Source organism: Prinia subflava, chromosome 21 (assembly GCF_021018805.1).
Source record: "Prinia subflava isolate CZ2003 ecotype Zambia chromosome 21, Cam_Psub_1.2, whole genome shotgun sequence".
Taxonomy (NCBI): domain Eukaryota; kingdom Metazoa; phylum Chordata; class Aves; order Passeriformes; family Cisticolidae; genus Prinia; species Prinia subflava.
The window spans coordinates 2,444,851-2,515,312 of NC_086267.1; the positions used below are offsets into that span (position 1 = coordinate 2,444,851).

General features: G+C 52.1%; 1 protein-coding gene and 1 long non-coding RNA gene across 2 annotated transcripts; one reads left to right on the forward strand and one right to left on the reverse strand.

Annotated features, from left to right (window-relative positions):
- Nucleotides 1-31,875: 31,875 nt before the first annotated feature.
- Nucleotides 31,876-38,003, reverse strand: LOC134560869 (uncharacterized). Its single transcript, XR_010082815.1, has 3 exons — nucleotides 37,889-38,003; nucleotides 36,101-36,274; nucleotides 31,876-33,028 (listed from the first exon to the last, which is right to left on the reverse strand). It is a non-coding gene; the product is annotated as an uncharacterized LOC134560869 (long non-coding RNA).
- A 126-nt stretch (nucleotides 38,004-38,129) lies between these two features.
- Nucleotides 38,130-55,054, forward strand: WNT4 (Wnt family member 4). Its single transcript, XM_063417294.1, has 5 exons — nucleotides 38,130-38,405; nucleotides 49,239-49,474; nucleotides 51,441-51,572; nucleotides 51,934-52,076; nucleotides 52,257-55,054. The coding sequence occupies exons 1-5, from the start codon at nucleotides 38,329-38,331 to the stop codon at nucleotides 52,722-52,724; spliced, it is 1,056 nt and encodes a 351-aa protein (XP_063273364.1). The 5' UTR covers nucleotides 38,130-38,328; the 3' UTR covers nucleotides 52,725-55,054.
- The last annotated feature ends 15,408 nt before the right edge of the window (nucleotides 55,055-70,462 follow it).

Genomic DNA, 70,462 nt, shown 5'->3' on the forward strand with positions numbered 1-70,462 from the left:
ATCAGAATAAAAGGTGGAGTTATGGGGCACAAAGAAAAGCTGAGGTCGCTCATCCCACGTCCTCCTCACAACCAGTGGGACACGACGTGGGTCAGTACAAATCACAGGAACTGAAATGCATGTCCCAGCTGTGTTTTGGATGCCTCCCAGCTCACAGACTGTGGATACTGGATTAATTTGTCCCCCATGGCTTTATCTGCTTGCTTTTCAGAGCCTTTAATGCACCTTGCTTTCACCAACCCTGCATGGCTGTGAGTGCTACTGTGTGGTTACACACAGCAGAAAGATCCTTCCTTTAGCTGCATTTACTCCTGCTGACATCTCCCCTTGGCAAATCAGATTCTTCACCTGTTCTAACTTACAAAATTTGATTCTTGCTCAGGATGTGACAAAATAAGACCTTTTAGAGACAGAGCCTTTGGAAAACCAAGGACACTTTTCTAAGTGACTCTCCCTGGTTTTTATCTGTTTCTTCCTTCAGCCTGCTGCCCTGGAGATGCACCACCTCTGCAGCAAGTAGTCATCACAACCTTCTTCCAGGTGAATATGCACATATCTATTAATACAAGTTTGTGTTATAATATTGGTCATTTGCTCAGTGACCTTTAGTTTCCTTTATTTCAAAAACCTGGTATCATATTTACATTCCTTCTGGGACAGAAATTCAGACAGCAGGTCCCACTGGACACCTAACTTGGCTCTAGCCATGGTGAGTCCCATATGCACTGGTGGTTTTCTGTACAGTTTATCAGCTTGTTTTGAAACTTTCCCACTCAGTTCCTTGGCACCAGGCGATTTCTTGCCTCTGTTTTCCTGGGAGGCAGTGCTGCAAACTGCAGAGACAGGCAGGGGTTTCCCACACAGTTGTGATCAGCTTTTCCAGGGATAGGAGTAGGATCAGCTTTTCCAAGGATGGGAGTAGGAATCTCCCTGTCCAGGCAGTATCACTGCTGGGATATCTAAAACCCCTCCCTTGAGAAACAAGCCACATCATCTCCCTGGATTGGCTGTGGGACCATCCCACCTAGTCTGGGGGAGCAGGATACACCTCAACCAATAGAAGGACAATTTCCAGGTGCAGATTTCAGCATTTCCCCTGCTCCAGAGGCCAGTCTGTTCATATATCCTGTTTACCCCACGCAGCCCGAGGCATTTCAGGGTGGTAAAGCAAGAGCACACCTGTGCACATGGCTGGCCCTGCAGACAAGTCTGGGGGTGCAAGGTGTGCCTGTGACACATCACCTACAGATTTCATAGCCCTCAGTGATCCAGGCAGGGAATTATCCAGGTGCAGCTCCTCTCCATGGCTATTACCAAAGCAAAGTGAGTTTTTCCCATGCCAGGACCAACATCAGCCTGCAGAAAAGCCTTCCTCTCCTTCCCCACGGACAGGGGTTTAGCACTGCCCCACCAGCTCCCTAGGAGTAGGGCAGGTGAAGCCAAATACTTTCACTAATCCCAGCTCCGAAGAGCTGCTCTCAGGTTACAGACGATGTGAATAGGATCTATGTTCCAGGGTGATCAGACTTCCTGGAATTTCTGCAGGACCCGTTATCTGTTTCTGTAACCATCTGCAGCTGAATGTGCTGCTATGGCCCAAGTCCAAAATGCCCCCATCCTCCCCGGCGCCCAAGCTGAGGTCTCTGAGTGAGGCACGGCTGGCAGCAGAAAAACTACCCTGCAGCTTCCCACATGGGTCTCCCAAGTGAACAGCCCAGAGCACCTCAGAAACCTGATCCCTGCAGCCTTCCAGGGCCCAGACGAGGACAGACAAAGAGCTCTGGGCCACCGGACGTGCCGTGTGACTCCCTGACATATCCAGCCACAACCTGACACTGACCCCCGGATGCATTTGGGGTTTGCTCAGCTCTGCAGCATCACTGAGAGCCTGCAGCACTCCTGAAATGGGCCTGAGCTGTCCTGTCCCTGGAGGAGTGTCTTGGATCAGGAGGAATCCTCACGTTGCAGACTGTTCTTTCCTAGTAGGTCTGATGATGCCTTGGGGTTTCACGAGGGCTGTGTTGATAGGGGAAGCTTGTTCTTTGATGAAGGCAAAAGGAACTGCAGTCAGCAAACAGCTCAAGCCACGTGAATCCAGACACGTGGCTGAATATCCAGAATATCTCTCCAAACCCCTTGCAGAAGATGCTGCACTCTCCACTGAAGTGCAGATTATTGTTTTCTCCCCATCACTACTAATGCTGGCTTCCTGAAAAAAGCCCCAGGGCTTGCAGGCATCACTGCAGGACTTGGGGAGGATTCAGGCTGGCATAAGCACCCTGTCCACAGGCTCCCCAGCTGCCCAAAAGGAGCTTTCAAGCCTCTGGGTACCCCCCTCTGTCACAGCCCCCTGTGTTACAGCAGCAGAGGTGAGCAGAGGTGCTGTCACCCAGCTGTGCCTGCCAGGGACCAGCAGATGCAGTTCTGCCAGCTGAAGGACACCACTGCATGTGCATGGAAAATGCTTCATGCAGCACCTGTGAGCAGGCTTGGGCCTGGCTGGGATAGCAGCTCACAGGCAGGAGGATGGAGCTGAGGGGTTCACAGCTCATCCCTGCTCCCCACTGCAGTCACCAACACCAGTGGCATTGCACTGCTAATCCCAGCCTGGGGACAGGCTGTGTGTCCCTTCTGCCATCAGCCACCTCCATGAAGGTGCTGCTCCATTCCCTGCCTGTCAGAGTGCAGGGCATCCCTCTGGCTGCCCTGGAGGGTCTGGGACCCTGGTAGAGGGGTCTGGGACCCTGGCACAGAGCCCAAGGTGACACTGTCCTTGATCTCAGCCCATGGGAAAAATTACCAGCATTGCATGAAGAACTGCAGACCCCAAGAGTTTGATGTGAATAGGAGTTAGTTTATCACAGAGTGCAGATGGGGAAGGCAAGAGGGAGGAATCAGGGTGTGGCCTTGTCCTTCTTCTTTCTTGTCCTTGTCCTCCATCTTCTGCTGTGGTGGGTCACAGGGGATTGGTTTAGGACAGAAGTGACATGTCTGACAGAGGCAGCAGGTATTGGTAATTAATTGTAAATAAAAAATACATCATTGTGGACAATGGTGGGGTCAGAGAAAGGTACAAAAGGTCTGAGCCCTCCTGACCTGGGGGAGTCACCTCATGCCCCTGCTGCAGCAAGGACCTTTGCTGGGCACAGAAAGAACTGAGAGATAAGAGACAATAAACAGCCTTGAGAAACCTGAGCTGGTAAACTCCGACTCTTCCTTCTGCTTCTGGCACAGGCATTCAAGGAAAAAAGACTCTAAACCAAAATATCTCAGGAAAACTAACCCGAGACCTGCCCAGCTCATACCTGGCCATTCACCAGTCTTGTAGTTGCTTCCTTACGAAAGACTCTGCTTGCCCATGAACTCCCCTCTCTGCTTTTCAGCCTGAGACACTGCAGGCAGAAAGAACTGCCAGGGAACCATGGAGAAAACATCATTTTTATCTCAGTTTTCTCCATACTGCAGCCCTGACTCCACATTTCTCCAGCCATTCCAGCCATCACATACATGGTGACATACATCCCTAGTATCCTTGGATCAGCCTAAGTAGTTCTCTGACAGCACAGCCAGCCTGTCCTCACATGGAAAATGCTGCTCAGGGCTTCACACATCAATAGACAGCAATTAACCACATGAAAAAATGACAGAAAATTCTGTGGACACACAGTCACTTTGATCTGTGCTTCTTGCTCCTCAGCAAATCATGTTCTTTGCCAGGCTTTGCAGGGGAGAAAACACTTTTGTGTGTGAGAAGCTGTGACTGGCAATAGCAGCGTCAGCAGCATGAGACATAAATCTGATGGCAGCGCATCCTTAGCCAGATGAAACCACCCTGCAAGGGCTCTGTCTGCTGCTCCTCGGACAAAATCCCACAAAAAGAGCTGGAAACTCTTCATCAGAGCTTTCTAGGAAGAAAATGGGGTCCAGCCCCGCTGCCAGCCAGCCTTGGTGCTTGCTGCAGACCCTGGTCACCTCAGTGTCTGAGCAGGGTTTCTAGGAGAGCACCATCCTCACCACTGCAATCTGGCTCCCAGGGAGCGCTCTGTGTCCTGAGGAATGTGGCTCTTGAACTGAACTCCAAAGGCTTTTGCAAGCCTTTCAATCCCAAACACAGGGAGTGGGAAGGGGGCGAGTGCCCCCTGAGGAGGGGAGAGCAGTGGGGTGGGATTAGGGCTGGCACTAACGCCCTGCCCTCCGCAGCGGCGTCTGAGCAGCACAGGGAGAGGTCAGGATTAGGGGAAATCCTTTGAGACCAAAGGGGAGTTAAGCAGCTCTCCCCTTGCACACACACACAGGGGGTACCCCCAAACCTCCTCCCTGGAAAAGGCCGTGCTGGGAGCAGAAGGCAAGGGGCAGCCTTTGTCCCTTTGATTCAAAGCAGAGAGCAATTAGGTGATGGACTTAGAGCCCAGGGAGCATCACTGCCTGCCTTCACTTCTCTCTGTTTCTCTGCTTTCTTTCATTCTCCAGCCAGCTCCTAAATCCATCTCTGCTAGGCCTTTAATTGAATTAGCCCAGCACCTTTCAGTGGAAACAACTTAAGATGGTTTCAATATAGTGATTGCTTTTTGCAGCCCCGGGGACAGGTTTGACAGCAACCACAGGGAGTGGTTTAACACAGAGAAATTTATCCTGCTTGCCTGTTACACCTAAAGTACAGTAGGTGCTCTTAAAAACCCTGGAGCCCTGCAGCAACCTGGAATCATTGGTTTTATAAAATACACACCCATATTTTGTGAGAAGACAGAGCTTGAAGACAAGAATCCCAAATTAACAACTCAGAGCCTGCAGTCTCTGCAGCTCTGAGGACTTGATGGCTTATGTTTGCAACACTGAACATCATTTACAGGCTGCTTGGACACAGCTTTGGACACCCTGGCACCCCTCGAGCTCGAGAGACTCAGGTCAGCCAGGCAAGCACAGTGGGTAATGCAGGAAGGTGCTGCTGTCCCCACATCCTCCTCCATCCTTCTCCACCCCTGTAGAGAGGAAGGCACCAGCTGCTGCCAGGCCTTTGGGAAGGTGCTGTCAAACCAGCCTTACACTGCCTGCTCCTCCTTGTTTCCTATATTCCTTGCCTGGCAGTGTTTAATAAAAATGTTTAATCAGTGAAAGCAGCACTGCCTGTGATGGACCCAGGGTGCTCACCCTGTGCCAGTCAGCAGCCCCGCTGTGCTCACATCCCAATCTCTGCTCAGTTTTGGTCGAGGATGGGAGTCCTCCCACTGTCTGGGAATGGCCACAGAACCACTCCATGTCCATCTCCATTTTCAGGTCAGCTCTGAGAGGCCAGGAGCTCTGCAGGGGCAAAGGAAAATGCTCCCAACAGCTCACAAGAAGCAGTCTCATCTTCACTGAGAGATTTCACCCCTAGTGCTGTTTGCACTCGTCACATGAGCTGGTTACATGGAAGCACCAAGGAAATTTTTAACAAGAGGAGAGCAAGGAACAGGTAGACAGAACTGTGCAATTGATCATCCCTTTAACAGGCTGAAAACAGCACTTTCTTTATCCCAGTCTAGAGCTGTTTGTTGTAAACCTCTTCTCTGCTCAGGCTCCCCACACCCTGGACCCCTGTCCCCATGTCCCAGAGGGGACAGTGCTGAAAGGTGAGGGGGTCCAATGGGATTTGGAAGCATTTGCAAGTGTGATCATACAGATGTTGTGACAAGGAGTGACACATGGGTCATTTGCACCTAAGGACTGAGAAGACCCCCCCCAACCCAGTCCTTCCTTTTGTCCAGGTATGTGAGAGCCAAGAGCAGGCAGACAAAGGAAATGGAGAAGACATGGCAGATTTCAAGGGATTTCACCCTCATCCTGCCAAAACATTGTCCCCACATTTCCTCCAAGGCTGAGATGTGCAGTCCAACATCCATCCTGCCACTTAGGTGACAGCAGTGGTATCTCACCCTGCTCCTCCCATCACCTTGGGCAGGTTTGATGCTGGGTTTGGCTGGAGATTGAAGGCAAAGAATAGCAATGATGGAGGGCAGGATCATCAGCCAGATGTTCCCATTTGACAAAGCAACATCTGCAGGGGTGGAATACAAATATAATATGATTTTGCGTCGTTGATACACCTGAAAAGCCAAATATGATTTGAGCAGTCTGTCATGGTATAAATGCAGCTGACAGGCCAGATGCATTATTGCTGTTTTTGTCACAGGTAGGTTATGGAATATTTAAGAGCTCCATTTCATATAAAGGCACAGCAGAGTTCCACTGTGCCCTGGTGAATGTTCACAGCTGCAGGGAAATCTCACCCATGTAAGCAGAGAAGTGCACAGGCTCAACTTTCTTTCAGTATTGGACAGACTAGAAAGATTTTTGCCTCCTGATGCTCCCACAATACATTTTCCAATCCCTACTGTGAAAAAAAAAAAAAAAAAAGGAAAGAAAAGAAAAACATCCAGATTTCTTATTGTTAAGTTGTGGAAATGCACTTAAAGTAAGTGTAAAGTAGAAACTATTATTACCTAGAAACTTCTCCAGAACCCCCAAGGGCACAAACTCAGGAGCTGAATTAAGCTATAGGACACACCCCTATCTGATACCTTAGCTGCAGCCAACTTTCCTGCTGTCTCTCAGTTAATGCACACCTGAGGAATTACAGATCTCTGGGCAAGCTGCAGGTTATGCCTCGAGGTGCAGTTTGTGATTTGCAAGGCAGCGTGTGTACAGGTAAAGGTACCCAGGAAGAAGCAATTTTCAAATTGTTTTACATGGTTAATTATAGAAATGAATATTAAAATGTAGGTTAGATTGGCGCTCTGGAGGTCTCTCATCCAAGCCTCTTCTCAACACATGGATAAACTTGTATTTAGATCTGATTGCTCAGACCTAGGCTTTGTCTGCAGTGCTGAAATTCTCCAGGGATGGAGAGAGTTTTTGGTCACAGCCTCTCAGGGTCTCTTTCCAGTGCTTGACACTTCTAGGAAGAAGAAATTTTCCCTTACATCCCATCAGAGTTTCTCTCAGTGCAACATGTTCCCATATTTCTCTGTGCACCTGAGCTGGCTTTTTTTTGTTTTGTTTTTCTTCTGCATAGGTGTTTTAGTAGTGTCACAGGCACTTAAATTGCCATGGAGCTCCTCTTCTCCACATGCAGCAAGACTGGCACAGTTCTGCCTTCTCCAATACTGGCAACACAGAGAGGTGAGCAGGGTGAGCAGGGTGCAGGCAGAGGGTGAGCAGGGTGCTGGGTGAGCAGGGTGCAGGGTGCAGGAGGAGCAGGGTGCAGGCAGAGGGTGAGCAGGGTGCAGGGTGCAGGAGGAGCAGGGTGCAGGCAGAGGGTGAGCAGGGTGCAGGGTGCAGGAGGAGCAGGGTGCAGGCAGAGGGTGAGCAGGGTGCAGGGTGCAGGGGGAGCAGGGTGCAGGCAGGGAGGTGAGCAGGGTGCAGGCAATGGGTGAGCAGGGTGAGCAGGGTGCAGGGTGAGCAGGGTGCAAGCTGTGGGTGAGCAGGGTGAGCAGGGTGCAGGCAGTGGGTGAGCAGGGTGCAGGCAGAGAGGTGAGCAGGGTGAGCAGGGTGCAGGGTGAGCAGAGTGCAGGGTGAGCAGGGTGCAGGGTGAGCAGAGTGCAGGAAGAGCAGGGTGCAGGCAGCAGTGAGGCAGTGGCAGGGCCCCACTGCCGGGCAGCCCACAGCTGAGAGCTGTCAGGCAGCTGCCTGCCGGGGTGGGCTGGCCAGCCCCTCTGGCAGGGACATCAAGGGTGGAGGGTGGGAGGAGGACAACAGTCCTGTTTGGATTGAGCAGGAAGGATCTTTTGGAGGCGAGTGGCTGCGCAGAGAACAACAGAGCCTGCTGGAGGAAGAGGGAGGTTTGCCAGGAGAAAGAACCTGTGTAGTGCAGCAGGAGATGTGTTACAACGTGGGCAGAGCCCAGGCTTTTCCCCACCAGCCTGGTAACCACAGGACACTTCCCATACATGTTCAAGGCAGGACAACATGAGGCACTGAAACTTTTTCCTGCCATACCAGGCTTTGTTGTGCAGGGTGGGGTAACCCCAAAGAGCCTGGGGCTGGCCAGGACTAAGGCTCCACAAATAACCTCAGAAACCAAGGAGGCAGCCAAAACGTGTAGTGCAATCACAGATAAACACATAATCTACTCAGGTTACACGGGGGGGAAACCACAAACCACAAGCAGACAGGAGAAAAGAGGAACAACAAGCAAAAGGGAGAAAGGAAAATCCACCAGGAGAGATGAAAGCAAGTCAGTAAAACACGAGGGCTGCTGCTCTTCTCCTGACCCTCTCCTTGGCTTCCCTGCTTGGGAAACTTCATCCTTGCAAATATTGCTAGGAGGAACTCAAAAACTGGAGATCTTCAGGCAGGATCTCCACCAAGAATCTGCTTCTGACAGACATCTCTGCTGAGGTGGATGGAGAAGAGCATGGAGATTTACTGCTGCGCACCCAGGGCAACAGAGATGGTGGCCAAGCTCTGCACTCCAGCAATAGGCTCTGCAGCTCACTCCAGTTCCAAAAAAACAAGTGTCTTGGAAATACAGTGGAAATAGGCATCCTGGTGGAGAGGATCAGCTCCCCCTGCAAATCAGAGTTTCCACAGTAAGGAGCCAAAAGGATGCCATGAGCTGGACTGAGTGGAGACCACCACTCTCACCCAGGGAAAAGTTTTCAGAGCACGTTGGACTGAAGATGTGCAGATGGTCTGGGGTAAAAAAAACCCTGCAGGCATTTCCTCCTTTCCTGCCAGCACCTCCTGCCCAGCCCTGCACTGGTCTGCAGGAGCCGATTCACAGATGAGTGCAGGCACAGGAATGCAGTGGGAGTAGAGGCTTCTTTGAAGATTCCAGCCACGGCACAGCCAGTGGGAATGCATAGCTGGGGAGGCTGAGCTGGGAGATAGCCACTGCTGTGAGATCTGCCATGAAATCAGTTCCTGGGAACGTTCTGCCAACCAGCCACAGCTTTCCTGGCAGGGGTAAACATCCACCAAAACAAAAGAAGATTTTGCTTTTCTTTTGGAGATGTGGAAGTAAAAGCAATGCAAGAAACATCTTCACACACTGTGCTCCTGCCCCAGCCCTCCATGGTGAGCTTCAGCAGGTCCTTGTAGGGTGGGTGTTGGGAGTTGCTTCCTGGAGATGTCCTTCCCAAAAAAAAGGAGCCTCTGGCACTAAACATCCCAATTCTCTTGGGGTTCCCTCAGCTCTTTCCATGGTGCAGAATTGTATTATCCCAACAGCAATGCCTCAGTGAGACCTGTTCCAGTTCTGCTTTTTCCAGTATCTGGCAATGCTACCAAAACATGCATGCACTGGAGAGTTAGGCTGAGCCTTTTAGGGACCCACCTGAGGAAAAAGGTGGCAAGTAAAAACATGAAGTTGCTGACTCTTTGGGCATTTGAGGCCAAGTATCTGTCCAGGTGTAAGCCACTCAGCTGCAGCCCAGACACCAGAGCAGGGGGCTCAATACTCACAGTAAAGCATCCTCTCACCCTGGAAAGCCAGGCAGGGTCTGGTCCTACCACTGGCTGCAGAGTCCTGTCCCTCTGCATGCCACTATGGGATCCTTGACTCATAGAATGATAAAATATCCTGATTTGGAAGGGGAACTGAAGAATCATTGAGTCCAACTCCTGGTCCTGCTCAGGACAACCCCAAGAATTCCACCATGTGCCTGGTAGCAATGTCCAAATGCTCCTTGTGCTCTGGCAGGCTGGGCTCTGACTGCCCGTCCATCCAAATGCTCTGCCCCAGGTGCTCCAGAGGAAGCCAGAACATTCTCCACCTCAGGAAAATGGGTGGCCTGCATGGGAGTGAGTCATGTTCTTCTGGGGCCCAGCTCCAGGTCTGCAGCAAGGCTGCTCAGACCCGCTTCCTCTGCTGCTAACAGGTACACAAAAAAACCCCCAGAAAATACAAAATATTCCTGAGCCACCAGGCAAACATCCCTCCTGCTAAACGCATGACCTCTCTGCATTGCCAGCTTTCTGCAGAGACCACACATAATGCCCGTGGATAAATCTCCCCTCTCCGGTTTCCATCTCCGTGACACCAAACTGCTGGCTCACACCTTCCCCTGCTCCTCGCAGGGCATCGTGCCCTGGGTGAAGAAAAAACCACCTGCTGCTTTGCCTCCCTCCTAGGACAAGCACAGGGACCACAACCTCAGCCCCCTGTGCCTCTGCAGCCTGGCAGGGCTTGGGAAGCTCCAGCACCCACTGAAGGATGCTGTGAGCAGCAGGGTGGGGAGGGGACTTGTGAAAGCAGGAGCAGCTCCTTCCTGCCTGTCTCTGGAAAGACTTTGGGGAGGGCTCTGGAAGGGCTTTGGGAAGGCTTTCCCCAGCATGGCCATGAGTGCTGGGGCTTCTTGGCCTTTTCCTGAAGGCTTCCTCCACCTCCAGCCCACGTGTGAGCATCTGTGGGACAGAAGATCAGAGCGTGCAGCCAGAATCAGCCCAGGTGGGTCTGAACCACCCTGTGGGGAATGGGAAATTTGTAAGGAAAGAGAATGTGGAAGGATGTCAGATACTGGGGTGGATGGGTGGGATGTCAGAGAACTGGGTGTATGGGGAGAGCTGTGTGGGTGGACTGGGACCTGAGAGCTGACAGGAGGAGTCAGAGGGGATTTGGGAGGCCCCAGCTGGCACAGGGACAGAGGCTGCTGGTGGCCTGTGCAAACACAGTGGGAGCTGTTGGCAGAGAGAGGTGGAAGGGGGTCCTTCCAGGGGCTGGGAAAAGGGCTGCCATGTCCCCAGTTCACAGGAGGGCAGGCAGCTCCCAATCACACAGACAGCAGTACAGGACTGCAGGGAAATGTCTCCTGAGCCAGGGGTGCCCAGCTCCCTGTGTTTGTCACCTGCCTTAGCCAAGCTGACCAGAAATAGAGGAAACACACCTTCAAATAACCAGGTTGAGCATCTTCACAGCCTAAATCCTGGGCAGAGGGGCTGCAGAGACCATGAGTCAGCTCTGTATTAATAGCAAGACAGAAATCAGGCAGGTGTCAGGGGCTAACGAGGGCACAACAGACCCCATGCCCCCCTGGCCTGAGAAGCTATTACTGCTCCAAGGAGTTAATATTTCCCATGCTCCAGCATTCCCCACCTCCTTCCTTCCTGGGGGATCTTGCTCTTCCCACCAACTCCTATCTGCTGCACCAGGTGGATGTGACTTCTCAAAGGAAGGGACCCAAGGCCACTGGCAGCATCCCAGGAAGTGGAGCAGTTTGAGGAAGGTTGAGGGGCTAGCTCCTAAAACAAACTGAGGCAGGGGAGCTTCCTAAACCCACACGGCCTGCCCCATCCATTGAGTGCATCCCACAGAGGCTCTTGGCCCTCTCTTGGGGAGGGCTGGGAAAGCCTTGGCTCACACATGCTGCCCAGAGCAGACTCCCAGCTCACTTTCACCTGTTTCTGATAAGCTCACTAATCCATCCCCATAATGATTCTTTATTAATGGAGGCTGCTGTCTTCATTACATGCCTTAATTAGTGTTTTGTGAAGCAAATTTAAGGGGATAAGAAGCATGCCACATTTTCCAGTGGGGGCTTTGCACACAGCTACCAAAATAACTTTGTCTGTGGAGCTGGAGTTCCTGTTTCACCCTGCCCATTAGCTGTCGTCACCAGAGCTGTTTCTGCCTAATCTGGCCAGCAGGCTGGGCGAGCTGAGAGGCTGCTGGCTGCCCAGCCTCCCCTCCCCTCCTCCCTGGCTGGGCTCACTGAGCTCCCACAAGCCAAGATGAATTTCAGTCATGCACAGACTTGAAGAGAGATTTGTCATTGGGAACCAAAAAATCCTGGAAAAGCCTAGACCACTGCTGCCACGTTCACTGGACTGCCCTCCCCTCACTGTGCTGCCTGCTGGGGATGGAGCTGAGGGCAGCTGGGGTTGCTGTGGCCCCTGCTGGCTGATGCTGATCCAGCCAGTCTCTGAGGCTTAGAGTTTGAGGAAGTTTCCTGAGATATCCCTGGCATCCTTGGAGAAAAAAGCAAAATCTCTCTGGAGTTCCTGGGCCAGAGTTGGGGATGACCTGGGATGGTTCCAGCACAGAGCTCCATTACCAGCAGAGCAGCTCTGGCCATCATCAGCGTTTCTGGGCAGAGGGGGACTGGCAGGAGCCAGTTCCATGCAGGCAGTACCACCAGCACGGGACCTGAAACAGCCAGAACTCAGCTCCACCCAAGAGGGAGAAAAGCCAGAGCAGTTGGCTAATGTGACCAGATGTCCTCCCCTGGCACAGGCTGTCCCACACCCAGCATCCTGCTGGAGCCAGCACAGTCCCTGTTCCCCCTGGGCTCTTTAGGACCAGCCCCTGCTCCTCATACATCTGAGACCTCAAGCAGGGACCGAGCAGAGGAGCCTCCATCATCCTGACCTGTGTCCTAGGGCTGGCCACCATCCCAGCACAGCACAGGAAGTCTGGAGACCCACGCCTTCACATAGCCCTGGCCCAGATCTGCAAACCCTCTTTATCTGGATTCAGTGGGATGCCAGACCTTAGAAATTTCCTGAACCACCTTAGAAATTTCCTGAATCTCATTTCATCCTAAAAAAATCCCATAATTTTTGCTTGCCATTTGTACCTGAGCTATTTGCAGTAACACCTTGAGGCTCCACCTGGCTTGTGCCTGGCCCAAAGGTCCTTAAGACAGAAAAAGGCAGAGGATGCTGCTCCTGAGGAAGCTCTCTCCCAGGATGCAAGCAGGGACCCTGGGCCTGGTGCCTACAAGCCCTGGATGCATCCCAGGTGGGATCATCTCCCCAGGTGCTGCAGTGGTTCCCCCTGCCTTAACCCCTTGACATTCCTGCCGACACATTTCAGTTCCCATTAGGGCTTTTCCCACTTCCCCCAAGAGTGAAATGAACCAAAACTTGCCCCTTCGTCATGGTTCTGAGGAGAATTTAATTCCAGGGTTCAAAGCTTCTCCATCCCTTCCCAGATAAAAGGGTGATCAGCAAAAGGGGATGAGCTGGTTAATAAAAGCCAAAGAAAAAACAGAACTGAAGAGCCGCGCCTATAGAGCAAAACCCAGCAGGAGAGAAGCAGCTTTTCTCTGGGCAAGCCTTTCCCCAGTTAATAATTACAAGCCAAGCCCACCAGTTCCAACCCACTGCCCCACAAGAAAAGGCAATTAATTTAAGACTAATAGGATTTTAAATTCAAAATAATCCGAAGCGGGTTTGTGTGGCAGGCTGTGAATGCGCCGGAGACCCGGCCAGCAGCAGGCAGGATTTGGCAGAGCAGATGGAGGAATTAAGGGCCAGGAGATGAAATCTCATGTCCAGCAGCCCCTGGGCTGGTTATGGCAGGTCCCCATGCAGAGGGCAGCCTGGTGAGGACTCTCCTCAGTGGGAGGATGGTGAGGAGTTGTCTCATTGAGCTCACTCCAGTGGCAGTGACCAGACACAGAGAGGAGCCACAAGCACAGACCACCTCTGGCACTGGGAGCAAGGGACTCCAAACCCATCCCCAGCAGAGACAGCTGTGCACTGCCACAGGGACCATGGCCACCTCCTGCCTCCTCACAGCAGGTTCTCCATGAGGGTGTAACCATGCCCCAGCCATCCTCATCCTGACCTGGCATGGACTGAGTGTCCAGGGGAAGTCAAAGTAGTCTTTGGGCTCTCCAGAGACCTGCTGAGCAGCTGGCTAATGTGACCACTCTAGGTGTCCTCTCCTGGCACAGGCTGTTGCACACCCAGCATCCTGCTGAGGCCAGCACAGTCCCTGTCCCCCTTGGGCACTTTAGGACCAGCTCCCGCTCCTCACACATCTGAGACCACAGGCAGTGACACAGCAGAGGTGCCTCCTTTATCTGGCATGCTGTCAGCCCCTCAGACACCTCATGGTTGGCTTTCCACCTCCCTCCCCAGATGGGTTTGTACAAAATCAGTCCCTTGGGGACTCTCCAGCAGCACCCAGCCAGACTGAGCTCAGAAAAAGGGAGCGATGCCAGCCTGTGTCTGGGGAGAGGGCTGGGAGGGCAGGAACAGGGGACTCATCTCTTGTGGGAGCTGCATGGTGATGGTGGGGAAGGGACAAGCACAGGGGCCCTGCCCTAATCCCCTCCTCGTCACCAGCGTGTGTTGGGAGATGCTGGAGATGAAATCCATGTGGAGCCACACAGCTCCAGAAGTGTCTGGAAACAAGACAGCAAGGTGCAATACCTGACAGGGATCTGCAGCCATACTGGCCAGGGCCATGAACGGGGTTTGACCCGACAGTTACTCCCTGTTCAACACTATAACCCTGAAAGGCCTGGGATTTACCCTTTTTTTCAAGGAAAGACTCCTCTAAGTCTGACTGAAACGGTCCCTCCTGAAGTATTTTAGCATGAACACATCACTTCACTGCAGAGCAGCTAGAGCTGTGGGCTCAGCCTCATTAGGGACTTAAATGTCACAGCATGTCCAAATACCCTCCTGAGCCTGGGTTTGGTATCTGGTGTCACTGCAGCAATTCCCTGCTGTGTCTGTAGGGACTCCAGGGACACAACGATCACCCCATGGATCTTTGGTGACATCAGCCCTCATGGAAGCATCTGCCACTCTCATCCTGCATTTTCAAGGCAGGAAAACGGAGGCTACATTTAGGAACACACACCTGTCCCGCAGATGTTTGAAGAACATTTTAAGAAAGCCCTCATGCAGAAGGATTGGTATTAAGTCCTCACGAGATCCCAGGAAGCTCAGCCTGGTAAACAAGGAGTGTTGGTGTCTGTGCAGTGTCCTTAACCAACCCCCATGCCCCTGGGCAATGGAGAACCACAGCACTGAACCACAGCGACCCTGTCCCCTGGCAGGTCCCTGAGGGAGCCCTGTCCAGACTGGGGCTGAGGTCACGTCTCACACACCATTCCCGTCTCCAAGACAAGACAAGACAGATGCCAGGCATGGAAAATGTTCAAGAGGAGGATGCAGAAGAGTTTCCCAACACCAGAATGTTCCTTCTTCAACTTTGCCACAGTCGCAGGCACCAAGCCTGCCCCTAACCTGGGGCACACAGTGCATTTCTCCTGGCCTTATTCTGAGAGATTATTTTTACCCAATATCCCACTTTCTCTAGGAAAACAAACCCCAAACACCATCCTAGGGACAATTCCAGCCTCAGCTATGAGAGCTGGCAGGGTTGCAGAGCATTCAATGGCAAGCCTTTCATTGTGGGAAACACTGAGTGACCTTTGTCTGCTGGGTGGAGTTTCTCCAGGCAAACAGGAGGGATTTATGGACCTGGCCAGAGGCCAGGGGAAAGCTCCCATGAAATGGCTTTGTCACTAGCTTTGTCACTAGGAAGGACATGACCTATGGCACTGCCCTCACAGGCCAAGGGTCTGCATGGAGAAGGGGGCTTGTCCTGCATGATGATCCCACATGAATGAGATGAAAACCCAGGGATGTTGCTACCATTAAATGAGTTCTGGCTAGACACATTTAGAGGAATGGAGAAGGTTGGGACTTCAAGCACACGAGACTGTGACTATGCAGGAAGATGAAGGTAGGCTGGCTTGACCCCACTACAGAAAGCTGCTTGTCCCTGCAAAGCTGATGAAGAAAGATGTCCAGATAGCAGGTGGAAGGAGGTCAGCAGACAAGAAGGAAGATTCTGAGGGCCTGAGGAACTGCCAAGGCTCCCCAGATCTTACTGCATCCTCTCATGTTAAAACATCACTGGGAGGGGGAAAATGCTGTGGCTTGTAAGATGGCCAGAAAGTCACAGAGGACAGGCCACATGGTTCTAGCAGAGGAAGGATAATACAGTTTTTGTTGCAGGTCTTGATTAGGAGGGAGTGAAGCATCATTCTACTAATCCAGCACCAAGAGCCAGACAAGGGACCTCAGGTCTGGTTGGTTGCTGATGGGAAAACAATCAACTGTTGTTCCTCCTCTGCAGGAGTGAAGTTTTGGACATTGTAAGAGATCCAAAGCCAAACAGGCACAGTGGGCAGAGGGTGGTGATCCTTTACAGATATGGGCATGAAGAAAGTTTGGGGAAAACACAGATGCAGTGGCTATTGGAGCAGGAGTTGGACCTCCCAGCCCAGGTGCAGAGACAGGCCAGAGTGTTATTAGAAAGCATCACCCAGCAGAGAACAGCAGGAGCTGTTTCGAGCTGTGGCTTATGCCACTGCGGGGAAAACTAAAAGCTAGCAAGGAAGGCAGAAAGAAAACACACGGTGGTTCCAAGAGCCAAAGAAGCACAAGTCTGGATAAGGAGAAGCCTGTCAGGACGTGGTGCAGAGCTCTGCTGCTGTCTCGGGGTCAGCCAAGCCAAGGAGCCCACTCTCCTGGGTCAATAACCGTGATTGAGTTTGGGATGTGCAGAGGACCAGTGACAAATGCTGGCTACCAGCCATTCAAATAAACAGTAGGCAGCCAGTTGGCCAGTGGCCACTCAAATAACCAGCCCCAAGCTAAAAAAATACAGTAAGCTAGTAAATTTAGTAACCTAAAGAGAAACATTCCACTACCAACCAGCATGCAAATAAGCCAGAAGGGGATATAGAGCTGACACAGTCCCCTGTTTGGCTTTTGATATTCAGTGGCCCTTATCCAACTGGCTGCCAGTTGGTTATTTGCGTTGGAACAGGAAACAAATTTTTCTCCTATTTATACTGCTTACCTCAGGAATAAACTAATTACTGTTATAAAATCCCATTCCCACAGTGTCCAGCACACATCTGTAACCTCTGGAAGGGACAAATGCACGCAACTTGCCAGCTGGACTGTTCCATCAAAATGGCCAAATCCCAACTTGCTTTTTTTGTTGGCTCTCCTGACTGGATGATGAAGCAAAGCCTTCCCTGCAAATACCCCTGCTGCATCAGCTGTTTACCTTGCTCATAAACAGATCACTGCCACAAAATTCTCTTCCAAAGCTGTCCAGCACACAGCAAGACAGCCTCAGGACAGAGAAGAGGAGCAGGGAGCAATCTGCTGTTGCTTCAGTTCCTGTGGCCAAGGGCAGGGCCAGCTGGCTGTTCCAAGTGTCCAGGCTGTGGAGCAGCTGGAATGGAGGTGGTCTGGCCATGCTGAGATGGAGTCTGACAGCAAGACAGCCCCACGTCCCTGTCCGGGCTGCTGGGATGGTCTCCACTGGAGATGGTCTCTGACTGTGATGGCAAAAGGGCATTTCTGAGCTCCAGCACTGCCAAAGGTCTCAGGGTTGTATTTTCCCTGAGATTCTCCTTGGGGTTGCTGTTCCCCAAGGCGATAAGGGTTCCCCCAAGGTTGCTGTTCCCTGGGAGTTTCCCCTGGGTTGCTGTTCCCAGGGGTAATAAGGTTTTCAGTCTTCTCTTCGCCCTGGGTGTTTCACACCAAAGCCAGAGACGACAAGCTGAGTCCAGCAGTTCGTGTTATCAAGCTGTTTATTCTTAATTATCTATCAGTCCTTGTCCAGCTTTGCAAGGCGTCCCCAGCAAAGCAAGACACATGGCTGGACTGGGGCGGATCAGAGAGCCCCGCACCTTAAGTACAGTATCTTTGACCCAACCACTGTCTGAAACGTATTTTTTATTTACAAAATTTTACCAATGCCTATTACCTATACTAACATGTCAGTCCTACTCTAAGCCAATCTCTAAAACCCAACTCAGCACAAAATGGGGGAAGAGAGCAAGAACAAGGAGGACAAGGGCCACTCCCCAATTCCTCCATCTTGCCTCTTCAGCCCCATATACTAAGAATTCTAATTTCTATATTTATATTCTATAATAAACTATCCACTACTTATTCTAAATTCTTAGGATTCGTGATTCTTCCTGCATGTGAGTGTTCACTCCCATGGACAGGAATCAGAGTCAGTGTCCTCCTGGGATCTTTGTGGGTCTAACTGACCCCCCTGTTCAGACCCCAGACCCTCCTGTACAGTCTTCAAATCCCCCAGGGTGGCCAGAGGAATGTCCTGGACTCCAACACAAAGGACTTCAAACCCCACCACAGGAGAAGCCATCCCATCCCCGTGTACACAGGCAAGTGTCACACGGTGTGGTCTTGGCAGACAGACCCTGCAGTGCCCAACACATTTCCTAGCCTGGAAATCCTTCCCGGGACCTTCCCACCAGTTCACACACAAAAGGAAGGATCTGCATCAACTGCTGACTGCCCTGTGTGCATGAAGGGACCCAACAGCCACGGCCATACCCAGAACCCAGCTGGGATGGACCAAGCAGTGCCAGCAGGGCAGGAAGGAACCAGGCACCCGAGGACACTGCAGCCTGGCCAGCTCTCAGTGCTCACTTTGGAAGACTTGCTGTTTCCTTCAAGACCCAGCTCCTGGAACCAGGGGATTACCAAAGGAAGACAGAGTTCTTCCTCTGCATCAAATCCAGAGATTTTTTACAGAAAGCCCCTGGCAGATGGTATCTACGGAGCATGTAGAGTGTTCCTTTGCTTTCATCTCATTTTTACAGCCAGACTTGCCAGGCCCTGACGCATGAACACATTGCAATCACATGCTAAAGCCACTTTACTCACTGCAGACTCCCTGCTGCCTTTGGCTCCCTTCCATACAGACCTTGGCAGGGCGATGTGCTGTGGTTCTCCCCTGCCAGAGCACCACTCACCTGAAGAGCCAGAAGACCTCCAGATCTCTGTTGTGGTGCTGTGCCATGGAATTCCCTCTGCAGACCTTTGCAGAGCTCCACATGGATTTGGAGGCCAGAAATAAATTATGGGTGATTCTCAGTCCCCTGGCTGAGTTGCCCATGGGTTCTGACACTTGTGGCCACCAGGCACGGCCTGGAGAGCTGCTCCACAGGCCTGGGAACAAGTGTAATAAAGTGCAGTGGCAGGGAAGCATGCTCACAAAGAATCCTGAACTCTGTCTTACTTGGGAGGGATGTACCTCACCTGGCATTCTCCATGCAAGCTGGCTACAGGAACAGACTAGCAAAGATTAGGAGAGAAGATGAAAAGGAAGGAGAAGGGGGGATAAGAACACAGTGGTAGCTAGATATTGCATCCACGTGTGTGTCTGCTGGGATGTGAATGGAGCAGCCCTCCTCTGGGCTCACCTGGTTACTGAGAGCTGGTGATTTCCTCCACTTTGGCATTTAAGTACTCTGGCACTCTTTGCATGGCAGGTGTGGCCAGGCAGAAGTGCACATGCATCTTCAAAAAGGGGCAACACAGATAGGGGTAAGTATGATTTTATCCAAAGTGAACATGGTTGCAAAGGGCAGAGTGGGACTTTTTATTTCTTTTTGTGAGGGTGGAGTAGTCCCTTCACCCACTTAGAAAAGAGGTTTCTGCTCATATGTCTGGAGATGCCAGGAGGAGCCACATCAGGAGAGATCACACTGTCGTGCAGAGCAGCCTTTGGATATCAGAGATAACACTTCTGAAAACATTCAGCTTCTCTTTCTACTCCCAAGTGTGGGCTGCTTTCCATCCCCACTCTCCTCTGGCATGTTTGTCTGTCTGCCTACATCCATTCTTCTGCTCCTGTGGCCCACAGCATCAGCAGAAGGAGAGTCAGAAACATTTACCCAGTTTGGATGAACTCACCCAGTTATGACCCACACCAGTGAGCCTGGTCTGGATAAACCCCCCCAGCACTCCATGACTCTGACAAAACAATCCACAGTCACCCCAGCAAGGTGCCCTGGATATCACAGTGGGTATCAGATCCAGGAGAAGGCTTGGGCAACATGTTTCTGAACAAATTCCTGTGGAGGCTTCACCTCAGGGGTTTCAGGAGCCAGAGAGGTCCTGGAGAGCAGCTCTAAGTGTTAAGGGCCCAGGTGAGAAGATGCTCCATGGCTCCAGTCCATCACCCAGTCCCTGCTGGAGATCCCATGGAGGTTGCTGGCTGACACAGTTGGGCCATGGTGTTCATCTGCCAGGCATCCAGACAGATGAAATGAGCTATAAAGAGACACAGACAGATAAATCCAGCCCAAACAGCTTGCTGAGCAGAAAGCAAAGCTGACAGCAGCTGAAGGGTCTGTCCTGGTCTTCCTTGGAGCCTTTGGAATTCCAGAAGCTGGGATAGGAGAGCAGAACTCGCAGAGAAGGATTTCCCTCTGCAGATGGGCAGAGTGCAAGGAAGGGCAATGGCAGCCTGAGTGGTGGGGTAAGAGCAAGAGCAACCTGTGCTGGACAAGAGAGGCAGGAGAACATGGAGATGAGGAATGGAGCCAGCTGAAGATGGACTGGATGGGAAAAAATGGAAATTTGTCATTGCAGATGCAGGGAAGGCAGGTGGGGTGGGTGCACACCTGGCCCTGCAGGAGGAAAGCAGTAGGTGAAGATGGGCTGGGTGATCATCAGGAGGGGTGATGGAACACTGATCTTCCTGGGTCCATTTCCCAGTGAGGTGCTTCCCTATCATCCTTCCTATCTCATGTCCACCCTGATGTAGTTTCTGGTCATGAGCAGGGCTGGATAAGAAGGGCAGATCCCATGACACAGGAGGCAGGAGGATCCCTGTCATGCATGCACCAGAGCAGGAGGTTCCCTGAGCTGGCAGCAGCTTGGAAGCTCTGTGCTGCAAGGTTTGAGCTATTTCTGAGATGGCAAGCCCAACCCAACAGAAGACAAACCCTTCTTGCCACCTGCAAATCCCAAATCCAGACAACTTTCCTGGGGTCTGAGCAGAGACAGCTCCTCCCCAGGGGCTGAAGTCCACCCCAGATGGAGAAAGAACCTCTGAGGCTGGATGAAAGTCAGTGGTGCCCTCCAGGGATTTTTCCACCAGGCTTCCCACATCCAGAACCACAGCCAGCAACATCTCTTCACAATGATGCTCCTGTGAGAGAGCCCTGGGCATGCCCCAGGGTTATTCATGAGAGTCAGCTGGGCTCAGACTCAGAGCTCAAGGCCCTCTCAGATAATGCTAAACAAAAAGGTAGAAAGCTGGAAAACTGGGCAGGGAGTTTGCTTTTAGAAGATAGCCCTTGCCAGTGGGCCCATGGACGAGCTGTCAGTGGCCTTTCCTCTCCCCTGCAAATGAAGAGATGCACAAGAGCCATTTCCCTCAGCACACTGAAGAGAAAGCAGTGCCTACAGATCTGCCAAAAGACTTCTTTGGAAGGGCCCTTGTGCAGCGTTTTGGCAGAGGAAGAAGACCCAAATGGCTCTCAATGAGAGGGAAATGAAAAGAGGAACTGGTGTGACCAGGACAAAAGGTGTTCAGAGGGACAGCTCAGTCTTGGGGACATCTGATGGCCCTGGAGCCAGCCCTGAACAAAGCAGAATGGCAACAGGCCTCCTCTGCACTGGCCATGGAAACATACCTGGTGAACAGGGCTGGGGAGTCCTGAGAGCATCCCTGCTTCTGTGTTCCACAGCCATTCCCGTGGCCATGGAGATGGAGGAGTGTGTGAGCTGCTCCCTTCCCACTCACAATATCCCAGCCTTGTGTCACAGCTCCCCGTTCACACACTGGTGCAAGGATGCTGCCTCAGAGGTGGGTGAGCTTCTCTTCAGGCTCACCCCACCACAGCAGCAACACCAGCACCAGTCCTTCATCACCAGCTCCACCTTGGCCAAGCATCCACCGTGTCCTCACACATACCTGGAGACAAGTCACCACCGTGTGGAGCAGGCAGGGCCCGGGACAGAGCGGCACTCAGAGCGGATCAGATTTGAAATTGGGTTAATTGCGCCTTTCCATCATTTATTTAGCTTGGGACAGGTCCAAAACATATGAATGAAATCCCCCCATGCACACCAGGCTGCTGACAGGCGGATATTGCATCTGGTTTGAATATGGCAAGTGGCTGCAGAAGCAGAGACAGTGGGGAGGTGCTTGAAATACAACACACGTGTCCTCACGCCCCAGCCCCCCCGGACCATGTGCCCTGCAGTTACATCATGCTGAAAGACCCCACCCTGCATCCCCAAACTTTCTCCACCATCTCCATGTGCCATCATCTCAGGCCAACCTGTCCCACGTCTCTGACACTGCTGAGGGGTTCCTAACCCTGGCCAAAAACCAGGAGGAGGAGGAGGAGGAGGAGGAGGATCAGTATGGGGTAACATCCATGGGTTGGGCTGTTATGGCCAGGCTGGCTGTGGATAACACAGATGAAATGGCGACTTTCCCTGGGATTGAGAAAGGTTGGGAGGGGAGATACAACGGGAAAAAGAAGCAGGGTGGATGCTTTCCAATAAAAAAGTTTTATTTCTCTAACCCTCCCCAGAGCCCCCTGTCAGCCCGTGGGCAGTGGAGTGTGATCGCTGTGGGGGCGGCACGAAAGCTCTGGGGCCAGTCTGTCTCCAGGGTGCTGAGGCTGGCTCAGGGGGAGGTGGAGACAACGCCAGGAGAATTTCAGCAGGGGAAAGTCACCTTTGGTGTGATGTCCGTGGGTGCAAGGAGCTGAGGGAACGCTCTGGGGCAGCACCAAAGAACAGAAGATGCCTTTATTCCCCCTGTACTCTCACGCTGATCTGCAGTCAGCACAGGTTAGGGACCTTGTAGGGGCTCTAGTGAAGCAAGAGACCCACCAGGGTTCTGCAAGGCTGCAGGAAGATGTGGGGATTTGCAAGAGTTGCCTGCACAGAGCCCCTTGGCTCACGGTGCCAGGCAGCTGCTGGAGGTGCAAGAAAAGATGCAAAGGTTGCTTGGTGAGTGGGAGGAAGGATGTTTGATGAAGGGGCACCCTGGCAGTGCAATGCTTCTCTTTCTTGGCTTTCCAGGAGAAAGATGGGGAAACACCAGACAGTGTTTAGGTGTCCCACACACATTCTCATTTAGCCTCAGGAATGAATATCCCCGAGGAGAAGTGGGCACTTTGCTGGTCCCTGTAGCAGCACCCAGGGGCTGGAAGCAGGGCCCAGCCATGGAGATGATGGACGTGCACTGGTTTCCCTCCCAAGCACTGGTTCTGGCATGTGCCCCGTGGCCCACCCCTCCCCAAAGCCTGGCTGCCTCCCCTCAGCTCCTCTCAGGATCAGCACCTGCACAAGAGGGAGATGGAGAAGCCAAAATCTTCCAGCCCCATGGCCTGTGGCACTGCCTGGGGCACAAAGGGATTCCAGCAGCTGCCATCAGCATCCTGTGGTAGGTTTTCTCCATTTCCCACAATGGCACAGAGAAATGCCAAGGTCCAGGCAGGGAGGATTTGTAGGAGCCTTCCTCCTCCTCCCTGCAGAACAGCAGGGCCCTGATTTGCACAGGTGTTGAGCACCGTCCATCCCCAGCAGCCTGCAGGGCTGTCACGATCACTCAGCACCTCCCAGGATCTGGCCTTTCTCCCCCTATTCTTTTATGAAGACCTTATTTTACAGCTTGTTAATTTGTACTTTTTCGAGTTTTTAACAAGGATCAGGGGCCAAGTCCCCAGGCAGTCCACTGGCCGTGAGAAATCCCATTTGGTATCATATAAATTATTGCAGATATTACTAATATTGCATCTATTGTGTAAATACTGACTAAATGTTTGAAAACACAAATAAATACAAGCTGAGCTGACGGCTGGAGCAGCTGCCTATGAGCTATTCTGGGCCCCCAGGGGGAAAGAATCCACATTTTAAACTAATGTGTAAATATGTAACCTGCCTCCATCCCCCGCCACATCATCGTGAGCAGTCCTTGGAAGCAGCCCAGTCCCTCAGCTGCAGGGCTGTGATTTAACAACAGCTATAAATACATCTCATCTACTGGGCAACTGCACAAACACGGGCTCACCTGGCAGTGAGAGGTCACCAAAAAGGCTCCCACGTGAGACCACTGTGCACGAACGGGGTGAGGGGAGATGCTCAGTGCTGGTCCCCAAAGCCTCCCCTGGGTGCTGGAGCTCACCAGCCCAGCCCCACGGAGCTCAGTGCTGCAGGTCAGAACCAGGTGGGAGCTCATGGGCCACCAGGACCAGTGAAGGTTCTGCCTCCAAGCCGTGAGCTTCCTTTCCTGGGGGAAATGCCTTCACTCTTTGCAAGCTCTTGACCCTATTCCTCAATGCTGGAAGAAAGCCACAGAGCCCTCCATAGTCAGGGTCATTCATCACCATCCAAAATTCCAGAGGGCAGAGGGATAACCCAAGGACTGGGTCCCCACATTCCATTTCCTCTCAGCTTCAGATCCTGGGAGCTTCCAGTCCTTCCCTGCAAGTCTCCAATACCCCCTGACCCATCCCCCAGGGCTGTCCCTGAGGGGAATGAGCAACCCTGTAAACCCTTCCCCACCCAGACCAGTGGCACTGTGAATTGCACTCCTGGCACAGCAAATGGAGCAGGGAACTGCAGGTGAGGGAGAGGAGACAGCTCACATCCCTGGGCTTTGCCTTTCATGGACATGGGATGATCCTGGGCTTTACCTAGCACTGCTTATTTATGACCCTCCAAATCTTTTAAATTCGATTTCGGCCACATCCACTTCTCAGAGAGGTACAAACACCTCTGAGTTAAGTCTGGACCCACAGAGCTGCTGAATTGTCCACAAGTGACGGCGTGGGGAGGATTTGCTCCTCGGAGGATGAACAGCAGCACAGCAGATGTGGTGCCAGGCTGTGTCATGGTCCTGTCACCCAAGACTGCACAGGGCAGGCTCTGGGCCCCCAGCACCCTGCCCATGGAGGGGAGGGAGGGAAGGAGCTGGGCCAGGAAGATGTGAGTCAGGGCAATAAGGTCATTGCAGCGGGAGCCAGTCAAGGCTCTGCTGGGCAGATGCCTGCACCCTAAGGCAAAACATGGGATTTAGTGGCATTTTTCTTGAGAAAAGTGAAGACCACGGTATTTCCAAAGCTTCAGGAACTTTTCAGGCATGGGGTGCCAACTCCAATCTTGGTCACAAAGAACAAAGCTAAACCCACATGATCCCCACAGGATGAAAAGCTGCAGAGAGGCTTTTCCAAACTCCTCCTGCCTCCTACCCCCTCTCTGGCACAGCCAGACAGATGATTCCACGCTGATTTTCCTAAATTCTTTTGAGCTTGGACTCTCCCAGGGCCCACCATGGCCACAGATTCCTCCAAAACCCAGCCAGACTCCTCCAGCTGCTATAGGTGCCCAAGCTCAGCCCAGCAGGAGCAAAATCCACCCCACCAACCCCTCTAAATAACAATTTTTGGCTCTTACATGTCACATCTCTAAGGCCTTACATAGGTCCAGTGCATCATGCATCAAACAGAGACAAGAGCATGAGGGGCTGGGGGAGGGCAGCACAGGATCAAATTGTGCATCAGGGCTCAGCTCCTTCCCTGTAACCACAGATTAAAACAATAAACTCAGAAGGATCCAGCCTTTGGCAGGGACTACGAAGAACCAGTGTTTGACTGGCCCACAGTTCACAGGCACACCCAAATAAATAGCATTGTTTATAAGGACTGAAAATTAAAAATTAAGGGCTGTGATTTTCAAAGCTCCCCAAGGAGCCCTGACATTGAACTCCCATAAAAATTAATGGTATGAAATCCCAGCCCTGCATTTCTCTGGAGCGATAAAAAAAGAGTATTCATTGTGCAATCAATTGCTGAAATTCATAATAATTTATACTAAAGAAATCCTAAGTAATTTCAATGCTTTGGACAGTTTCAATTAATAATAAATATACTAAATAAAATACCTACCATTTGAGTAGGAGAAAAGACTGTAAGATTCAGCAAATAAAACAATGTGAAGTAATTTCATTCCTTATTTTCTGCTGGGGCTTGGAGCCACCCATTTAAATTTGTGTACTCTACTTTGAATTTTAAGTTGTCTTTCATTTCAGGTGCAAAACAAATTTTGTGTGGCTGACTGAAAAACCTCTAAGGAATATACAGATGTTCCCATGTTTTTTGACAAAGTCATGATCTGTCAGTCAAACCTCACAGATCACTGCTTCTTGCAGCAGCCTTGGGTTTGGCCAGAGGAAAACACAACCAGGGGAAATGTTGATGACTTTGGCCTTCCCTAGACATCTTTGCTGCATTTCTGCATGTTGACATGCACCTGCAGATGCCAGGATCCCCCATCACTGCCCCTGGCATGGGAGAGAATCATTCAATTTGGGATCAGTCACTCTAATCAGGCCTTTTGTGTGGTTTGCTGAGGATGAGATAAATGGAGCACAGGATATGCCAAAAGAAACTCCTCCACCAGAGACATGCCATGGAGTCAGTGGAATCTATCCAAACACACACAAACATGTGCTCTTCAAGTCCCACACCACCCACACCCGTTTGTCCATGCTGTCACAAGCCAGAGATGCCCCACTGACCCTCACAAGCAGCCAGAAGGGACACTCCTCGCCCTCAGACCTTCATCTGTGCTGAACCAGCAGCTGCAAGACACCCTGTGCATCAAGTTCTGCAGCCCACGTCCCTCTCTGAACGTCCTGTTCTGCTCCCCTCTGCGTGCCTACAGCTGGGATCATCCCTCTGCCTTCACTCAGCAGATGGACCTTGCAGACGTGCAAAAAGTCCCCTCATTTCCAGACAAACAGAAGATCATCAGCATAATTAATTGTTTTCATTCCCTTTTTGGGGGTTTTGATCCTCAACGTTGTAGCTTTCAAAGTCAGCTGAAGAATTAAGCATTGATGCCATTGCAATTTAGTAGGAATTGTGTTCCTCCTTCAGATTCCCCTGAGAGCCTGCCCCACCTTCAGACCTCTACAGAGGAGTACAGGATCAAACCAGCTGTACCATCAGAAGATACTGCACTGACAGCCCTCAGGAAAAGCAAAGAGAAGCAGGAGGCTGCAGGTCATGAAACCAGACAAGCACAGAGCCCAGCTATCCCAAATTAGTGACACCTTTTTGAGGAGACGCTATAGTAAAAGGAAAGATAAAGACAAAACTCTAGAAACTCTTCCTCTCATTTGAGCAATTTTTGGGTCAGCTCATATCCCACCACACCTCACACCCCTTCCACAACTGAGCAGACCCAAGGCAGAGTTTGCAGACCTGGAAAATGCCAACCAGAGTCAGAGCAACGATGAGAGTGGGAAGGGCAAAGAGCAAGGCCCAGCATCACACCCCCATTGGCTTCACCATCAGAGCCTCGGAGGATTTGATGTCTCCAGCACCTTTCCTGGCTGTGGTTGGGCGTGAGCTGGCTGGAAGCACCGCTGGCCATGGAGGAGATGGAGATGGAGGAGATGGAGATGGAGGAGATGGAGATGGAGCAGATGGAGATGGAGGAGATGGAGATGGAGGAGATGGAGATGCAGATCTGAGGCGCTCATGGCGCACACTGACCACCCGCTCCCCGGGCCACCGGGTGTGCCCCACAGGCCCACGCTGGTGGCCGTGGCCGTGTCCCCTTACGCGTGGCTGTGTCACCCTCTAGTGGCATTTTCCAGCCAGCACGGCCCAGCGTGGCCAGCCGGGCGGGCTCCCCGGGCCATGGTCACCATCAGCGGTGACCCGGGCAGCGCGCACCAAGCGGAGCCCCAAGGGGACATCGCTGCTGCTGCTGCTGCTCTGTGCCATCTTCCACCAGCCACGGCAGGGAAAGGTGTTCCTGCAGGGAGACACCGCTCCATGAAAGCCAGCAGAGTGCTGCCAGTCCCTCAAACCTCTCCAGGGCTGGACTAGGAAGGGCTGGAGGATCCCAAACCTCTCCAGAGCTGGGTTAGGAAGGGCTGGAGGATGGCTTGGAAAAGCAGGACAGTGTTACAGATACCAGCCAGAGTTTGTGGTGCTCCCCTGCCTCTCTGAAGGTCTTTTTTTCTGGGAGGACTGGGATGGTTAAATGGAATTCCCTTCCAGCAGATGAGTCCCTGCTCCAAAGCTAGCAAGATGCCTCCTCACCCCAACGAGGATGTAGCACTCTTTATCACTGTTAATTTGGACAGATTTACTCAGCAGTTTTGGTTTCATGTTCCCCTATCCACAGTATCACAACAGGGGCAGTATCAAAACTTATGTCCTTGCTGAATTTATGGCTGACAATTGTGTTTAGTCCTGAAAAACACATCAGGCCTGGCTCCCTGCTAGCTGTGTGTGCTGTGAGACATCACTGTTCCTGCTTTCCTAAACATTTAGTATTTGTTTTTCTGGCTGATTCTCTTAAACAACTCTAATTCTTTCACAGCTTCATGTTTCCACATATCCTGGTAGAGTAAAAAATGAAAACTGCCCTGGTTTGCCCAAGAGAGTTGAAGTGTGTGGAATAACTGTGGTGTTTCCTTTGGTGGGAGGGACCCACTCTTGGTCTAGAAATGGTGCTAAAACAAGTGACCATAACAGCCCTGAGAGAAGATGGGAATCTGCTGAGCATGCTGGAATATAGCCAGATCATTAAAAATTCCACTCACAAAAATGTGACTCAATTTCTTTCTTAATTGGGGGCCTCAAGCTAAGCACCCTCAAACACTTAGCCTCAGAGGGTCCACTGGAAAGGATGCTGTGAGTGCTGCTCACAGTCAGCATGAGGCTCTTGCCATCATCTCCTGCACCTCTGCAGAGGAACTGCTTGGATAACAGTGCTTCAAATGTTTCTCAGTTTTCTTAAAAAAACAGAAATTCCCCAAGCAGCAGAAATCAGTAATCTGAAAAAAATGAAGAAATTACCAAAAAATGCAGTTTGTGAAGGGGAAAAAAAAATTAAAACTTTTGAGCATTTTTCTACTCATTTCAGCAGGCCTGGGTCCATGCACACTGGTCACTCTGTACTGCTGATCTCAGCTTGACAGAAAGCCAGAGAGATGGTTAAACATCTTCACTATGGTTTTCCCTTGGTGCCAGATGTGCCCCGAGGTATTTCCTGAGTCAAGTAACATTTGTGGGCTGTATGAAGCCTGTAACTTTGTTCTAGGACAGGAGATGACCCATATATCAATGTCAACACCTACAGCTGGGCGTCCTTTGAGACTTCTGAGTCACCCATGACTTCATTTACAAATTCTGGCATCAGTGACAGCAGCTCTGTGGGCCTGGGTCTCTGGGTCTTGCTGCTCCAGCTTCCCTTCAGAGACAACCAGGGAAAATGCCTCTGATCAGCAAAATCTTCTTTTTGTCAGCCCTCATAAGGGCTGACAGGGGTGAGTTCATCTCACCCACCCATACACACACACACACAAAAAAATAATTAAAAGAATCCAGTCTGGAACTTACACAGGCTTCTCTACAGCTTTGCCAAGCTTTGCCACAGCCTCTGCAAGAAAAATGCATGGGGGAGAGATGAAAGGGCCAGCATTTCACCATGGGTTAAGAAGGGACACTGGGTGATTTTCTTCCTGTTCACATCCATTTTTCAGGTGATTACTCTTATGAAAGATGTGTCAAACCCTTTGTGGTGGGCTGCCCTGCATGAGCTCCCCACAGTGTGCTGGGAATCTGTCTTTTGCAGGATGATGCATCCTCAAATCACAGCAAAGGGCCCATCTGAGGATCTCTGAGGCATCCAAGAGGCCAAAAACATCCTCCAGGCTATCAGGAGGTGTTTCAGAGACAAGTGTGGCATGTGGCACATCTTAACATGACATTCCCACCTGGGAACTCAGTATCCCCCAGGCCTCCCTTCCCCTGAGTGTTCTGCTGTTTCTCCCTGTCCAGGAGAAGGAATAGGGACCCATTTGGGGTAGGAACCCACTGGGGTCACTGAAGAAACCTTGGGAGAAGGAACATGGCCACCTCTCAGTTCAGGTTCAGTTTCTAGGTTGTTTACTGCCTGGAGGGTCAGGATATAGCACATTTCCCTTGGTGCTGAGCATCTGCCTCAGAAAATATCTGTGTTAGGGAGATGCTGTGCCCTCAACATCCCTCTGAGGCACTGCTTACGCCGACATCTAGGGGTGATGGGGAGCTCACATCCTCCACCTCCACTGCTGGGTTTCTGTGCCGTGCCCTTGTGCTCCTGGCATCTCTTCCTCACCAGCTGTGACTCCAGAGCATCTCTGCAAGTGTGTCCTGAATTCCCAATACCACCCTGGCAGGGTTCCTGCCTTTCAGCATTCAGGGTCCCCCCTGTGGCTTGGACATTTTGCCATCTTGGTGACCCCTGTGCTCCCCCTTGGATGGGAGAGGATGTTGGGTCCAGCAGGCCTGAAGAGTGTCTGGTTCCTCCTCAGCAGCCACCCCTCCACAGGCATTTGCCCAGGGAGTCACTCTGGAGGTGCAGCCCCCTCATCAAGGAGACAAAGTGTTGCCCCAGCATCCATCACCATCCATCACTGGTCACTGAGTGCAAGAAACACGGGCACATGGACATCAAAATCTGACACTTTTCATCTCCTCTCCACTTCCACCTGCCCATGGCTTGTCCCCCAAACACGTGGAGCTTCCCTGCTCTTCCCTCCAGCATTTTCATTCTTTCCCACTAAGCTGAGGCTCTGAACATGTGCCTTTGTGATCCTCCCCAAATTTCCTGTGTCTGAGCCCCTCTGCATTTTGTTTCCCTGGCCCTCTGACATTTCTGAACTAACTCTTTGTCCTGCTCTGGAGAAATCCCCACGCTGCAGAACTCACCTGGACACGCTCCCTGTGCTGCAGCAATCACCTTGTCCCCAGGAGTGTTCCCATTAGCAGGGGACAGGATGGATTCAGCACTGCCAGGGCAGGACATTTTCCTCAAGTTCAAGCTGGATTCACAAATCAAAGATCATAGATGCATACATACATACATATACTGAGATATGGACAGAGATTTATGGAGATATATATGCATCATCATCATATGGTCAAACATATAAATATATAACATATACAACTACCCACAGCTATAATTTGCCTCAACAGTGCCATTCCTGGTGATTTCTGTTCAGAGTTTTTCTGGAGCACACCTGCCTTAGGAACTTAAGAACCCCTCTAAATTCAGCATGCCAAAGGACACACATCTGATTACCTGTAACTCTTGTACCTGCACTTTTGAACTTCTGATCTGCAAATCCCTGCTTATGTGGGGTCCACAGAAAGTAACTCATCAACCTGGAGCCTGTTATCAGTACAGTTAAGTTGCTTTAGAAGGGTCTGCATTGCCACAGGAAAATTTTTCAGACTCAGCAAACCGAAGCAGGTTGAAAAGCACTGACAAGAGGTTTTGGGATTCCAGGGAATGTCTAAGATTATTTGGAGGCTCTGCACTTCCAGAGCTGCAATGTTAATAAGAAACTACTGACATCAGTTGGGATGAACACTGCTGTACTGACATGAGAAGGAAGCAGAGACTGAGGGGAAAAAAAAAGGTCAGTGTTTGACAGGTGGGATAATAAATCGTGATTTTATGAACAATGCAAAATGCAGTGGTTGCATTGCTATATACAGTCTGCCAGGTAAACCGAGCCACTGTGTTTCCTTTATTTCAATTAGCTGTGAGTAATTTGCTGAGATATTCAGGGTAATGTGTAACTGAGAGGTTCTGAGGGCTGTTCCCAGCCTACGGCTACAGAACCTGACACCTCTAAGCAATGTGGAACATTTTTAGCCTCTGCTGGAGGCAAAAACTGAAAGTTAGACAGCACAACCCTAATTCCTCCCCAAATTTCTGGGATGGTTTCTGCCCAGGTCCTTGCCCCACAGCCTGGGTGGGAGCTGGGGTAATGAGGCTGCCTGAACACCCTGGGGGAGGTTGGTTGCAAGGGGAGTCTGTGCTACAGCTCCTCCCAGCCTTCACACCCAACCCAGGCAAACAAGCAGATCATGTTGGTGTGGAAAATTCACCCCACAGAGTGACTTTTGTCAGATGGGAGAGCAGTGGCTGCCTCCCTACATGGGCGTCAGGCAGCTTTTGTGCCTGGTCTTCTGCACACCTCCACAGAGCCATAAAACTCTGCCTTTCTTCCCTGCCATGGACATTTCAAGCTTCACTGATTAGGTTTGCATTGTATATAGCTATTAAAGCCAAACATTTACAGTCCTTCCAGTTTTGCAGGATAATTTCAGAAGCAACAGCCCCAAATAAATCCTTTTCTGTAGTTGAATAACCTGATTTGTACAAATATTTTTGCAAAAAATCTGGGCTATTCTGATTTCTATGTGGCTTCCCTCCCTTCCTAAGAATAATTGCGCCAAATCCTCCAAGACACAAGATAAACACAGTGGTTTCACTTTATTATAACAAACGATAGATTTTTCAACGCTGCCTCACCAGGTCTCTCATTCGTCTTTGTCTCCAAAAGGTTTTGTTTTCATCATTTCACCACCATATTTACGTAGAAATGCACTGGACAGCTGAGGGGATTTTTACTGTCTCTTACGTTTCCTGTTCTGTAGTTTAATTAGTCATTTCTGAAAAGAACATTACTTAAAAGAAAAGATTTCCCGCTGCAAGAGAAGATGAAATAGATGAGCCCCAGACAGCCCAAGGCTTCTGCAGGAGCTTCATTCTTGATGTGTTTCGGGAGAAACAAGGACTTGGTTCAGGAATCAGGTTCAATTATCAATTGCATTTTGGCAAAGCAGCAGGCTCAAACTTGGTATAGGTGCAGCAACCAAAACTTGGGTATTTCCCAAAGCCCAGCTTCTTCCTCCCAGCCAGGAGAGAATTCCCTATCCACACACCAGCACGAAAACCTTGTACAGCCAACACTTTGCTCCACGAGCATCTTCACGAAAGGAACAGACCTCCCAAAGGTGCTGCTCACATCTCAGGCTCCCATTTCCTCCACTTGGGGGATGCAGACTGAGCCAATGGAAGAGAGGGTCCAACAGAAACACTGGGACCTCCTGAAGATGGGTGTGGAGGGAGAATGCTGTCCCCATTTAAACATCCCCCAGTCAGGGCAGGGAAATGCAGCTGAGTGTCCTCCAAACATAGCCATGCTCTGCTGTAAGGCCAGTGTTTTGCCATTTATCTGATAGCCAAAGACAGGAAAAACTCTGTCCTTATTAATACTCCACATGGCTTCCAAAGGGCTTGGCCAATGCAACTCTGCATCCTCTTTGCCAAATTAAAGAGGAGGAATTTACACAGAGAGAAGCAGAAACCTTGGATGAGAAGCAGCAGAAGACTTTGGTCCTGGATTTCTCCCCTGGCCCACACAAGCTCATTTGTCTCTGTTGGCCCTCATCATGGGACAAAGCTTGGAAGTTCTTTCCAGGCACAGCTTTTCTTGTTTCCAGGTATTTAGAAGATTTTTCTCCATCAGTATTTTATTCACTACCAGTAAACCAAATAATCCCAATCAGCACTTGTCTTTTCCTTGATTTTCTTCTGTCCCTTCACACCTCTGGTTTGTATCCCCAAAAGGAGATGTCTGTATGACAAAACAAAGCAGGCAAGGGAATGGTGGCACTGAGGGTGAAATGGTGTGGAGTTTTCAGGGAATACATAGCAAAGCCTAAACCAAACTGACATTTCCTATCCTATGGCTTGGGACAAGACCTCCTTTGCTCTTTGCCTAACAAGGTTCATGTTGGCTGGGCCAAAATCACACCAGCAAGAGCACCAACAGGGTGAGTGGTGCAAGGAGAGAGGTGGGGCAAGACACAGTCCCATGAGCTCCTTGGTCACACACAGGAAGGGAGACAGGGACATCACGGGGGCTGAGCACCTTGGCAATGGTCTCACTGCTCTGGGGAAATGTCATTGCAGCCTTCCAGTACTCACAGGGGCTCAGGGAAAAAGAGCAAGGATAACCTCTTAGCACAAGCAGATAGTGCCTTGACAAGGGGGAACAGTTTTAATCTAAAAGAGACTTTATAGTCTCTTTTAGATTAATAAGTTTAGATATTAGGAAGACATTCTTTACTAAGACGGTGGTGAAGCCTGGAACTGATTGTCCAGAGCAGCTGTGGCTGCCCCATCCCTGGAAGTGTTCAAGGCCAGGTTGGATGGGGCTTGGAACAACCTGGGCTAGTGGAAGGTGTCCCTGCCCATGGCATGGGATGGAATAAGATGATCTTTAATGTCCTTTCCAACCCAAAACAGTCTGGGATTCCATCATCTGCAACATCTGCTGAGCGTGACAATGAGCTGAAGACAGCTCCACCACAAGTCATGAATGGCCTGAGGTGTTCAGCCCTGCCTTGTCCTCTCCTGTCCTCTCCTGACCATTCCCAGCCTGGAGACCCTTTGCAGTCCTGGTGGCCTCCATCCCTCCCTCCATCCTGCTCAGCTGCTCTCCCAGCTCCCACGGTTAGGGGATGAAGTCTCAGTGCTCCTAAATGCCTGGAGGTATAATGAGCACTGCAAAGGAGTGAATCAGGGTGTTATATATCCAACCAGCCTGAAATCTCATTTTCTCCCTGGGCAGAATGAGTAGGGCAAAGGTTGCAGCCGTGAGCTGTCACTCCAGGCTGTCTGCATGTGCTCTGCTGGGTATGGCCACTGGTCCAGCACCTGGATCAAGACTTGTTTCAGCAGTGCTGCACTGCCTGGTGTGGATGGCACCCACCTGAGTGGGGAAATCAGCTGGAATATGTTTTAAATGCCAGAATCTGTGATAACAATCTCCTCTGAAAATAGTACAAGCCAGGGGATAATTCACTCACAGGCTGGTGAAAAAGGATCTGTCTGAGCAGAGGAAAAGATGGATCTTTCTGCAATGGTAAGGTTTGAAGGCATTCACAATATTTGGGATGCTCCTAACTTCCCCCATGGACAGCACACACAAGTTCACCACAGCCACTCATTTTTCCCAGAGAAATTTTGATGGTGTGTTCAGAGACAACATCCAAAAGAGAAATCCCTAAATCCCAAGCTACTCTGTATTTTTTCAGTGCCCTATTTGACAATAAAATTGGAGGAGTGAATCTCACCAGCCTCAATGCCAGATATCAGATGATGCCACTGAAGCTTTGTTAGAACTGAACACCTGCTTCTGAAGACTCATTCAAAAAAAAAAAAGCACATTCCCAAGGCTCTGGAATATGTATGGGGCTAAAGACATCCTGCTGCAGCTAAAAAAAGTCTGGTCTAGGTGTTCCAGTGGCCTTTGTGATGTGCTGAGATGCCCAAGTGAGCAGGGGTTAGAGCAACTGCTCACTCCTTGATTGTAATGGACTGGACACAGTTCTTTTGTCAGAGCAATTTTCATGTTTGCAAAGCTGCTTTGGTTTGCAGTCCTATAACAGTCCCTGCTCTGACCAGTCACCAATGCCACTCAGAAATGTTTGGGTAGTTTGAAATAAATTTCACCAGAAAAACCACAGGTTTCTCTAAAGGAGTACAACTGTCCTGTATTTTCTGGCATGGAGGCTCCCAGAACAGCTTCTCCTTTCTCCAGGACAGGATTAATACATGTACTGTTGCTCAAGTGTCCGATAGTTTTATTCCATTAAATCCAAAACAGAATTTATTTCTATTCAGAGCCAACTCCCACAGCCTCAAATTCACCCATGAGTTCTCCTTTCCTTTTTCTTGGCAGCTCTTCTCCCCATCACATGGTGGAGACTGTCCTCTAGATTGTAGAGTATCCTATTTTCAATCCCATTTGGTAAACCCATGGGGCATCAGAAACCTGAAAAGAACCTGTAAAATCCCTCTCACAATCTCCATGATGGACAGCACCAGTCAGATCCAGAAACTGAGGAGGAGTGCTACCTGCCAGCACTTACTCTTCGGTGTAATTTGTATTTACGTCTCTTATATCCAGAGCCTGGACACAATTTTGCATGGACTTTTGCATGCTTTGCTGCTTTAACATTGGTCTCTGAGTTGAAAACCCCTTCCTGTTACCACTGCTGGCTCTTTTCCTTGCCTGCAATATGGAGATTGTAATTTCTCTTTGAATAAACACACACCTGGGCAAGCCTACGAAACGCTCCTGGGGTGCATTTCATTCCTCTTTCCATCCACTGAAATATTTACACATCAAAGGGAGCCTCATCTAATGGGAGTTGGATGTTCATTAAAGCCACACACAGGCAGTAACACAGAGCCATGCCCTGCAGCCTGGGGTGGTCAGCAGGCACTGAGCTCCCACCCACCCCGGGGTGACACCACTGCTGTCCTGACAGGGCACACAGGAGGGGCCCTGCAGGCCAAGGGGCTCTGCAGCAATGCACAGCCAGACCTGCTGTGCCCCCTAAACATTCTCCTCTCTTCCAAATCAGCTGGGCTTTAGGTTTTTAAAGCACCCTGGCACCTTCTGAATCAGAGCCCAAAAGAACCCAGCTTCCAGAATGCCTGAGCAGATTCACGGGCATCTTTGGAAAGACCAAGGGACCCACACCCTTGCAGCGAGTGCCCATTTCCATACTCTGTCCTCTGTTCACACTCATCACCTCCTCCACCCCAGACACTGTAAAATAAACACCCCTCCTGCCCTGCTGCACTGTTATCTCCACAGGCAGCTCACACTGCGCTTCCTATCGGGGTGACTTACTCCAGATGTGTTTGCATCTGCCTCCCCTCTGGCAGGGGGTACCACTCATCACTCCAGGGACACTCTGGTCCCAGTGCATCCTGTGGATGTGATCCCACGCTGTCACTGCTGCAATGGCCTGGCTTTCACATCCTCCTGCTGGTTAAGTCACGATGGTCCCCTCTGTTCCACCTGCTACAATGGAAACAGGGCTCAAAGCTGCTGCAGAATTAGGTGGGCATGATCTACAACTCCTCACCCAGGTCAAGAGAAGTCTCAAGAAGTCTTCCAGCTCATGTCAAGCACCCCCCTGCACCATCTTGCCACCACAGCTACCCCAAAAAGAGCCGCAGGGTACCCTGAGCCTGCCCACAGCACCGCCAGCCCTGGCACCAGGAGCATTTCAGTCAGGAGTGCTCTGTGATGTCCGTGCCAGACAGGAGCCCATGGCCCCTGCCCACCCTTCTGGCTTCTGCTGAACTCTCTGGTGTTTCTCCTTGGAGGGGAATAACACATGAGAGGCCCAAAAGTATGACATTCCCATGGACCCACATGGCTCTGGCCAGCCAGCCACAGCCCTATAACCTCTCCTTCCCCTTAGTCTCTCAATTAGTTCTTGCCTTCCTGACAAGTTCACTCAACACCCTGAGCAATTAGAAGCCAGAAGGCATCAGCTTTGTCTCAAATGATGAGCCAGATTAATCAGCTCCAGTTGCACTGAATTACCCAGACAGGGCTCACAGCAACAACCTCCAATTCACCAGCAAAGCAGCCAGCATCCCGCCTTCACCCAGGATAATCAGCAAGGATGTGAAAGCCACATGAATGACTAGGTGAGGGTGGGCTGCTGCCTGTCAGGAGCTGGAATATAAGTCAAAGCACTTTGAAATTAAATCCTCGCTTTGACAGGGAACTAATGCAGAGATTTTAAAGTAGGTGTAATAAAGTTAGACAGGCATATGTGCAGCCTAGCGCAAGTTGCCGTGCTTTGAATAAGTGTGCCCCAGCCACAGGAAAGCAGAGTTGAAAAGACAAAGGGAATTTTGAATAGCTCCAAACCAGCTTGGCAAGATTTTAGAGATGGTAGCAAGAGGTTTTAGTCATGGACCTAAGTAACAACATTGTCAGGAGGAGATTTGGTGCACAGTTGTGGCTGCCTGGGATCTTGGATTTCACACCAAGCAGCCAGCTCACGTTGCCCCTGGCTTTAAATTAAGTCATTTGTGCCCGTATGGACAGGCAGAGGCATGGTGGATGGAGCAGAGATAGGGATCCCCACCACATCTCTTGGCCTCAGGGTGGGTAAGTCATGTTGTTAGGAGCTCCTGGGATTTCCCAAGAGTTGACTTTTCCAGAGGTGAATTTAAGCTTTGATATCTGGTCAAGCATCACCCTCCACCTGCACATTCTAGAGCCTGCCATCAGCCTGGCAGCTCTCCACGGGCAGCCCTTGCCGAGATGCCGAAAGGGGATTGCAAATTCATCCCGGCTCCAAATGCTGTTCTCCTGCTAGAACCCCCAGAGAGATACCCCCAGACAGAGCCCGCCCAGACCCCTCTCTTTTCCAAGTGCACTTTGGCATTTACAGTGAATCCTCAGAAACCGGACTGTGGGAGATCACTCCCAGTCGGAGAGGTGCTTGTTGAGGGAAGGCAGCCTGGGCGATTCACCCCAGGCAGCGCCAGGACATCTCAGGGCTCTGCTTCTTCACAGCCACCAGCAAATTACCCCAAAAACACCAAATGCGGAAACCCGCGCCCCTCCCCTCTGCGAGGATCCCCCGTCTCTCCCCGCACCCACTGCACCCACCCGGAGGCGCCGCTCGCAGGGTGCAGCACCCAGGCGGGGGCCGCTGGCGAATTCCCCGCCGCCCTCCGTGTCGCCGGAGAAACTCCCCACGCCCTCCCCGCCGCCGGAGTCCCCGGTGCCCTCCCCGGTGCCCTCTCCGGGGCCCTCCCCGCCGCCGGCCCGCCCCGGGGGTGTCCCCGGCAGCGGGTCCCGCCCAGGGAGCGGCGGAGCCGGGGCGGCCCCCGGGGCTGCCTCCGCCCCCGGCCCGCCCCCGGCCCCGCTGCTCCATCCCGGGACGGGCCGGGCGCGCTGACAGTCGGGCTCAGCGGCGGCCGCGGGAGCATCAACCGGGCAGCGCCCGCCGCTCCTGCCCGCGCCCACCTGCGGCGGCGGCTGCCCCGGGCGCGGGGCGGCGGGGGCGCCGCCGGCTCGGCGCAGCCTCACCCCGCCTGCCCTCCAGGATGAGCCCGGAGTATTCCCTGCGCTCCTTGCTGCTCATCATCCTCGCCACCTTCTCGGCCAACGCCAGCAACTGGCTGTGAGTAGCTGCGGGGCGGGAGGGGGGACGCGGTCGCGCCGCCACTTGTTGGCAGCCCCGGGGGCGCGGAGCAGGTGCCGCGCCGGGCGCGACCCTCCCCGGCGGTGCCGCCCGGTCCCCGGCGGGGCTCGGGGTCGCCGCCGTGTCGCGGCTGACCCGGCGCGGCGCTGGGGTGGCAGCGCTCACCGCAGGCAGGTGGGCGGCGGGGATGCCGACGCTCCCCGTGCTGTCGCGGCTGGTGGCGGTGGGGCTGCTCAGCGAGCCCCTGTCCCGCTTTTTGTCCTTAAGTTGGGAGTCCGGATCTCACCGGGATGGCGGGTGGAGGTCGGGGCACCGGCTCGGAGCGGGGCCTGGGTGTTGGCGAGGTGCCCCGCGAGAGTGTAGGGGGGGATTCGGCGGAGCCGGAACGGCCGAACGTGCTGGGCCCGGGGATCTGCGGCCAGCGGGGCTGCCCGCGCCCCGGGCCCCCGGGCCCGGTGGCAGGACGGGTGTCGGGGGGCTGCTGCACGCCGCGGAGGAGCCCGATGACATCGGGAACCCGCTGAACAAACACTGAAATAATGTGTAAGGTAAACAGGGGCGGAAATCGTTCTGGAAAATTCCTACGTGTTTGCCAAGGCGGTGGGACTACTTTCTGAAGAGGACACCCCCCCTTTCTCCCCTCCCCGGGTCAGAGGGGATGGAGCATGGCAGCACTTTCCCACCTAACTTTGAAGGAAGGTTCTTGCTAATAAATGTGCTTTGGTGGGAGCCGGTGCTTCCCCTGCTCCCGGTGTTGCCGAACTAATGAGTTCTAATGCACGCACCCGGCAGAGCCGCTCTCCGCTGGGAGCCTGGGCCGCCTCCATCTCACCTTCGTGGACTTGTGTGGGCAGGGACAGGTACAGCACACGCGACAGGAGCTCCCGGGGTTGTCACCATGAAAGATCCTGAGTGTCGTGTGCCTTTCCCAACACACGTGCCCGGCGCAAGGAGTCCTCTCCGCATCCGAACGCAGCTCCAGCCTTTAGGTTTGGACTCGCTGGAGGCTGTGGGATGTGGGTGGCTTTTGGAGGATGCTCCCCAATGCCTGGGGAAAGTGCCAGGTCAGCAGCTCTCCCTGAGAGTCCTGCCTGTGGGAAAAGGTGGCTGCCTGGGATGCGGGAGTGCTCAGTCCTGCTCCCCTCCTCCTGTGCCAGATGGAGCGACTTGCGTGCCACACGTCTCCGGCAACTGGTGGGTGGATCATAGCAGCTATCAAGGTGGTCTTTTAAGCTGTCACGCTTCTGGTGAAGGTATATTGGGATCTGTGGGAGTGTTTTTCCTGCAGGAAGAAAGTCCTGCTGAGGAAGCTCTGTGAGATGATGGCAGATCTCGGCAGAGAGGAGCAGCTCCGGCTGCCCCGGGACGGGCACGACAGGGATTTGATGGGTGAGGTCAGCGAGCTGCCCCGCAGGGATGCGCAGAGCTGGGACTCCCTTGGGTCCCCAGCGAGGATTTGGGAGGCAGGCGGAGGGGAGATCCAGTCGGGGAGGGCTGTGTGCAGCCGGCCGTGCTGGCAGAGCGAGGGTGGGCGCGGGGGGCTCGGCAGCTCAGAGCGGAGGGCTCATTCCTGCCAACAGGGGAGGAAAAGCAGATCCATTTCAGTGCGTTTCAAAGGAAGGGGGTCAGCTTTTTTTGATGTTGCAAATGTATCATGATAAAAGGATCGTCCCCCGCTCGGTGCTTTTTATTCTTTGCCTTTAGGATTAAGACAATTCCCGTTGTTTATCTTCTCTCATCAGAAACAAAGGCTGCCGGAGGCAATAAACAGAGTTAGAAGGATCCCAGGAATTATCAGATATTCGAGGAATGAGCGTGCCTCGTATGTCTTCACGTGTGTGGGCTCGGTGTTGTCCCGGGGCGCTGCCAGTTTCTGCCCAGCACCCGGGACAGACCCAGCCTGGCCGGGCACACAGCTCTGCACAGAGGTGTGTGCACAGAATGGCAGCACACGGCAAAGTTTGCTTTTCCACAAACCTGCTGGATTAGTGATTAAGCTCAGTTGTGAGCTTTCCTTTTTTTTTTTTTTCCTCTCCCCCTAAAGCTCTAAAGCTTCTTTCGACCTGTACAGACTCGCATTCCCCCAGCGCTTTGGAGAGATGCCGCTTGCAGCGCTGGGGCTGAGGGTTTCTGTAAGCCTGGCTTGGTGGGGAAGGCGCTCTCTGGGCCTTGCAGTGGTGTCTGACGAGCTGCCCCATCCACTGTAAAAAGGAGATTCTGCAAGGATCTCTCAAAGGGATCGCTCTGCTGCAGTGGCTGGAAGGGATTTGCTGGATCTTTTCATTAAACAAACCCGGCTGACTTTCTCCCTGGTTAGGAAGCAAACCTCAGGTGTCTTTTCTCAGTGTCATGAGTTTGGGGAGCTGCTGCTTAGATTGTTGCCTATCCAGAAAGCAGAAAGCCTCTGTTCTCCAAATCTAGAGATGCTCTGTCCCCACTTCTTGGGAAAGCCTCAAGCTTGCTCTCCCTTCTGCCTTTGAAGGCTCAAATTTGCCTTCTCCCTCTTCAGGCAGAGGTTTGTAAATTAAATAAAGGCTCTAGATAGAGCCTTTTACATCTTGTTGGCTGTCCACAGGAAGGTCCCTCTGGCTTCTGCTTTATCTCTGAAGGAGTCCAGGGCTGTTCTTTATGCAGAAGAAGCAGATGAGTTACTTTTCAAAGCAACTTGCACTTCACAGGCTCTCGAACCCACACGTGCAGTGATGTGGTTGAATTTGGAAGCAATTTGGGCCTCTTCTGCCCCAAGCCCATCCTGATGCTGAGGGTGTTTCACAGAGACTTCTAGCCAAACCAGCATCATTCCACAGCTGGCACAGGAGTGCCAGGATCTGGTTTCAGTCCACTTGTTTAGTTAGTTAGTTATTAATTTATTTATCTATTTTAGAGAGAAGTCAGTCCACATGAAAAAGTGAACTAGAAAATGTGTAAAGTGGGTTGTGGATGTAAGCATCCAATAAATGCATGAGACACTGGGCCCACTCTCTGCTCTTTAGCTGTTCAGAGGGTTTGAATGATGAGAGAAGAGAAACAGAAAACATCAGATACAACAGGGTAGGGTCCTTTAGGGGTGAGACCCCGGTTATCAAACTATCTGGGAATCATTACAGCCTCTCTCCATTTTCTTGCAGCTAAAACTGGCTCTGGAGGAGGCTCTCCATATGGACGTGCTTGGTCTGAGATGTGGTTGTGCCATTTTAGAGCAGGGTGTACCACCAGCAGCTCTGTCTACCCGTTCTTTACAGGGATTTAAAATTTCTTTCTAGGCGTGGGGTTGGCTTAAAGGGCCAGGAGCACAGATAGGCTTTTAAAACCTTAAAAATCAAAATTAATTTGAGTGCTCTGGGAAAGCTTGAAGACATTGTGAGGGTCCAAACAAGCCTGGCTAAGCAGCTGCTCTCTAACCACTTTTGAGGGCTGGTGAGAAAGGGATAAAAGGAGTTTGGATTTCCCTGGCCTCCTTTCACCTGAACATCACAAGATGCTTTGCAAACAGGAGGGCCAATTCTCTGTGCCCATCTCTGCCAGCTTAGGAGTGGGGATGCTCCAAGAGCAGCCAGAACACTCATTTTGTTTGGGTCATTATGCAATGCAGAGGATTCGAGAGGAAGCATGCCTGGCTCCTGCATTTGCATCTTTCTGCTTTCACACCAGAAAGGTGGTGGTTTTATTTTTTTCAGGTGAGTCTCCACAGCTTTGACAGTGGGGAGAGATCACTTCACCCGGAGCAGGACAGGGTTTGATTTTGCACAGGATGCTTTGTGTTGTCATTGCAATGCTCCTGTCCTCCACTTGGTGAGGAGCCTGTGCAGCGTTTTCCCTTTCCTGTGCTGCCATGGCACAGGTTTGGCAGGTGCAGCTGGCTCTGAGGCAGAGCTGCTCCTGCCAAGCTCCCCTCCCTCTCCATGCTCCTGGTTTTTGCAGTGAGGGCAGTGTCAAGAAGGTTCCCTGGTCAGGGTGGCAGCTTGCAGCATTTGGGTTTGATGAGCAATTTCCTCACTCCGAGGGGTGCTGGGGGTTGGACGAGTGGCTCTCCACTTCTGGGATGCTCAGGGCTCCTTTGCACTGTTCTGGGGATCCTGGCAGATCCACGAGGTTGGGGCATGAACCCATGGAACCTGTTCCCAAGGCTGTGAGGTGAGAAACTGAAACTGATGGAAATATATTTTAATTTTTATTTATTTGTAGATCTTGCCACTTGTGACAATACCAGTTAATTTCAGCTCAGTGATGAAAATGGACTGGTTGTGGGTCCAAACAAGTTTGGCTTGTCCCTGAGCAGTGGTCCTGTCTGGCAGACACCCTTCAGGGCTGTGTTTGCCAGGGTGTAGGAGAGCCCCATGCTCTCTGGCTCCTCAGTGATGGGCATTTCTGCCCTTTCCTAAGAAAGCCTCAAGTAAAATTACATCCCTGTCTTTCACACCAGAACCTAACTCTAGGGAGGATGGACAGGAGGGAGATAAAACCACTCTGCACACCAGGCTGTGAAGAACTGGATAAACTCCAAATATGACCAAGAACAAGAGGCAGGTTTCTTTTTTGCAATGGCTTGATGTGACTCCATGAATCAGAACTGGACTTTTGCATTGAAACAAAAAAGTGTTTATGTTACTGTGCTGAGAGTACTGTCTGCTTGATTAACTCATCCTTGTAGATGCAGAGAAATGCATTACAGCCACTTTCTTAAAATGATGAAATTGCTGAGCAATCCTGGAGGTTAAAAGTTTCTAGGAGATTCTTTAGTATTTCCTTACAAATTCAATGACACTGGCTCTTACAATAGTTGGTGGTTTTTTCTTAAAGCTTGAAAGCCTCGTGAATCCACAGAACTTCCATTCAAGGCTGCTTGAATGGCAGGCTCTGCTCTGGATGCTCAGTGCAGGTAACCTCTGCCTTGCCCACCCAGGGGTGGTCCTCAGCACCTGTGGGTGACCCCTGGCAGCATCCTCGGGGCTCTCTCAGAGCTGCTGCCATGGGCTGCTGCACTTCACAGCCAGGAACTGCCTTGCAGGATCTGCCTGGCTCAGCAGAACTGGAGCCAGTATTGTGCTTTCATGAAATTACTTGGGGAAAAGTAATTGAGTCTCTTGGCCAATGGAGAGCGGCCTGGGGTCTGTTGAAAGTTGGGTGAGATCAGACTAATCCTTTAGAAGGCTTTTTTTTTTTTCGCCACATATTTGCAAATTCTGATCAAAACTTAAAACTCATCAGATTTTCTGCAGCCAGGTCTAGCCTGAAGCACTGCAGGAGCTGGCCTGCACTTGCCTCCTCTTGCAGCAAGGCCTAGGTGTTGTACCTGAATCCAGGAGCAGCTTCTATGGGCTTATAAAGGAAGCAAAGGAAATTTCCCACACATTCAAAGCAGATTTCCAAAGTCGATGCTGTTCGGGCTCTTCCCAGCTCCCATCCTGCTCTTCCCTATTACAAAGTGGAGATTTTGCCCTCAAATGCTCAGACAGCAAAGAACAGCTCAGGACCAGCAGCTGGCTGTCCCCAAAGACCTGTGACGGGGAGGGAAGCCACCAGCAGTGGCAGGGGATGGGCGTTTGCTGGGTGCACATGGTGTTAGGTGCAGGGTCCCAGGGGTGGGGGACAGGATTGGAAGTGGAGGCTCACCCCCTGAGCTGAGGGGTGGAGGTGCAGGCACAGCACTGCCTCCTCCTGGGTGACTCTTCTGGCAGCTGTTAATTGGAGAGGAAGAGGAGGTGTGAAAAGCAGATTTCAGCCAAGAGATGGTGCCCCAGCTGTGACAGGAGGGACTGAGGCAGGCAGCTGTACTTCTTCCAAGAAAGGGACCAGACAGGTCCTCAGATGATGAGCTGTAAATCACAGTTTACACTGAGAAAGGCAGGATGTCTAATCCCAGGAGGGGGATGCCTGGTCCCTGGGAGGGCCAAGTGTGCTACAGAGGCAGCAGCTGGACAAGGGCAGCGTTGCAGGTCCCCTGCAAATCCTGACAGGATTGTGGAGCCATGGCTGTGGTGGGCCCTGCCAGCCTGGTGCTGTTGGCACAGGAGACAAAGCCCAGTGTGGGACACCACGAGAAATCCTGGGAGCTCTGTGGCCTGCATGGAGCATCCTCTGCCTGCCAGACTGAGACAGCTTTGCATGGCCTCACTCATGGCTTAGGGCAGGAGAAAGCAACAATGCAAAGATAAAACATATCTGTAGGATGGCTCATTGCAAGGAGCCACTACACTGCTCAGTACCTGTCCCTGCGTGGATCTATCTATGGAGACAGAGGCATGCAGGCATGCCTGGGGTTTTTCCATGGATTTTTCACATTATAAACAAGCCTTTAGTTCTTCCCCAGAAGAAACCTGCCTGCATGAGCAGTCACAACTCTTAGGACAATCCCGAGTCCCTGCTGACTGTCCCTGCAGCCTCAGGAGGGATGTGCTTGCTGATCCTCCACAAGCAGGGGGTGTTTGCTGCCTCTCAGGCAGGAGCAGAACTGAATCATCTTCACAGTTTAAGGCTTGGACAAGACTTTTGTGGCCTTGGCCACTCAACCTTGTGGGAAGGTTGAGTATTTGCTGAGCAGGGTGAAGCTTCTGAGCCTGATTTCAGAACATCTGTTGAGTGGTTTATCAGGGCCTGGGTCTGAAAGTTCTCATCTTCAGGAAAATATTCCCAAAATGAGACAATATAGAGAGTTCACACTTGAAACTCATTTATTTGAAAAAAAGAAACACTAGAGATCTCTCCTTTCCCCAAGGTATCTTCTCTTACCCACTCAACTGAGTATTTGTCAATGACTGAAATTTCCACGCCTTTCCATGGCAGGGAATCTTCTCCCCTCTCCTCCTGGCTCTGGCTGCCAGACATGTGGGTCTTTCAATGTCTCCTTGTCATTTCACCAATTATTCTTCCTCATGAAAGTATTATCATAATTTTTATTTAAGCAGGGTTTTCTGACATTCCCCACCTTTCCAAAGCTCCCTGGATTTGAGATTTACTTATTTGCCTTCTTGCAGAGTGCATCAGCTGCAGCTGCTTAAATTATGGGGCTTCAATCCTGATCTCAGTACTTCAGATGGGAAAAAAGGAAGGGCTTTCTGTCAGATTTCTCCTCAATTAATGACTCTTAAGAGGGAGTTCTGCAAGTGACTTGCCTGGATTAAAGGCAGGAGAAAATAAATATACAGGGCCATGATGAAGCAAGAAGACAGAACTTGAAAAAATGGTGTGGGCAGCAGCTCTCCTCTTGAAACATTCTTTGCCCAGTCTTGGAAAAGGAAGAAAATACACCATTGTTTGGGTTTGTTGTCCACAAGCTGGGCTGTTTTGAGGTTGCAGTGAGACTTAAATTACAATCTAGGGCTGCGCATAGCAGTCGGGATGTGATGTCAGGATGGAGATGTGCACTGAGACTCTGCAGAGGGCAGGAGCTGTTTGTTGCACTCTTGCTGTGCCTGTCCACCTCTCTGTGCAGGCAGGCAAAGGCTTTGGCTCTGGATTTCACCACCTCAGCCCAGGGAAGCAAAGTTTGGAGCGAAGTTCTTGTTAAGGAGCAGGCAAAGCGCTGGAGCCAGGTTTCCATGGGGACCGTGGGATGCTGCAGATGGGTTTGGTTCCTGACAGCCCTGGTGCTCCACAGCCCTGAGAAACAGGAGGTGGAAGCATCTCTGAGTGCACATGAGGGCAGAGTGTGTCTCCCAGCTCTTACCTCGCTCTTCATCTGCCCCAGGGAGGGGAAGGGGATGAGATGTTCCTGCCTGGTGCTCCTGAATGTGCAGTGATGAGATGCCCTGTGACAGCCTCAAAGCTGAGGTCCTTCAGCAAAAGTCCTTCCTTAAATGCTTGTCTCAACCCCTGGATCCTGAACCAGGGATCAGGATGGGAGCTTCCTCCTCCATCAAAAACCGTGTCTTTTGGAAAGCAGTGATGGTTCTGGACCAGTAACAAACTGGTAGCATGATGGGTCCACAGCATTTTAGGCACAGTTGCCTCCATCTCCACAGAGGGACTGGCAAATACAGGCTGAGGAGGGGTGATAGGACACAGGACCTGTCAAGGAGGAGAGAGGCCAGAGCACTGTTCTGGATAGTTTCATCTTATTTGTCTGCCTTGCAAAACAAATTACCAGACCTGTTCTTGGAGAGCTGTACCTATCTTTGAAGCATCCTTGGCCTTTGTTTCATCATCCCAAACAATATTAAATGTGAGTTGGGAAGGCACCTTATCAGGTGCATCTCCCTGGAAAAGCTTGAAAGGCTCTTGTCACATTTTCCTTTATGCATGCTTTGAATTTATTACTCCACATTGCCCAGAAAATCTCAGGCTGGGAAATGTATTAGAAAGGAGATGGTGCCCCATCCTGAGCAGAGCTGATAATAATGTGGGTGCCACATCTGTGTCACAGAACTCTTCTGCCAATGTGTCTGCACTCAAAGCAGGCATTTACTCACCTCTAGGACCAGTGACACAGCTTGGAAGGAGCTGCTTGCCTGGCATGATAAATGCTGCTGGAGTTTCTGGCTGAGGGGGAAGCCAAATCAGCACGAGGGGTTGGTACTGGAGATAGATTTTTGATTTTCTTGGCTTCCAGGCTCAAAGCTGATCAATAACCCACACTGTCAGCTGAATCTTACCACTCTGCTGTGTGTCATCTTCCCCATGCCCAAACTGGAATGGTGGCTGCACCAGGGAGGAGGCAGCAGTGACAGGCACTGTGTGCTCAGCATTCAACATCCTCAGAACTCCCAGAGCTGGTTTGGTGCCCTCACCCCAGATCAGCCAAGTGCAGTGAAATGTGAGAGCAGCAGTTGTTGCACTCCATGTCAGGGGCTGCAGCACAGGGTTGGGGACACCATGGCATGGTGTGGGGGGCAGCAGAAAGGGGACAGCCCTGAGTTTGGCCACAGTGGGTTTTTCAAGCCACCCGTGTGCATCAGATCCTGTCTTCTGCAGACAGGGAGGAGCAGGAAGCCTTGGGCAAAGATGATTTGCTGGTGTAAAGGCTGTAACAGCACTTGGCTCTGAATCCCCAGCAGCCTGCTGCTTCCTGCTGTTGGAGAAGCATTGCCTCCGTGATCACACACAGAGAAAACTGAATACTTTTGACATTTCGCCATGCAGACTCCCCACAGACACCATGAGCCAAAACAGCTTTCTCCCTGGCTCCCACGGCCCCCCCAGTTGTGAGCATGAAACCAAGCTGGTGAATAATTCTGCTGATGCACAGAAGAGAAAATCCTGTTCTCTCCTCCTGGGGCAGACTGGCAGGGTTAATGGGAGGAAGAGGCTGTGACAACTTGATTTTGTGGCTGAAGTCAGCAGATCTGGCTCCTGGGACTCATGGGAACAGGCAGGGAGCAGGAGCCACTTTTGCACAGTCACTTCTCGGAGACAAGCAGGGCTTCAAAAGAAAAATCCTTAGCAGGATGTTGCAACTTGGAAGGGGGGTTAGAAAAACACGCAAACAAAAAACCCACAAGTTCTGCAGGGCTGGGAAATGCAGAGTCAAGGAATGAAGTTTCCAAAAAGTTCAGTGCTTGCCTCTCTCTTGGTGCAGACAAGGTAGCAGCATGAGACAATGCTGGCAGTTCCCAAGGTCCTTAAAGCTCAGTGTGGTTAGTGGATGGGTGGGGTGTGGGTTACACCTGTCCCATGCAGGGGACCCTCCATGTCCACAGCAGGTCAGGGCTCCACCATGGCAGTGTCACCTGAGGTGGCCACCAGCAGCCACAGGGAGGAGGGAGTCTCATTTACACACCCACCAACACAGTCACTGATAGCTGTAGAGGATATTGGATTATCACACAGCCTTGTTGGAAAATCTGACCGGGTCTATCTTAAGATCCTTCTGTGATGGAAGGCAGGAGGATGGAACTGGGAAATGGGCAAGCATGGGCACCATGCCCACAACACAACAAGGGGTGGGAGGTTACTGGGGAGGGTTAAGTTACTGGGATGTACAGCAGGGACCATCATGCCCACACACTGGGCAAGGAAATGCTGAGAGCTTTTGAGGTGCTTGCACCCTCATTCCCCTAATACTGACACTCAGGAGCAGCTCTGTGACTCTTTTGGCTGAGGATGGCACTATGGAAAGCAGAACACATGGTCCCCTCCACACAGGACCTGTCTTTTCCAGATCAGCAAAGACCTCATGGCCCTATTCACGAGCTGGCCTGGTGGAGGATTTGTCCAGCCTGTGCATTTTGCACTGGCAGGCTCCTGTTCTGGTTCCCTGCTTCAAACCCTGCTCGGAATCCCAAGTGACAGCAAACCTGGTAGCTCCCAGAGGCCATCCCTGCCTGCTGGGGGCTGGGGCAGCTAAAAGCAGCCTCCAGGAGGGAAGTGGTTTGGAGGGCAGTATTTGCTGGTGATGAGCACACAGCCACGCTGTGGGAGCACTGTGGCAGATGGAGCTGGCAGCCAAGTCCTGTCCTGCTTGTTTTGGCTGACTTCAGAGACCTCTGGCTTTTCCTAGTAGCACTTGGATATGCCGATGCTCAGGAGACCTGACCAGGCACATTCAGACAGCGCTGAAAATATCTTCCTTGCAGGCAACAGAGGCAAAGGGGAGCCAACAGCTGGGCTCCCCAAGAGACAGGGACTGGGCTGCAGAGGGATCGTTGTTTTGCTTGGGCTTGTTCTCTGTCAGCCAAAAATGCATCCTGCGGAGCCACTGCTGTGGTACATTTAAAGGTGACCCCAGACAGGCAGCAGGTCTCAGCTATGGAGGGGCTAAGAGGTTCAGTCTTCTTTTTTCAGTTCAGTTTTCAGTTTTCTGCAAGGCTGAACGTGGGTGTCAGCTGAACATGGGCTGCCCTTGCCTCCTGACCCGCCGTGCTGCTGTCGTGGCAGGTACCTGGCGAAGCTGTCCTCAGTGGGGAGCATCTCCGAGGAGGAGACCTGCGAGAAGCTGAAGGGTTTGATCCAGCGCCAGGTGCAGATGTGCAAGAGGAACCTGGAGGTGATGGACTCGGTGCGGCGCGGGGCCCAGCTGGCCATCGAGGAGTGCCAGTACCAGTTCCGCAACCGCCGCTGGAACTGCTCCACGCTGGACACCCTGCCCGTCTTCGGCAAGGTGGTGACGCAAGGTGAGCCACAGGGACAGGGTCTGGGGTGGTGCTGCTGGGGGAGTGGCTGTAGGAGCAGTCTGGTGGGCTGCAGGAGGATCTGGTGGGCTGCAGGGGGAATTTTGCCTGCTTGCCCCTGAACCGGTGACTGGGGAGGGTCAGGACTGGCCCGTCCAGTGTTGGCTCTTGTGTCCCTGTGCCCTTCAGCAGGGCTCTGTTCACTATGTTGGGTACAGCATATCCACACTCCTGCTGCTCCTCAGCTCTCCTGAACCTTTTTCACACTCATTGATAGGGACATACCAAGCTTGAACAAAGGTTCTAAAGTCGCCCTGTGGTCTCGTCTCTTCCCCTCCAAACCCAGGAGCTCTGCTCCATAAAGCCATGGGTGCATTTGCTCAGTCTCTTTCTGGGCAGTGCTGAAGCAGTGGCTGCTGCCAGGCTGGCATGTGGCCTCTCTTGAGCACAGCATCAGTGGGGGCACCATCAGGAGGATGGGTGGGTGCTGCCTGGCACTCGTGGCAGCATCATTGCCCACCACCAGCCTTCAAAGCTGGGTGTGGCCAGGGCAGCCCCCAGCCCCTCTGATCCCAGCTGCACCCTGACTTCCCACAAGCACAGCACTGTAATCAAACCAGAGCACTGGAGTGAGGATACAGAGGGGAAAACTGCTCTGCAACCACTTAAGATCACTGAAGCATCCCTTGCCTCCCCTCAGGTGCCATCTCTGAGGCACAGTCTCACCTCCCATCCCAGGACCCCTCGACCAAAGCATCCCCCTGGCTCCTTATTTGACTTTCCTCCCCTCAGTGCAGGGGTGAAGATCTCTTCTTGTGAAGGTTCAGGGACTGGAAATACCAGAAATACCAGAAACTAAAAGTCGTCTCTTTTTAGGCAGCCACAGCACAAACCGACCAACATGATCCTACTATTAACCTCGATTAACTTGGAGGCAGTTCAGTCCCCACACTGGCTGGGTCCTCCCCAGCCACTGCCAGCTGGGCCACCAAAGTCTTGGATGCGACCACCAAAGTAGCTGCCCTCTCTCTGACCGGCAGGCTGAGTGATGCCTGCTCACAAGCCATCCCCCCTCTGTACCAAGCGTGGGACCACCCCAAATACCAGCCCTCCTTGCTCAGAAATGGAGGGTTTGTGTCCTCAGCCAGCCTCGAAGGATAGTGGGGGTTTGTGTGTTGCTGAAGCTGATCCCTGCTCCTCTGTGTGTTCACACCCAGGGATGCGCCTAACTTCCCAAACAAGCTTTTCTCAACCATGTGGCACCACACAGGCAGACACAAGAGCTGAGACTGCTCTGCACCCTGGACACCAGTGGGGATGTGTGAGGTGCTTTGGGAGCAGAACAGGGTTTTGCAGGATGGTTTGGGAGGCATTGCGAGCTACAGGACCCTGCAAAAGAGGATGGCAAGGATGTGCAGCTGCAGGGAATGTTCCTGGATGTGGAAAGCAGGAAAGATTTCATGGCAGAGGTGCCCTGCAAGCGCAAAGCAAGACAGTTTTCCATATAAGCTCTGGAGGGCTCTGCCCACATTGGCAGTGCAGTCTCTCCTATTGCCAGGTTTTATAATTCACCCGTCATTCATGTTTTTAATGTTGTGGGGCAGTTCCCAGCTTCACTATTGCAAGAATGGGCTCTCACTTCTGCAAAACATTTCCCAGCACCTAGAGGTCTCTGATGAGTCGGGTTTGGGCTTGGCACTAAGCCAACAGCACCCTGGGGGTGGGGACAGTGAGGGTCCTGCATGTGCTGTCTCAGGAGGAGGTGACATCCCTGTACAGCAAGTTTTGCCAAGGGCCATCTCTCAGACCAGATTTTCAGGGCGGTTTGTGTGCCACACCAGTGTTAAGAGGGGAGAGGAGACACATGTGGCAATGTGGGCCTTTGTGCCAGCGGGCTGCATTTCCTCCAGCATTCCTGTGTTGCCTGGGGCGTTGTGCCGCCTTTCCCACCGTGGTTTGTGCCTTGCAGGGACGCGGGAGGCAGCGTTTGTCTACGCCATCTCCTCGGCGGGGGTGGCCTTCGCCGTGACCCGCGCCTGCAGCAGCGGCGAGCTGGACAAGTGTGGCTGTGACCGCACGGTGCAGGGGGGCAGCCCGCAGGGTGAGTGTCCGAGCAGGGGCAGCTGCAGCTGCATGGGGGTGCAAAGTGGCCAGGAAACCTGCAATTCAAACCTGCTCTCTGGGGCCAGAAAGGAGGGAAAAGTTTTAAAAACAACTGAACTGGTTAGTCCACGTGACTGGCTCAAAAAGGCACCTGGGTGCATCACCCACAGGACAGAAAGCATCGTGTCCATTGTTCCCCAGGGCCACAGTCCTTAGCTTCCCCTGTTCCTATGCAGTGCAGACAAATAGGCAACAAGACAGGGAGGGGGCAGGCCAGCTGGATTTTAGGAGGAGCAGGGCTGGAGAGTGCAAGCACTAGAGGGTGGCAGGACCTGTCTCATGTGTGCTCTCTGCCTCAGGCTTCCAGTGGTCGGGCTGCTCCGACAACATCGCCTACGGCGTGGCCTTCTCACAGTCCTTCATCGACATCCGTGAGAGGAGCAAGGGGGCCTCTTCCAACAGAGCCTTAATGAACCTCCACAACAACGAGGCAGGGAGGAAGGTAAGGGCAAGGAGGGAACCTGGGCAGCTGATGCTGCTTTGTAGCATCCTAGCTGGGCTCTGCAGCCACGGCTTGAGCCATTTGGGTTTCTTGTAACCCCATACCCTGCCAGCAGTGTTTTCTGCAGAGCCCTCCCAGCCTTGTCCATCCTGTGCTGACCATCCCATCCTGTTCCTGCAGGCCATCCTGAACAACATGCGGGTGGAGTGCAAGTGCCACGGCGTGTCGGGCTCGTGCGAGTTCAAGACGTGCTGGAAGGCCATGCCCCCCTTCCGCAAAGTGGGCAACGTCCTCAAGGAGAAATTCGATGGTGCCACAGAGGTCGAGCAGAGCGAGATCGGATCCACCAAAGTGCTGGTGCCTAAAAACTCCCAGTTCAAGCCGCACACAGACGAGGACCTCGTCTACCTGGACTCCAGTCCCGACTTCTGTGACCACGACCTCAAGAACGGGGTCCTGGGCACCAGTGGGCGGCAGTGCAACAAGACCTCCAAGGCCATCGACGGCTGCGAGCTGATGTGCTGCGGCCGCGGCTTTCACACGGACGAGGTGGAGGTTGTGGAAAGGTGCAGCTGCAAATTCCACTGGTGCTGCTCCGTCAAGTGCAAACCCTGCCATCGGGTGGTGGAGATCCACACGTGCCGGTGATGCACGGGGGAGAGCAGCCTCCTGTGCCCTCTTTAAGTGACCCTGCTTCTCCCTTGCCCCACAGCCAGGACTGAGGAAGTGACCCAGACGCTGCAGGGAGAGCACAGCTCTTTACAGAGACAGAACCACAGAGAAAAACAGATTTTAAAGAAAAAAATATTTAAAGTTTAAAAAAACTGATCATTGTTGGCTTTTTTTTTTTTTAATTTTGTTGTGTCTGCTTTGCTGTATTTTGGTGAAGCCAGAGCCCCTTGGTGCCAGCAGACACCTTTGCTTTCTTGGCTGTCTGGAGACCTGTGTGATGCCAGCTCCTGTCAGATGGGCTCCTGCTGCTTTTGGTGCTGCAGACAAGAAGTGTTTAAGGCAAGGGTAGTGCAGCATTTGAAATCTTCTATTGCAGTTATTTTTGTTTGTTTAAAGGCATGTGCTGAGCATCCTGGAGCACCGCTGCCCTGGCTAAGCCTCAGGAAGGAAGGAGCGCAGCCAGGTGCATGGCAAGGGACAGGCAGGTGGTGACAGGGTGGCACTGTCCCCCAAGAGTTAAGTGCTACGTGGAGCTCAGCCAAGGTCATCAGTTTATGAGGGCAGTGGGAGACACTCCTGCACTTCCTTGTTGTGGGATGCTCAAATGTCTCCTGGGCACTGGATGGATTTTGGAGCAGCTCCAGTGACTGCTCTGATTTACACAAGCTCCTCAGTGGCTGCCTAGGGCTATTGGAGGACACCATGGTCCCACCACGCTCCCCTTCCCCTATCTCTTCTCCAGACCTGGTTCCACTGGAGACAGTGAAGGGCAGTGATATCTGCAATCCACTGACTCTTAGTGAAGCTGGGAGCTGATGGGAGAAAAACCAAGTTGATTTCTTCTCCTCTCTCCCATAATTGCCCCCCACCTCGCATACATCCCACAACAGGTCTCCTCTTTCTCCTCCACGTGCCTGTTCTCCTCACTCAGGAAGGCACTGGGGAACAGTCCCTGTCCTGCTGAATGCTGAGAAAAACAAAAGTTTAAAGTGAAGCAATTGTTGGGGGTGGAGAAATGCTGGTGCTCTGCCTCTGTTGCTGTCTCACCTTTAGGAAGGCACAAGAGAAGGACTCAGCCAGGGGGATGCTGCCATGTGTGCCCTGGTCACAGAGATTTAGTGCATCAGGGCCAGCTGTCCTGTCCTGCTCCCTGGGACCCTGCCACGAGGATAAGGCACTGTCTGGCCTGCACTGGCTCCCCTCTGCCTAGGACTGGGTTAGTGCAGAGTCTTTGCTGTTGGGCTGCAGTATGAAATATTTGGAGAACTAATAAGCAGAGGGGCACTGCAAGGGAAGGTGGAATGTGTGAACCAGTTCCTCTCTCCCTCTCCCACTGGTCTATGAGTCAAGAAATAAAAGGGAAGCAGAAAAAAACCTCAAAATGGCACCTCAAGACAACAGGTGAGCATTGCTGAGCCCTCCTGTGCAGGAGGGAGCTCCCTGCATGGTCCAGAAAAGCCCAGAGCTATGGCCATCCCCCTCCTGGCTGAAGGAGGGGCTCCCTGCAAACCTGCAGTCTTCTTGTTCTTCCTTGAGAGGGGGAAAGGCTGGGGAAATGCACAGGCAATGTGAAATCCCATCTGTGCCATGGCAGTGATGAGCCTGTGGTCACTGGAAGGTCTCCAGGCACCATCTGCTGACAACTGACTTGAAGCAGTGCAGGGCAAGGGAGGTTTGCATTAGGGCAAACCCCAGCACAGCCCAGCTGCCTCTCTCCTGCCTGCTCAGCACCAGTTCCAAAAAAACTCCAGCAAAATGTGCCAGATGGTGGGGAGGGACACCCCAGGTGCGTCCTGAGGTGGAGCACCATGGGTTGATCCATTTCAGTTCAAACCAGAGATCTCACCAGAGCAAGGTTTGCCTCTCTCAGATGGCTCAGTTGGCCAAGGTGCAGCATTAATTCTCCAGGTGGGGGGAGGAATCCAAGCTTTGCCTCCCCTGGTTCCATCTCTTCAGCCCCCCAAGGCTGCAAATCCTCAAATATCTTAGAGACAGTTCTTCCCTTCCCAGCTCATGCAGAGGAGGTCACAGACCTCAGGCCATTGGCCAAGTCTTCTGGTACTTGTCCATCTCGGATGAGGGCCAAAGCTGAACAAGAAAATCCAAATCAGCGTGGAGATAATCTCTGCACATGGGCTTTTTTCAGGCTGCAATGAAAGCTAAGCCCTGCAAACGCCACCCAGGGATAGTTTGTCTCTGCAGCACTCTGGCTCTTCTCATAACTGTAAGTTTCAACACCAGAGGGGGGTTTAGAAATGCGTTTTAATATTTACTTTGTCTATTAAATAATGAGTTTGTGCTGAACAGGCCGTGGGGTTTTCCTGTCCTGAAATCAGCTCCACAGGCCTGTGTAAAACCATAAACTGCTGCAGCACCTCATGGTTGCTGGTCTCCTCCCAGGAGTCCTCAGCTGGGCAGAGAGGTGCCCACATGCTGCCCTCCTGCCAATGCAAAGAGAACACTAAAGGTCTCTTTGTCCCTCCTCCAGTCTCTCCCCAGGAGATGCTGATGTCTGGGTCACAGGCAGCATCCCTGCTTTCCCATCAATGGAAGCACAGCTTGCTTCTGCCTTAACCACTTGACACACTACTGGCTTAAGAGGCAACTTATTTTAGATTTCAGTAAGTCTGTGACTTTTTCCTGTGGAGAGGGCATCAATATCCGTCTGCTTATAACAGTGCTGCCCTGCCCACAGTCAAGGAGCCACAGCTGCCTTGTGTGCTGCTGGAAGCATCCTGCCAGTGGGTTTGAGGTGCATTTGAGCTGGGAGGGGGCAAGAACTGCCCATAGATGCCAAGTCAGGGACCTGCTGCCTTTTGCCTCCATCCTTGTGCTGCAGTTTGCTGGATTTGGAGGGGATGCAGTGCCCAATACCCAGGTATGCTCCAAGTTGCCCACAGACAGTGTATTTTTCTTGTCCCTTGTCCTTTCCCCAAGCCAGGAGCATTGGCTGCATCCTTTTCACACTGTTCCCTACAGTCTGGAGCTTCTTGCTTCAGCAGGGGTTGCTGCTGGGTCCAGCTGTACACTCTGCCTCAGCTCCTTTCTGTAGCTGTAGCTCTCCATTTGTGTGCTCTCAAAGCCACCTTTTCATAAGCTCATGGTAAAACCAGTGTCTTCTCTCTCTTTGGCCTCTGTGGTGGCAGGGATTGAGGGATATTTTATTAAGATTAACTTGTTGCAGAAAGAGGATGGTAGGATGGGAGAAAATGATGCCTGAGCCTCCCAGAAACCCTGACTTCCATCAGCTCCTCTCTTCCACTGGTGGATCCCACTCCTCCAGCACTTCTTTTCCCCACTCTAGCTTCAGCCTCAGGTAAGGAATTGTCTCCAGTAAAAAAAAAAGATGCCTCACTCTTCTCCTGAAACAAGGTGTAGGGAGACACTGGCTTCTCCGTGACCATACTCAGAGAAAGATATTTATGTTCTCCTCTTCCAATGCCCTCCACCTACTCTGCCTGTCCCCTGCATCCCACGCACCAGACCACATCACACTGTGCCTCTCCCCACCACTGCATCCTGCCACGTGCTTGGCCCCATTCCAGCCCCACAGGCCCAGCACCAGCTCCTCATCCTCAGTCCCCCAACACTTCCTCCTCAGTAAGCTCATCCCTCCTCTGAGAACTCACAGGCTGACATCTCCACCCAGCCTCTCCCCCTCATAAACCTTCTTGGATGTCCCACTGCCAACTCGAGATCATCATAGCAAAAATAGGACATCACCTCCAAGTCTTCTCCACCCTGCTCTGAAGGGTAAATTCTTTTTTTTTTTTTTTTTTTTTCCATTCCCCAAACTCCCAACTTTACCCCCATGTTCTGCTTCTGTTTTCTTCGCTTTTTCTATTGGAAAATCCACCTAGGTGTCAGGTACCTTCAGCCTCAGCTGTTTCAAGCTCTGGGCTTCACATTTCCCAATTCTCCATCCCAGATCCAGCCCAGCACAGCCAAGCACATGGGCACAGCTGGTATTTTCCTCCAGCTGTTTTGACCACATCACCCTCATGCCCTTTACTGGCCAAGGACACTTCCATCACTCCCAACTATCTCATTCTCCCTCCCTGGGCATGTTCAGCCTCACCCACTGATCCTCAAAGCAATTAAATCACTGTGGGTGACATTAATGATGCTGACAGAGCATAAGTTAGCACTCACATCCTTTCCCTCCCTCACACCATCAGTGAACATTACAGCAAATCCCTTTGCATATTCCTTCAGCAATGAGCACAGTAATTCTCCTGCATCTCCTTCTCTCTCTTTATCCACATTACCAGCTGGCTGTAGGGAAGCAAGGCAAGGAAGACAGCAGGAAGGAAGTGTCCAGGACCACCAAAGAGATACTCCAAGGACAGAATGGTGCCTCACTGCCTGGGCAGGTAAAGAGGAGGATCACGGTGACACATGAGGTGACACATTGTGCCACCCAGACGTCAGCCTGGCACGGGAGAACCCACGCTGGGGTTACCATCACCTGCACCTGCACTTGCTGAGGATGTCAGTGGTGCCTTGGCCGTGCAGAGTGTCCTTCAGCAGCACTGGGCTGCAGCACAAGGCCGTGCTCAAGGACAGACACCCGGCAGCAGCAGAGCCTTTGACAGCAGCACGATACCGTGACGGCAGGAGGGCGCCCAGCCAGCGCTCCTCAGAGAGGCCTCCCGACCCTGACTGCCAAAACCCTGCTTTAAGCACAGAAAAATAAATTGTGCAACCTGCCTTGGACTGAATTGTAACCCTCAGTGTGGGTGGAGGGGAGAAGGGGGCAGGAGGTGGGCTGAGGATCAGGCTCTGCATCACAGTGTATAGGCTGGACTGCACCAACACCTGGAGCTCGAGCAGCGCCTGCAGCGGGCTCTGCCCTCCTCAGGTATGTCCAGGGTATTTCTGCAGCCACCAAGCTCCTTACCAGGGATCCAGAGATGCAGCCACGTGCAAGCCCCATCCTTGTGCCTGTGCATGTCTTCAGGAGCTCTGATCTCTCCTAGGCTGGCTTCCAGACCCGTCAACACATTCCTTCTCCCATCCCAGAACCGACCATCAGTATTTCCTCAAGTGCATGTGCAAGGAGTGTTGTTGCCTGGGTGAGCTCTGTACCACTGTGGATCCCCAAGCTGCTCTGGCAGTGCCTCAACATGAGATGTTTGATCCAAAGGACCTAAATGATCCACCAGGATCCTCTCCTTCCAGCTCTTCATCACCACAAATGAAAGCACAAATTGCAAGCCTTAATTAGAGTCATTTGTTCAGCAGTGCAAAAAAATAACCCACCCCAAAGTCCTCAGTGGCTGTTGAGCCTACTTGTCCCTCTTGGCTCTGGTCTAGGCCAGTTGTTGCATTATCACAGCTTTGCTCCCATAATTTACGTGGGCAGAGAGTGATGGGACCAGGGAAAAAAAAATTAAAAGAGTAGAGATTAGATTGAATCTTAGGAAGAAATTCTTTACTCAGAGGGTTGTCAGGCCATTACAGCAAGGCTTAATAAGAAGATGTGGGAAAATGCAACGGCCTTGAGGTGTGTCAGCCTCCTGAGTTGAGGGTAGCCAAACTCAGTCCATGAGAAAGCCTCACCACCACCTCAAGCCCTTTCCAAAGGAAGATGTCAAGCAAGGTGACAAAGCAGGCAACCAGCAGGTAGGTTGTCTTCACCAGTGACTGTACTGCAGTACAGGAACTGAAACCATGATGTCTGGTCACCTCTCACCCCTCTTACCATCCCCAGGTGCCCATAGGTGACCTCACAGAGGTGCATAAATCACTGCCAGAACTATGGACCTGCTGCTTGCTCACCAAGTCAGAGCTCAGTGGACAGTGACTTCTTCCCTACAGCATCATCTGAGAAGACATCAGCTTCTCCAGCTCTCATCCTTCAGTCTGCAAGATGATTTCAGCTACCTGCATGTACATCATTGTTTTGCTGGTTCAGAAACAGAAGATGCAGGACCCCACCACACATCAAGGAAGTGTCAGAAAAATTGCTTTGGTCAGGAAAGGATGTAGGAATCAGAAGTGCTGCTCCATCTTCCCTCATATCTACAGCTTCCACCAAAGACACCCAGGACAGCAGCACCTGACAGCATCAAATTTACAGCCTCAAAGCCTCCACTTTTCTGAAGGAGAAGGAGATGGTGTATAGACGTTTATCAGCAAATAGCTTTTGAACTCAAGAATTAGAACTTTCAAAATACTCTGCTACCTGGCCAGCTGAAAAATATGCAACCATTTCATTTCCATCAAGAAACCCAGCATATCTTGGAGGGCCTCAGAGTTGAGTTAGATGCAAATGAATTCAATCCTTGGTGACTTTTTCTCAATAAAGAGAAAATCCGTCACCTCAATTTTCCATGTGACACAGCTAGGAAATGTCAGGGTGATAAGAAATGCCACTGGGATTGTGGTGACCTTGGAGCCCCTGCTCTGGGGAGCCTGCAGGTTCAGGAAGTCAAGACATCAATTACACATCAGCCTTAGGTATTTTCCTTTACCTTCTCTTGGTTAGAAATGGCTGGTGTCTATCACTGTGCACCTGTAAACCCCACAAAGGTTGGAACACAGTCCTGGTCTCCTTGGTGAGTGCCAAAGGCACAGAAACCATGACAAGAGAAGGCACTCATGGAATGGGAAATCATCTTCCAACATCACAGCTGTGAGAGAGCTCCCATCCAGCAGATTAAGGTCCTGGAGGCAACAACATGAATATTCAGGGCAGCAGAGGTAAGGATGAAGATGTGGCTCAGGAAAACAAAGAATTCAAACAGAGAATTCAGAGCTGCCCAGGCAGAAGGCTCCAGGCAGAGGCAATGATGGAGATGTTGCCACTTCCCCAAGCACTCTCTGAGTTTCTCAGCCAGCGTGAGCTGGAAATGTCCCAGAACCAAGCAAACAGCCCAGGAGAAGTTGATCTGTGGGCTAGTGGGGATGGTGCCTGGCGAGCAGGTGAAGACAAGGTTGTAGAAGCCAATTAAGAGTGAGGGCAGTGGGATGCATCTATTTCAAATCTTCCTGCATGGCTCTGCCACAGTTTAAGAGCAGCCCTTTGGAAGTGCTGAAGCTCTCCTAGCTTTTTCTCAGCTGCATCCCATGCATCTTCCCGTGGTGCCAAGACCCTTTCACCCACATCCTCCCCATGAAGAAAACCTCCAGAGGCAAGAGCAGAAGCACCTGGTTGGGCAGATGGAGAGCAGTTGTTCTGTCACTGCTGAAGAAGTGCTCAGCCCACAGAGATTTGGGGGGAGCCCAATTCTGCCGTGGGGCTGAGCACTCATAGCACGCTGAGGAGGAAGCAAAGGGTGCAGCACCCAGTCAGGAACAGCACTGGGTGTTCCACAGGTCACCTGAGCACAAGGGCCACTCAGGGGTGTTCTGAGCACAGGAACAGACTCTGTGCATGTTTTTGCAGACAAACTCAGCTCAGGAGGGTCTGTTCTGCGTCCTGATACAGCAGAGGCCCTGAGCTTAACTCTGAAAGTATAATACAAAGCCCCTCTAATAGACAAATTCACAGTGGTCCTAATGATACCAACCCCTTTTTTTGCCATTGCAGTAACCAATGGGAAAGCCACCTCAAGCTGGTTTTGCCCCATCCTATTTCTGTCTCCATCTCTCATTTCCTTCTATCCAGTATTACCTTCCAAATTCCCACTCTGATCCTTGGATAATTCAAACATATTGCATTGCTTTACAAACTGTGTTATTTTATCCCTTTCACCTGCCACTTTTCTTTTAGATAAACACTCATAACTCCCAACATATCACTTTAACTCTTTGACTGTCACTGGAAATTGAACCAGCCGAGACTTTCACAGGGGAAATTCTTTCTTCTCCTTTTCTTCTCTGTTTTGTGTGTTAAGCCAAGCAAAATCTTCCCTGCCTTAGCACCGTCTTCAGATCATTTTACTTAGACTCTGCCAAATAGTTTTACCAACTTCTGGCCCTATTGTATCTGTCTAGGCTTCACTTGTGGTAAAGCTGTCTTAATGACAGCTCCTTGGTGAGACTTAGTTATTTCTTGCCCCAACCATCACCTCTCAGGATGTGAAGACACAGAGCTGCGCACAGGATACAAGATTCAGATACATGCACACCCCCAGCATATCTCACACATTTCCCATCCCAGTGCAGTGAGCATGGACAGCACCATGAGCAGGAGCTGAGCAAAACACTCCCAGATTTTCCTGATGCTCCTCCCACATTATCACTGCTGCCACCCAAAGTCCAGGCCTGCCTCGTCCTTGCTGTTGGATCTGAGCTCAAATGTGCTCCAGCATCACAACTTGCAAATCAACAGAGTCCAGGCAAGCCAGAAACAAGCCATGGTGGAGCTGGAGAACAAACACAGCAAGCAAAGGGAAAAAGCTGAAAGCTACAGTTCCCCTACGAACAAAAACCAGGAGCACTTCACTCCTCATCCTCACATCCATCACCCAGGGATCCCTGTTCAGTTCCTTGGGCTTAGTTGTGCCTGCACTGCTCAGGACCCAGATCCACCTCCTGTAACCATGGGATCAGCTAAATCATCTCAAATCCTTCAAAACATCTAATCCACTCAGTCTTCCCAACCTTAATCTGTTTTGTTTCCCCTAACTTCCTTTGGGACACAGGATCAAAGGGGCTTTTCATTGAGCTTTGCTAAAGCAGGGTTTTGCTTTTGCCTGCAAAACATCCTGCTGGATATCCTACTTTGGCCAAGTGCTCCTCCCTGCTGGGCCACCACAGCCAGCAGCCTGGTGCTCTGCCTCCCATGCACTGCTACCCTGTCCCCAGTTTGGATGCCACCCCAGTCCCAAGGGGCTACAGAAACATTCATGTACAAGGCAGGTGAGGTTTGTGGAGAGAAAGGACTTGAGCACAACTTTTCTGCTCCCATGAGAAGATGTCTCCCAACATCTATCACTGGATGCTGTCACCTCCTTCCAGGGCTACCTTCACCAATCCTTGGTCACCATTTTGAGGAAAAGGACCATAGGGTCTCACACTAACCACGGACCTCCTGGCCTGAGCACTCTGCCATGAAGCCCACATACTGCATCACCTCCTCACCAGCACTACTCCAAACCAGATCTCGGGAGCTGACAGTAGGACCAGATGGACTACAGATGTGCCATGAGGGATGGCTGTTTGGAAACAGCTCACAAATCAGGGGAGATGCCACAGCCTCTGAAAACCTCTGCTGGCTGCTTTGCCATGAGCCTCAAAAGGCTGCTGGGAGGTGCCTGGGTTAACAGGGCTGCTCCAGAGATCCTCTGGCTCAGCCAGGGTCACTGCTGATCTGTGTTGCAATGCCTCTCTGAGTCATCTGTTTCCTCCCAGTCACTGAAAATGGCCTCAGAGTTTGTACAGATGGTGCTTAATCCCCATTTGGACAATAGGTGTTTGGACTTTTAAAGGACAATTACCGAAGGAAAGCAGGGGCAGGGAGAGGAGGGTGGGAGAGGGCACAGGCAGGACAGGATGCAGGCCAGCAGGGCAGGCAGGGCTAAGCATCCAGCAGGGATCAAGCCACAGGACAGGCACCCTGGTTTAGCCCACAGAGGCTCAAAGCAACAGTCAGTGCTAAACCTCAGAGACATGAGGACTGAGGGACCACGTCCAACCCCTGCCTGGGGTTCTCAGTCCCTGACCTGGCACAGAGCCCTCTCCCTGCACATTGTCCTGGGGTCAACTTGCCTTGGGTCGGCAGCATCGTCACGGCTGCATGAAAGATGGTGATAGGGTTGGTGGCCTTTTCCCAAAGCCTGGTAGCACCTCCTCCTGCCCTAGATCCCACCCAGCTCTGGGAAAGGGCATCCCCTCCCACCTGGATGGACAGCTGATGCCAGAGGATACAGTGGTGAAGCTGACCTGCTCAAAGGGGAATGATGGTGTGTGCAGCCTGCAAAGGTAAATGCTCAGCAGCTCACAGCCTGCATACAGGGATTGTTTGCATGTCTGGAGGTCCCAGAAATGCTCTGCACAACACACAGGGTGGTGCTTTCCAGGCCTCTCCACTCCTGCCTGCCCTCAGCTGTGCTCCTATCAAGGTGAGTGAACTCTTTCACCATTCCAGCACTGAAGCTATGACAGGGACCAGGTTAGACCATGGTAGACAGACAAGAATGGAGGGGGTCAGCTCATGCTTGAGCAAGAGAAAATCTTTTCTGTGGGACAAAATCCTCCATTCCCACCAGTCAGAGCACTGTGGGACTTAAAATGAGCATGAGAGTAAACCTGGATGAGCCAATGCAGGAAGAACCTGCATGGGGATTTGGGGCTGGGAAAGCCTCTTGCCCTCCCGTTCTCCCTCTCCATCCCAGAACAGATGATGTGCAGCAGGGAAGGGGGTTGCTCTCTCTCCACCAGAAACAGCATTACATCTCCATACTGAGGCTCCTGAGAAACAGGGTCACAGCCAAAACACCTCCACTCCCTGCAGATTCACTGGGGCTGATGCAGCCAGCAGAAGTGAGATACCAAAGTCCTGAGAGCGCTCAGCAAAACAGCCTGGGGCCAGCCTGCCCCCTCAGCCGTGCCTGCTGTCCCTGTCACGCATCTGTCTGACACAGCCCCACACTTCTGAAGCAATTAGCAGCTGAATTGAACAAATTCCCAGCACGGTGGCTCCAACACAAACAGCACGGGCTGGCCCATGCCCCACACCTCCATGCGTTTTGGAGGGCCTGGGTGTCCCTGCCAAGAGCAACACAAATAACCTGCTGCTCCTCCAGGTTAAGGAGCAGCCCTGGAGGGCTGCAGGGCGATGGCTGGGGCTGAACTCTGCTGCTGGCTCCTGTGGCAGCAGAGAAGCAGCCTCTGTTAAGCAGTGGGTGAGGAGGGAGGCAGGCACAAGGCTCTGTGTATGCAGTGCCTGTCCCGGGGGCCTGGGGAAGGCGTGAGGGCGGGGGGCAGGCAGCAAGGGAACCCCGAGCCAGGGCACGGGGGTGTTTTGTGGAGAAGGCACTTGCAAATGGCACCTGCAGAGTGTTTATCAGCCCTGCCAAGGCTCCAGCAGCTGAAATAACAACTTGGGGAAAGGGGGAAAATGCTGCTGGGCCCCCTTGCCCCAGCCCTGCTTGGCTAGGTGCTGCTGGGATGCAGGCCAGTGGGTCACCACAAAGATCAACCCGTCCCCTCTGGAGCCAGGGATGTTCCTGGGCTTGGTGACAGTCCCTGGCAGGGTTTTGGGACTCAGCCAAGGCCTCCTGCTCATGTTAGAATCACTCAATGCAGCAGCACAAGCAGGGTGGATAGGCTTTTCTGAGGCACATCACAATTTTGGATGAAACAGGTTGAAATCAGGCCCCTCTTCTTCAGGGACTTCATGTGACAATGAAGGGACCCAGGCTGCTCTCCAGGATACAGCTGAGGACAGGAGGCAGCAAACCCTGTCCTTGGCATGCCAGCCTGCATCAGGCCAACTCTGCTTGGAGCCTTTGGTACCAGCACTGTGCAGCTGCTGCCAGGCCAGGATACCACTCATGCAGCAGGTCAGAGCTGCCTGTCTGATCAAGTGTGCTGAGACAGGCACACACCAGAGCTGGCACACCAGGAGACCTGCTGGGAGCAGTGTGAGAGAGAAATTGGTGGGGTTATGGTGATGCTGAGAACTGTGTCTTGCCTGGGATCAGCAGGTCCTGGGGATGATTCCCAGATGGCATCAGGGAAGCTTTGATCCCAGTGTGCCAGCTCCTCCTCACCTTTCACTGCATTGGAGCTTATCCCACCCAGCATCCATGCCAGGAAGGCTGTAAATGTCTACCTGGACTTCAGCAAAGCTTTGACACGGTCTCCCATGGCACACTGCTGGAAAAGCTGGCAGCCCACAGCTTGGACAGGTACACCCTCAGTGTGGGAAGGTGAACTGGCTGACAGCCAGGCCCAGAGAGTGGCGGTGAATGGTGCTGCATCCAGCTGGTGACACTGGTGGTGTCCCCAGGGATCATTGATGGGCCCAGCCCTGTTTAATATCTTTACTGATGATCTGGATGAGGTCATCAGGTGTATCCTCCATAAATTCATGGACAACACCAAGTTGGGTCAGAGTGTTTATCTGCTGGAGGGACCTGGACAGGCTGGATAAATGGGAGGAGACCACTGGCATGAGGTTCAACAAGACCAAGGGCTGGGTCCTGCACCTTGGCCACAATGACCACATGCAGCACTACAGGCTGAGGCAGAGTGGCTGGAAAGTGCCCCAGTGGAACAGGACATTGGGGTGCTGGGTGACAGCAGCTGGAGGTGAGCCAGCGTGTGCCCAAGAAGGCCAAGGGGGCCAAGAAAGGCAATGATGTCCTGGCCTGTATCAGGATTGGTGTGGCCAGGAGGACCAGGGAAGGGATTCTCCCCCTGTATTGGGCACTGGGAGGCCACACCTCAAGTGCTGTGTCCAGTTCTGGGTACCTCAATTCAGAAAGGATATTGAGGGGCTGGAGCAGGTCAAGGTCAAAGCTGATGAAGGGTGCAGAGCATGTGTTCTGTGAGAAGCAGCTGAGGGATCTGGCGGGGCTCAGCCTGGACAAAAGGAAGCTCAGAGGGGACCTTCTTGCTCTCTACAGCTCCCTGACAGAAGGGTGTAGCCAGGTTATTCAGGCTCTGCTCCCAGACAACCAGCCCAGGAGGCTGTGGAGTCACTGTCCCTGGAGGTGCTTAAGGCACTCAGTGCCACAGTCCAGTTGCCATGATGGTGTTCATGGGTTGGACTTAATGATCTCAGAGGTCTTTCCAGCCTGATTCTGTGATTCTGTGGCTCAGTGTCTCCTCAGTGTATTCCAGTGTGCCCAATGGCTGGGACTGGGCCACTGCCATATCCCCGGGGTCTTATCCTCAGCTGGGGGGACAGGAGGATGAAGGAAGCCATAAGTACAAAATATGGCTGGAGATGGTCTACACAAATGCCACAGCAGTGGCAGCTTATTCTGGGAATGTTGTGTAGGCAGCTGAACTCCCAGGACATCTACCTGTCAGATTCCCACCCTCCCCATGCAAGGTCTTCCCAGACAAGGAAAGAGCCAGGGACGCAGAGGAATAAACCTCCAAAAGCCATGACTGAACAGAGTCTGCCCCAAACTCCAGGCCAGCTGGGACTGACCCAGGGCACCATGGCACCAGCCCTGCCACAGAGCAGGCTAACCCAGCACTGCCACAGTTGCTGACAGAATGATTCCCTTGAAAATAGGGACCTGCTGCAACCACTGCTCAGGCTCATAAGAGCTTAGAAAAAACACTATTTCTGTTTTGTCTTGGTTCCCCAGATGGCAGCACCTCCCCAAAATAGAGGAGAACCTCCCAGCCAGATATGCCAATATACCCAGCCAGCCAGCTGGGTGTCAGCCTCTGGTGCTGACTGTGTTGGGGGTGTCTGGTCCTTCAAGCTTTGACAGCATCTGAAGTGACCAAAATGATCCTTGTGGTCACTGCAGTGACATCAGGACAGATTCACTCTGCCCATGCCCTCCAACCAGCCCTCAGGAGAGAAGTACACATGGAGCCAGGGCTGGCAAGCTCAGCGAGCAGATTCAGGGGCTTTTTGGATGGGACAGTGTCAAAAGACTGACAGACCCAGCTGCACACTAGAGCTCTGGTTCCCTGAGCTGTTCCCAGGAATGAGAACACAGCACAGACCTTCCCAAATCAGCACCCTGGTCCCAAGACATGCCCATGAATCACTGGAGTCAGCAGCAGCTCCTCCAGTGTCACCCATTTTCATGTTCCCCCTTATCCTCATTTTCCAAGACTCCAGGACCCCGTGTTGGTCTTTGGTTGGTACATCACTGAAGCAAAGCTGCAGGATTGCTCAGGCACCAAGGAAGGAGCCTAGGTCCCCCCAGATTTCTTGGTGTGCCTTGGGGGTTGGTGCTGAGAGAGAAGGGGGTCTGGCAATGAACACACAGCACGTGGAGTCTCCCCTGCAGCTCCAGCTGTGGCAGGACTTGCAGGGTGCACCAAGCTTTCCAGCATGACAGTTCCTAACTCCATCCAAGACAGTAATAAAAGGCATCTGGCACATTGTCCTGCTTTAACCCCAGCCAGCAGCCAAACCCTTTGCAGCTACTCACTCCCTCCCCCACCAGTGGGCTCAGAGACAGAACTGGAAGGGTAAAATCTGAAGAACTCATGGGTTGAGATAAAGACAGTTCAATAGGGAAACCAAAAGCCACACACACAAGCAAAGGAAAACAAAGAATTACTTTCCTGCTTCCCAAGGACAGGCAGGTATTCAACACCTCCAGGTAAGCAGGGCCCCATCCCATGGAACAGCAGCTTGGGAAGACAAGTGCCATCACTCCAAATGTTCCCCCTTCCTCCTTCTTCCCTCCAGCTTTATGCATTGAGCGTGATGTCATGTGGCCTGGAATATCCCTTTGGTCAGTTTGAGTCACCTGTCCTGGCTGTGCCTCCTCCCAGCCTCCCGTGCACCCCCAGCTTCTTCCCCAGCATGGCCTTGGGAAAAGCAGAAAAGGCCTTGGCCCTGTGTAAGCCCCACTCAGCAATAACAAAAACATCTCTGGATTATCAACCCTGTGTTCAGCACAAATTCAAAACACAGCCCCGCACCAGCCACTGTGAGGACAGTGAACTCCACCCCAGCCAAAACCAGCACACAAAGGGAGTAACATGGCTGTAGCTCAGGGGCTCCGTGATCATTACACAGATAGATGTCCCTCCTCAGAAGCAGGGGACAGGCAAGAAAAGGACTGGAAATCTGGCTTCACTCATGACACCTTTGCAGAGCACACCTGGAACAAATCCAGGGCACTGGGGCTGGGCTGTGATTCTGCCAGACAAGACAAGGGTGAGAGCCAGACTTACCTCCACCTCCACCACCACCACCACCACCTTGGCATCACTGCATCAGCAATGCACCTCTAAGTACACAAACAGGTCCTTCCACAGATTTAAAGCTGGGAAAGGGCACTGGACATCACCCTTGGCTCCAGTAATGGCATCACAGTTGGCTCAAAATGTTTTCAGCAGCTGCCATCACCCTGGAACTCCCCACAACAGAGATGGTCAGTGCTCCAGTCCCTTCCCACCATAAAACTCTGCCTCAGAGGCAGTGTCCTGAGTCTCTGTGCTTTGGGAAGGGAGGCCACAGCCTCAGCTAACCCTCAGTCACACAGCAGGGGTATCTGCCATTCCCTGCTCTCTTAACAGGTTGGCCCCACACGGGACAGAGGCAGCAGCCTGAGCAAGCAGCACCCTCAGCTCACAGTGTGCTGTGAGAAGTTTTAAACATCACAACAGTAAACTGCACCTTCTGCAGATCTGGAGCCCCCTGTGCAAACTTGGTTATCTTTACAACCAAAGCTGCAATCTTCCTGAGAATGAAATCAGGTCTGTTAGACCAGGACTATTGTTTTCTAACCTAAATTGCTGTAGGTCACAGAAGGGGAGAGGAGGCAGAGATCTATGATCATCCATTGTCTGGGTGGATTTGTTAGAAACAGTTTGACAGATTAACCCATGTTGGAGCCAGGCTGAAGCCAAGCTGGATGAAACTAGAGGGGAGCAGAGTAAGGGGGAGGCAGTTCAATGAGGGGAGGTTGAGCCAGGAATCAAACTGCAGAGGCAGAGCCTGCACCATGCAGTGAGCAGAGACCCCAGGAAGGACCAGGGCAAAATGGCTTTAAACTGAAACACAGTAGGTTTAGATTAGACATCAGGGAGAAATTCTTTCCCATGAGGGTGGTGAGGCCCTGGCACAGGTTGCCCAGAGAAGCTGTGGCTGTTCCATTGGTGGAAACGCTCAAGGCCAGGTTGGACAGGAATTGGAGGACTCTGTCTAGTGGAAGGTGTCCCTGCCCATGGCAGGGGAGTGGGACAAGATGAGCTTTAAGGCCCCTTCCAGTCCAGATCAGTCTGGATTACTGTGAAAAAGCAGATGCTAATGGTACTATGTGAAGGGTTTTCTGCATCCACTGTCAAGTCCTTCACTGAAGGGTGACACAAGTTCTATATGCACTCCACAGGTTCCACCAGCACTGTGGACACATCACACAGCCCAGACCCTTCCTCTTCCCTGCCAGGGTTACAAGTGCATCTCAACAAACACCTCAGTCAGACCAGGTTGCCCCAGGCAAATCATGACCCATTCTGTCTCCATACAGGGATGAGGAACAGGACAGGCTTGATCAGGGCACGAGGTCAAAGCTCACACTTCTAAAAGCCCGTCAAGCAACACAATCCCATCTTCAAAGCAATACTGCTCTCCAGTCATGGCAGCTGAGCTCCAGCCAGACACCACAGCCAGGTTTTCAAAGGTATTTCAGTTCCTCATCATACAGATTAGAGTTTGGAGGGATTTTCAGAGGTGCCTTAGTACATGCATCCATCAAGGTCCTGAATTCCTCAGGCATCTCACAAGTCTGCTCTGCTGCAGCCACAGCCATGTCCCCACATTTCCTGGGCAGTATCTGTAACTGGTGGCAGCTCTTCCATGAAACCTTGGCAGACTCCAGCCTCATCACTCTCAGCAGACAGAAGATGCTGCCACCCTTCCACACTGAAACTTGAGCCTGGAAACTCAAGCAGCACCTTCCATTCGTGCAAGAAAGGCAAAAGGCCCAGGATCCAAAGCTGGGGAGAGGCACTGGTCTGCTGGCAGTGTACTCCCTCAGATAGGTTTGTCCTACCCAGCTTATAGCAGTTTCTTTGACCAGAGGCCAAGCCACCCCAGGTTCACCAGGGCTAAAGACAACAGGAGCCAGCACTGAAGGGATATCTACAGATAGACAGGGTGTCTGGGTAGCATTCTACTCACCCTGAACCATGGAACATCCTAAGCAGGAAGGCATCCACAAGGATCATTGCTCAAACACTCCTGGAGCTCTGGCAGCCTTGGGGCCATGACCATTCCCTGGGGAGCCTGTTCAGTGCTCCACCATCCTATGGGGGAAGAACCTTTTCCTGATATCCAGCCTTAACTCCCCCTGAGAGAGCTTCATGCCATTCTCTCAGGACCTGTCACTGTCACCAGAGAGCAGAAATCAACACCTGCCCCTCTACTGCCCCTTGTGAGGAAGCTGTGGGCTGCAATAAGGTCTTGGATGGGGGTACCCGAGGGGGACTGTGCCCATAAAGCACTCCATGGGGACAAAGCCACTGAGGATATGTTTGCTTAGCAGCTGGGAGGCTCAGGGAAACCCAAACTGCTCAGCATAGTCAGTGGAACAAACTACCCCACTAAATCCCCAAGGCTCTGTCCTCTTCCTTCTGGTCCTCTGTTAACCAGGGCTGGGTTCATCCGCAGGAAGCCAAAACCAACAGCAGCAGCAGTGGGAGCACAGCTGGATGTGGCTGATGCTGCAGCTCCAGCACAGCTGTAAACAGCTCAGCAGTCAGTGCACGCCCCAGTGCTGATGTTATACAAAGGAGCTGGAAATGTAAATGATTTAAATGATTGCACTGGACCCACAGCCGGTGACTGCAGCAAAAAGAAATCCAATTCCTCCAGCCCTCTTCTTGGCACTGGAGCCAAGGACCAGGCTGGCCAGGAAGGAGCAAAGCCTTTACATGTTTGCCATCTAGTGGGCTGCAGACAGCCTGACACGGGCTGTCCTGAGACAGCAGGAACTCACCTCTGCCCAGGGCACGGCGGTGACCCCGGCCAGCCCCGCGCTCTGCGGTGCAGGCAGGACAGAGAGGTGGATCAGCACCTTGCAGAGCATCCTGAGGATGAGAGCCTAGCTCTGGACACAACATCCATCAGGGAAAGGGGGCTGTGCTGATGTGGTGAGAGCCCAAAAATC

What these genes read in the sequence shown, in the direction of transcription:
- WNT4 (XM_063417294.1), top strand. Translation starts at nt 38,329, where the DNA reads ATGAGCCCGGAGTATTCCCTGCGCTCCTTGCTGCTCATCATCCTCGCC. An exon ending in CGGCAAGGTGGTGACGCAAG is followed by an intron (nt 49,475 to 51,440) that starts GTGAGCCACAGG and finishes TGTGCCTTGCAG; the next exon opens with GGACGCGGGAGGCAGCGTTT. An exon ending in ACAACGAGGCAGGGAGGAAG is followed by an intron (nt 52,077 to 52,256) that starts GTAAGGGCAAGG and finishes CTGTTCCTGCAG; the next exon opens with GCCATCCTGAACAACATGCG.